Source organism: Zea mays, chromosome 3, assembly GCF_902167145.1.
Source record: "Zea mays cultivar B73 chromosome 3, Zm-B73-REFERENCE-NAM-5.0, whole genome shotgun sequence".
NCBI lineage: Eukaryota > Viridiplantae > Streptophyta > Magnoliopsida > Poales > Poaceae > Zea > Zea mays.
In genome coordinates, this window is record NC_050098.1 from 116,777,009 (window position 1) to 116,849,097 (window position 72,089).

Below are 72,089 nucleotides of genomic sequence, written 5' to 3' on the forward strand. Positions count from 1 at the left end.
AAATTGATAAGATCAATGAATTAATTGATGCTTTGAATGAGAAGAATAGATTGTTAGAGAAGCAAGAGGATCTTTTATATGAAGAGCATGATAAATTTGTTAGTGCGCAAAATTCTCTTGCTCTAGAAGTTAAAAGAAATGAAATGCTTTCATGTGAATTATCTACATGCCATGAATCTATTTCTAGCTTAAAGAGTATTAATGATGACTTGAATGCTAAGTTAGAAGTAGCTAATAAATCTAGCTCATGTATTGATCATGTAGTAATTTGTAATAGATGTAAGGATTTTAATGTTGATGCATGTGTTGAGCACCTTACTTCTATTGCAAAATTAAATGGTGAAGTGGCTAGTCTTAGTGCCCAACTTAAGACTAGCAAGAATGAATTTGACAAATTAAAATTTGCAAGGGATGCCTACACTATTGGTAGACACCCCTCAATTAAGGATGGGCTTGGCTTTAAAAGGGAAGCCAAGAACTTAACAAGCCAAAGGGCTCCCACTTTCACAAAGGAGAAAGGGAAGGCCCCTATGGCTAATAGTGCTCAAAAGAATCATGCATTTATTTATGATAGAAAATTTTCTAGAAATGTTCATCATGATAGGAGTTGTAATGCTTATGATTCAAATGTCATGTTCGCTTCAAGTTCTTCCTTTGTGTATGGTAGAGATATGCCTAGGAGAAATGTTGTTCTTGTACCTAGGAAAGCAAGTAATGAACCTTCTACAATTTACCATGCTAGCAATGCTTCTTTTATAAATTATAGGAAGAATAAGAAAGTAATTGCTAAGAAATTAGGGGCAAAATGCAAAGGAGATAAAACTTGCATTTGGGTCCCTAAGGCTATTGTTACTAACCTTGTAGGACCCAACAAGAGTTGGGTACCTAAAACCCAAGCCTAAATTGCCTTGCAGGTTTATGCATCCGGGGGCTCAAGCTGGATTATCGACAGCGGATGCACAAACCACATGACGGGGGAGAAGAAGATGTTCACCTCCTACGTCAAGAACAAAGATTCCCAAGATTCAATCATATTCGGTGACAGGAATCAAGGCAAGGTTAAAGGACTAGGAAAAATAGCTATTTCATCCAAGCATTCCATCTCTAATGTGTTTTTAGTTGAATCGCTCGGGTATAACTTGTTGTCTGTTAGTCAACTTTGTAATATGGGTTATAATTGCTTATTTACTAATGTAGATGTGTCTGTCTTTAGAAGGAGTGATGGTTCATTAGCTTTTAAGGGTGTACTAGACGGCAAACTCTATCTAGTTGATTTTGCAAAGGAAGAGGCCGGTTTAGATGCATGCTTAATTGCTAAGACTAGCATGGGCTGGCTGTGGCATCACCGTCTAGCACATGTGGGGATGAAGAACCTTCACAAACTTCTAAAGGGAGAACATGTGTTAGGTCTAACAAATGTGACTTTCCAAAAAGATAGACCTTGTGCAGCTTGTCAAGCAGGTAAACAAGTGGGAAATACTCATCACAGCAAGAACTTGATGACCACATCAAGACCCCTGGAGCTACTGCATATGGACCTCTTCGGACCCGTCGCCTACCTCAACATCGGGGGAAGTAAGTATGGTCTTGTTATTGTTGATGATTTTTCCCGCTTCACTTGGGTATTCTTCTTGCAGGATAAAACAGAAACCCAAGGGATCCTTAAGCACTTCCTAAGGAGAGCTCAAAACGAATTTGAGCTGAAGGTGAAGAAGATAAGGAGCGACAACGGGTCCGAGTTCAAGAACCTTCAAGTGGAAGAGTACCTTGAGGAGGAAGGAATCAAGCACGAGTTCTCTACTCCCTACACACCACAGCAAAACAGTGTGGTAGAGAGGAAGAACAGGACGCTTTTGGACATGGCAAGGACGATGCTTGGTGAATTCAAGACGCCCGAACGGTTTTGGACGGAAGCTGTGAACACGGCTTGCCACGCCATAAACCGGGTCTATCTTCATCGCCTCCTCAAGAAGACGTCGTACGAACTCCTAACCGGTAACAAACCCAATGTGTCATACTTTCGTGTATTTGGGAGTAAATGTTATATTCTAGTGAAGAAAGGTAGAAATTCTAAATTTGCTCCCAAAGCTGTAGAAGGGTTTTTGTTAGGTTATGACTCAAATACAAAGGCGTATAGAGTCTTTAACAAATCATCGGGTTTAGTTGAAGTCTCTAGCGACGTTGTATTTGATGAGACTAATGGCTCTCTAAGAGAGCAAGTTGATCTTGATGATGTAGATGAAGAAGATGTTCCAACGGCCGCAATACACACCATGGCGATTGGAGATGTGCGACCACAGGAACAAAAGGAGCAAGATCAACCTTCTTCCTCAACAATGGTGCATCCCCCAACTCAAACTGATGAACAGGTTCATCAAGAAGAGGCGTGTGATCAAGGGGGAGCACAAGATGATCATGCTTTGGAGGAAGAAGCACCACATGCCCCTCCAACTTAAGTCCGAGCGACGATTCAAAGGAATCATCCCGTCGACCAGATATTGGGTGATATAAGCAAGGGAGTAACTACTCGCTCTAGATTAGCTAATTTTTGTGAGCATTACTCTTTTGTCTCTTCTATCGAGCCTTTCAGGGTAGAAGAGGCCTTGCTAGATCCGGACTGGGTGTTGGCCATGCAGGAAGAGCTCAATAACTTCAAGAGAAATGAAGTTTGGACACTGGTGCCACGTCCCAAGCAAAACATGGTGGGAACCAAGTGGGTGTTCCGCAACAAACAGGACGAGCACCGGGTGGTGACAAAGAACAAGGCTAGACTTGTGGCAAAAGGTTATGCCCAAGTCGCAGGTTTGGACTTTGAGGAGACTTTTGCTCCTGTGGCTATGCTAGAGTCTATTCGCATATTGTTAGCCTATGCCGCTCACCATTCTTTCAGGTTGTTCCAAATGGATGTGAAGAGCGCTTTCCTCAACGGGCCAATCAAGGAGGAGGTGTACGTAGAGCAACTCCCTGGCTTTGAGGATGAACGGTACCCCGACCACGCGTGTAAGCTCTCTAAGGCGCTCTATGGACTTAAGCAAGCCCCAAGAGCATGGTATGAATGCCTTAGAAACTTTCTAATTGCTAATGCTTTCAAGGTTGGGAAAGCCGATCCAACTCTTTTCACTAAGACATGTGATGGTGACTTATTTGTGTGCCAAATTTATGTCGATGACATAATATTTGGTTCTACTAACCAAAAGTCTTGTGAAGAGTTTAGCAGGGTGATGACTCAAAAATTTGAGATGTCAATGATGCACGAGTTGAACTACTTCCTTGGGTTCCAAGTGAAGCAACTCAAGGACGGCACCTTCATCTCTCAAACGAAGTACACACAAGACTTGATTAAGCGGTTTGGGATGAAGGACGCCAAGCCCGCAAAGACTCCAATGGGAACCAATGGACATGTCGACCTCAATAAAGGAGGTAAGTCCGTTGATCAAAAGGCATACCGGTCTATGATAGGCTCGTTGCTTTATTTATGTGCTAGTAGACCGGATACTATGCTAAGCGTATGCATGTGTGCTAGATTTCATTCTGATCCAAGGGAATGTCATCTTGTGGCCGTTAAGCGAATACTTAGATATTTAGTTGCTACGCCTTGCTTCGGGGTCTGGTATCCAAAGGGGTCAACCTTTGACTTAATTGGATATTCAGACTCCGATTATGCTGGATGCAAGGTTGATAGGAAGAGTACATCACGGACGTGCCAATTCTTAGGAAGGTCCCTGGTGTCTTGGAGTTCTAAGAAACAAACTTCTGTTGCCCTATCCACCGCTGAGGCTGAGTATGTTGCCGCAGGACAGTGTTGCGCGCAACTACTTTGAATGAGGCAAACCCTCAGGGACTTTGGCTACAATCTGAGCAAAGTCCCACTCCTATGTGATGATGAGAGTGCTCTCCGCATGGCGGATAATCCTGTTGAACACAGCCGCACTAAGCACATAGACATCCGACATCACTTTTTGAGAGACCACCAGCAAAAGGGAGATATCGAAGTGTTTTATGTTAGCACCGAGAACCAGCTAGCCGATATCTTTACCAAGCCTCTAGATGAGTCAACCTTTTGCAGGCTGCGTAGTGAGCTAAATGTCTTAGATTCGCGTAACTTGGATTGATCTATAGCATACATGTGGTTATGCCTTTGATCGTGTTCTTTATGCATATTGTTGCTTATTTATGGTGCTCAAGTTGTACACATGATCCCCGGACCTCACAAGTCCATTTGCAAGTGATGCACTTATTTAGGGGGAGGCATGCTACAACTTGACACTTTGAGACTAACCTTGTGTTTGAGGTTACTTGTTTTAATCTCAAAAGTGGATTGAAAGGGAAAGGTGGACTTGGACCATGAAAGACTTCCACTGCACTCCGATAAGAGAGTAACTAATTCCAAGTTCATCTCCATGCTCTTTTTGCCTTTTTACTCTTATTTGAAGATTTTGGTGAGGCAATGGGGTTTAAGGGCCAACAATGATTCCGTTTTGGTGCTTGATGCCAAAGGGGGAGAAATTAAGGCTAAAGCAAATGGATCAGCTACCACTTGAGAATTTTGAAAATAGTAGAGTTAGAACTTTTGTTTTAGCAAAATACTCTAAGTGTCTAACTTTTGTTTTGTCAAAATACTCTAAGTGTCTCTTTTTGTCAAAAGTTGGTCTCTTGTGGGGAGAATGTTTAATTATGAGAAAAAGGGGGAGTTTTTTTAATCCTTGATCAATTTCTCTTGGAATACCTATCTTTATGCCTCAACAAGTGTGTTTGACTTAGAGATAGGAAATTGAAGTTGATTTGCAAAAACAAAACCAAGTGGTGGCAAAGGATGATCCAAATATGCCAAATTTAAATCAAAAACAAATCTGGATCTCATTTGCATTGATGTTGCACTTCTTTTAGTTGCTTTTTGTTGTGTTGGGGGAGATTGAAAGGGAAATGTGCTCTTGGGCCATTTCTAAGTATTTTGGTGATTAAGTGCCCAACACAAATGGTCTAAGTGTTAAACTGTGCCTAATGGTGAATGAAGTGCAAATCAACACAAAGGTATGATTCTAGACTTAGTACATTGTTTTTTTGTGTACTAACATATTTGTCTAAGTGCTAGAATCAGAGAAAAGACAAAAGGAAAAAGTCTTGGCTGTACAACCAAGACTCTGTGCAGTCTGGGTGCACCAGACTGTCCGGTGGTGCACCAGACAGTGTCCGGTGCGCCAGGCTGGCTTTGGTCAAACTGGCCGCTCTCGGGATTTCGTCGGCGGCGTACGACTAAAAATCACCGAACTGTCCGGTGAGCCAACGGTCGGACGCGTAATCCGCGCGTGACGCGTGGCCGAGCCAACAGTCTGATGGGGGCACCGGACTGTCCGGTGTGCACCAGACAGTGTCCGGTGCACCAACGGCTCCAGATCTTCAACGGTCGGCTGCGCCAAATTAGGAAGGCTATCTGCACCGGACAGTGAACAGGGGATGTCCGGTGGTGCACCGGACTGTCCGGTGCACCACCCGACAGAAGGCAAGTATTGCCTGCTAAGAATGCCTCCAACGGCTCCTAGCTGCCTTGGGGCTATAAAAGGGACCCCTAGGCACATGGAGGAAGACACCAATCATACTTTGAGAATTCTTAATCATTCACACTCCGTCTTTGCGCACTCGATTGACATTCTTAGTGATTTGAGCTCCGTTCTAGTGGTGAACTTTGAGCTATTCATTTGAGCTCAAGTCTTGGCTGTGTGTGTGCGTATTGCTGTGGATTTGTGTGTGTTGCTTCCCTCCCTTACTCTAGACTTTCACTTTGATCCTTATTGTAAGGGCGAGAGACTCCAAGTTGTGGAGATTCCTCGCAAACGGGAAAGAGTAAAGAAAGAAGAAAACTGTGGTATTCAAGATGATCATTGGATCACTTGAGAGGAGTTGAGTACAACTCTCGTCCGTTGGGACGCCACAACGTGGAGTAGGCAAGTGTTATACTTGGCCGAACCACGGGATAAATCATCGTGTCTCTTGTGCTTGTTCTCACTGTGACTATTGTGTTTCGCAAGAGCTCGATCCTTAGCCACTTGATTTCATTGCACTAACACTTAATCAAGTTTTGTGGTTATAAGTTTTAAGTTTTTACAGGATCACCTATTCACCCCCCTCTAGGTGCTCTCAGATCCACCTCCTCAACAGCACCCAATGCCGAGCCTAGCTCGCAAATATCCTGGAAATTACGTAACTCCTCAGGAACATTTTCTACCACCACCCATATCGTATGCAGTCTTGCCTTGGTAATGGCTGAAGAGATCCATGGAACCACTGAGATCTTCACTCCTGACATCTTCATTTTTAACTCTGGAAATTGAACCATTTCATCCAGTATCTCCTGTGAAGGAAATTGCATGATGTACCCAACCTGGCACTTGGTTGCTTTCCAAACACGTCCCCATGGGAAATGGAAGTCAAAGTCCTTTACCAAATCTTCTGCAGAGACTCCTCCCTCCAGTACTTTTACCAAACCTAAGGCATTAGATTTTGGTTTTTTGAGTTGAGATTTAGCAAATTGCATCATGTAGAAGCCTAATCCATCAGCTGCCATCCCGACTATAGGCATGGTCGGTTTGGTCTGTTTAGGCCAAACACACTTCGTCGTAACATGGGTGTCTTTCCTACAAATCTCACACCATAAATTTTTGCTACAGCCTCTAGCATGATGACCTTCATCCCCACATTTGTGACAGAACAATTTCCTTCCCGAATCAATCTCAGTAAGCGATGATGGGGCAATGGGATTAGGAGTACCTGCGCTCTCGATTTCCCCTGATGTCGACGACCTCGGGAGAATAACCTTGGGCCTCCCCTACCCAGAGGTGGTCTGAGCCGCCAGCTCAGATTCCGATTTCTTCCCCATGGTGGAGTCACCTGCTGATCACGGGGTCCTCTCCTGTCCCATCCTTGACTCTGTTGCTTCGGATCCATCATCCGGAGACCCTTAGCTCCCAACCTCGGCCACTCTTCCAGCTCGGATGGGGGTCTGAATGGTAAACGATGCCAGCCGCCTCCGAAAAGAGAAATGTAATCAGTGGGATAGGAGCCACATCCGAGAGACGAATGCGGCGAGGTGTGGAAGGGTATGTGAACCCACTAGGTCATTCAGACAACTAGAATCCACGACCGTCGGATGCAAATTCGGATGTGAACGCCCCCACGTGTCACCCAACGAAGCCTTCCCAAACTGGGCCGTTACCCTGTTCCCAGCTGGGATGAAATCACCACCACTAGAAAACGTCTGCGCGATTTCAACACCCAGCATCCATCCCATCCAAATTTTTCCTTGCATATCATGGAAAGAGCCTGTACGATCATCAGCTTCAAACTCCCAATGCTCTAGATTCCTGGTATTCGACTCAGGAAGCGGAGCCACAGTGAGCGAAGCATGATTTGACAAATGACGGAAATCGCTTCTCATCCCCAATACTGAGGAATGGATAAACGCAGAGGAGAAGGAAGGACGGGGGAAGCGACCGACACGTTCGTCTGAGTTGTAGAAGACCGAATGATTTCTCGCAACTCAGAACCACCACTACCAAATCACACCCACCCGACCAAACGAAATGGAATGCAATCGACGAACTCGAGGGAAAAAATGTAGGAGCAAAACAGAGAGCAATCCACTAAGAACGAGAAGAGGAAAAAGGCCTCAAACCTGCCGACGGGTACTCAGACCCACCTGAGGAGCGACCCAAGTCTCCGATAGATTCAGCAGCTCGAGATTGCTCACCACCAGACGACGGGGGACGCGATGAAGCAGCGGCGAGGAGGGTGGTGCGACGAGTGACCGGGACGGAGAGCCGGAGAGGAGTCGCCTATTAGGGAGCAGAGGAAGGCGGAGGAGATGGTAAAAAGGGGAATGCGCGAGGGAGGCCGGGGCGGTGCTCCAGCGAGGTGTGGGAGGAGGCGAGGGAGGATGGGCAGAGGTAGGCGGAGGAGGCCTAGTATAGTATGTATGTCAAAAGTAATTCACAAGCGAGTGCATGCTAGGAAGAAGAACTGAAGAAGCACGGTAGTGCAACTCTCTGCTTACTCTGGCTGCGCTGCGCCTTGGCTTTGTGTTTTAGATTATAATATGATGAGCCCCAAACGGCAACGCCGAGAGCCCCGCCCCCGGGAGGCCGGGAGAGAAGAGAACACGCGCGTCAGGAGCGCACACCGCACGGCGCACACACACACGCCTCCCGCGGCAAGCAGCGCAGGACACCGACGACGAAGCGAGGAGAGGGGAGGAGGCGGAGCCGAGCGCCCGAGCCCAACCCCGCAACCACGACCCACTTCCCCGTCGCGATTCGCATTGCCCTTCCCTCGGGTTCTACCCCCAGCCTCGCGCCGCCGCCGCCGCCGCCGCCCTTGCCAGAGAGATCACCCCCCATTCCCACAATCCCGTCCCTCCCTCCGTCCCTCGAGGTAAACGCCCGCCCACCCACCCAATCCGATTCTCCCTCCAGCAACCCCGCGCCTCGGCGACCCCATCGCTTGGCTTCGCTTTGGTTGATTAATTGATTTAGCGCTCGGTTCTCGCAGGAGCCGAGCCCTCCGCGCGGCCGTGGGATGGGGCAGTGACCGGTGAGTGGCGTGGGGAGCCGGTGGGCGGTGGCGAGGGCATATCATGGTGCAGTGCCTGGACGGGGTGAGGCAGCTGCTCGCGGTCCTGCTCAATTGCTGCGACGTCGAGCTCAAGCAGCCGCGGGGGCTCCAAGACCCCCAGGTCCTCGCGAGGGAGACCGTCTGTAAGCCCAACCCGCTCTCCTCTCTGCTGCTTCATCTTGCACGCACGGGCGAATGAATCGAATTGACTTCTGCGCCTGGTTGGGTTGCCTGTGCTTGTTGCTCCTGCAGTCAGCGTGAGTGAGGTCGAGGCGCTGTACGAGCTGTTTAAGAGGATCAGCAGCGCCGTCATTGATGATGGGCTGATTAACAAGGTCGGCAATGGGTGTCTGGTTCACTACTTGGTTCTTATGTAATCTCTTATTAATCTTTGTGGTATGTGCAAGTGTGGATGGTCCTGTTAGTATGCTTGTGTGTGATGGTCAATGCTGAGATGGCTGTTCTTGCTTGTCACCTCTGCGCAGGAGGAATTTCAGTTGGCGCTATTTAAGACCAACAAGAAGGAGAGCCTGTTCGCGGATCGCGTGAGTCTTCATTTGTTGCGCATTGTTGGTTGATGTGTGCTGCTGTGCCATATTGCTATGTGTTCCTATTTGGTGTGCTTTACAATTTCGTTTCTGGGGATGGGAATTTTGCAAATCGACGAGAACCAGGATTGCTCCATAGTTAATGCTGCACAGGCAATGAAAGCTGTCAAAAACTTAGGGTGTGACTTGTGAGTTCTGCAGATAGTTGACTCCTGTAGTCTTTCTGATTGCATTGGATTTTTTAGGGACTATTCAGGGTCGTATTGATATATGCTCTAGTTACCCCTTTTCTGTAAGAATCTATTGTTATTTGTACTTTCCCACCAAAACTGTCGTTCTAAATGACCGTGGCCATTAGTTAGTCATGTAAGGATGGTATAAATCCTATATCTACATTTGGTTTAAGCTTCCCTCTCGTTGTTCACATCAATCCTGGGCCAGCGTTGTGTTATTCAGCACCTTTTATTGGCCAAAATGACAATATCCTAGTTTTGGTTATTATTTTTCTTAACCATTGTTATTTTATTTATTCATTGTGAATTCTTGTTTTAAATAAACAAATTCTCTCGGTTGGAGATTTCTTATTTCTTAAAATCTTTGCATTAATTTGAGTTTTGATACAACCCCTTTCCTCTCGTATTGCCAGAAGTACTTATGTTGCAACATGAAATGCTTTCTAGTCTCCTTATTAATTCCTCACATTCGTTTGTGATGCAAATACACTGAGCTGTAATGTTGTATATATCTGAAAGGAACTTGAGCCTGTGTACTGTTTATGTGAATAACTTGTCTATGTTGATTTCTGTAGAAATGCCCTATATCTTATGCCATACAATGCCTGCACTGCATTGCATTACACAATGCATTATGCATGTAGTTGTGTATGGTTTTTTTAATTCAGCATGCTCATATGTCACAGATACAGTGCTGTTATATATCTAAATGGACTCTGATTTCGTACTAAGATAAATGAGCTTTTCGATGGCTAGTTTATTTTGCATCAATAGGAATGTCTTACATGTTTTTTTGCCTCAACTGGCACGCTTCTGTTTTTTTGTGGGAGGTTGTTGCCTTTAATAATTCTTGTGTTGTCTGTTGTGAGCGAAATGGTGCTCTGTGCATATCACTTGGTACTTGGAATCTATTCAAATGGGACACTTATGATGGAGTTATGTATTTATTGAAGCTCGCCAGCTGCAAATGTTTAGAACCATGTTTTGTGTAGAAAAATTAGCTGCACAAAAATTGTGGATCCTTGATCTTGCTTTTGGTTACTGATATAAAAGTATATCATGTCCCTAATATTTTCTTGTCCATTGTAGGTATTTGATTTATTTGACACAAAGCACAGTGGAATTTTGGGATTTGAAGAATTTGCTCGTGCTCTCTCAGTATTTCATCCTAATGCTCCCCTTGATGAGAAAATTGATTGTGAGCTCCCGTGTTTTGTTTTGTAGATTGATAATTTGGCTCTCAACTCTAAATGTTAAATCTAAGTTATATTACATCATTACATGCTTAGCTTAATGGTAATAGGAGCCTTAGTAGCACCGCTTGCATCAATCCTGGGCCCGACCTCTGTGTTGTTTAGCACCTTTTTTTAGCCAAAATGACTATCCCATAGGAGCGAATTTAAACAGGCTTGGGGTTAAAAAAACACCCCTCATTGGCTATGTTTATGAGTTATATGTGTAACAATCTGTGCCGCTTTTAGTGAGACACACATGGCTGTAGGTATGTGTCCTGGGCGCTCGGTGGCATGCCTAGGACGGCTAGTCTTTGGGTGTTTCTCGGCCTACATGTGAGAAGTTTCTTCTTAATGCAATGCCGCAGGGGCAGGCACCAGCTTCTCAGTTCGAATTCTGGTACAACTTATTACAATGCCCAGGGGGGCGTCTTCCCCCTTGTGGTTGAGTTTTTTTCTTTCCCCGCAGGTTGAGGGATGATTCGCCAAAGTAACTTTGGAAGCTTATTTAACATACCATTCCAAATTTTGAATATACATGGATTCACTAATGCGTAGTCGATTCAACAATCTTTTAGTAATATACTGAGTTTATGGTAAAGCTGAAGTTTAACAAGCTTATTTAATGTAACGCTCTTGCTTTTCCACTTGTAAATTGAGGGAAAAAACTTCCATCGTTACTGCAGTTTCATTCCGGCTGTATGATCTCAAGCAGCAAGGCTATATTGAGAGACAAGAGGTATGGTACTGTGGATAGTATTGTTGTTAAAAGTTTTTACATGGTAGGAGTTAGCTATTATGTACAGTGGTTGACCCAAATATGGTATCATTAAAATCTTATATCATGAGGTGCAGTAGTAGCATTAAGAATGCCAGTTGGATTAATAGCTTGATATAGGTGAACTCTCAGTTGTCTTCCTGGCTTATTGTATTAGATTTTTTCCCTTGAGGAATTACTAAGTGAAAAAGCATACCTGCTGCACGCTCAATTTCAAGAACTGCTTTCTTTTGATTGAATTGTTTCCTTTTTTTTCTGGAATACTTCTCTTCATAAGAAATGCCATCATTGGGTTGAATTGAGTCCCTTTTTTTGTCTAGCCTTAATGGTTTATTGTGTTTGGCTTTCAGGTTAAGCAGATGGTTGTTGCAACACTTGCCGAGTCAGGAATGAATCTTTCGGATGAAATTGTAGAGAGTATAATTGACAAGGTCTGTTAAAGTTGTGCATTTATGTTATGGTATATCGAATTTATCTGTATAGTGTAGTGCACTAGCGCTACTCAGAAGGGCAAGCATGGTGCAGTGGTGGGAGGTCTCACTGAGTCATGGGTTTGAAGCAGCCTTTCTGCATTTACGCGGGAAGATTTGCCTAGGTTTAACCCTTCCCCAGGCCCCACTTGTGTGGGAGCCTCCAACACTGGCTCCACCTTTTTAATATAGTGCTCCTCCATGAGCTTTATATGATGTTTCAGACAGCAAATTTGACCTGAAACTTCATATGTAGATGACAAGAGGGAGTATGTCTTAGAGTGCTGTCTTCCTCCATTTTTTAGACCAAAGGCCTCATGGCCCAGCTTATATTGAGTGCTGGGGTTGCTAGCTTACAGTCAAGGCACATACCACCACAAAATAAACCCTCTAAACACCACCAGATAAGGCATCACAGCACAGTCTAAAGATAAAACAAGAAAAACTCCTTTACAACTGCCAGGATAAAATAAGAAAAGACTGGAAGCCCCGCTAGGTGCATTTCACCAGCTTGAAAGCCCTTCATCTTCTGCAGCAGCCCTTCCATCCTGTTCCATTCCTCCATTGCCAGCTTGATCCACTGATTTAGGAAACCAAGAGTTTTGTAAGCTACATGTTTAAGAGTTTTTACAATCATATTCGAAAACACAAGGCCACCCGTAGTTTTCTAAAGCACCTACCTAACTGCCACTAACACCCACCACATCAAACTATTTCTGCCCCAACAAGCACTCTCCAGGAAATTATCTTGGAAATTCTTGATGGATGTTGTTGTGGGAGAGCTAGCCCACCCTAGGCTATTTTCTCACCCATCACTAGACTAGAGTATGGATTAGGCTTAGTCCAAAATTCAATTGGACTTTGGCACGTGGATTCCATTGGGTTTGAACTCAATTGGATGAGGACATCCATTCCTTGCACATCTAATAGTTTTGGATTTTGTTGAATAAAAAAGTTGGATAAATATTGACTTCGACTCGGCAGCACTAACCACCATCTCGGCACACGAGGGTCTTCTCCATCTCTAGCGACATGCCAAGACGCTCCTCTAGGTCGACACCACCATCTGCTGGTGCCCACTCAAAGCAGTGCGACAGCTGTGCGAGCCAGAGGTGGACGATGGCGAGGTCGAGCGTCTTGCCAGGGGCTCAGGGCACATCACACACGCGTCGCCCGACCGCGAAAGACGCGAGCTAGAGGTTTCTGCCCAGCATGCTAGGATGCTCACGTACTTGTCAAACCAAGTACGTGCTTTGAGTGGGCACCAACAGATGGTGGTGTCGACCTAGCAGAGACCTCTGGCTCGCGTCTTTCGCGGTCGGGCGATGCGTGTGTGATGTGCCCTGAGCCCCCGGCAAGACGCTCGACCTCGCCATCATCCACCTCTGTCTCGCACAGCTGTCGCACTGCTTTGAGTGGGCACCAACAGATGGTAGTGTCGACCTAGCGGAGCGATTTTTTTTTGAAACGAACCGACAAGAGATGTGCCCGTTATATAAAAAAGAGGGGAAGCCCATATGGGCGAGGTTTAAAATACAGACACCCCACGAAAGCAGGACCAAGCCCAAGCATAAACACACAAAACTAAACTAAAAAGAGACTAGGAGAAAAGCCAAGCACAAACACACAAAACTAAAGAGTGGCTAGGAGATTTTTCCAGTTGTTTGCTCGTGCACGTATCTAAGCTGATGCCTCAGATCTAATAGATACAAGAATCTGAGCACATGTGGAGGACTTGTGGTTGAAAATCCTAGCATTTCTCTCAAGTCAGACGGTCCAGTTCACTAGAATTAAGAGGCTTCTCGAGCCCTTCCTTATGCAATCTTGAGTTGTAGCTAGGGACATCCACCATTGTAGGACAGGCTCACGGCTGTCCCAGTTACTTGGAATAAGACCCTCCACCGCTGCTGATACAACCACCTCTTCCCAAATCCGCTTGGTTAAACGACACTCAACAAAGAGATGCAAACCCGACTCCAAAGTTTGCCCACACAATTCATAGGCAGCGTTGTGGGGCCAACCCCTCTTCGCTAGACAATCTATTGTCCAAATTCTATCATGGATGGCTAACCAAATGAAGAATTTACATTTCGGTGGCGCCCAGACCTTCCAAATGATCCAGTACTTCTCAAACCACACGGGAATGGACGCGGAGGATCTGGCTAGACTGCAGGGTCATGCGCAAATGACCCACATGTTCACCATGGTCATGGTGCTAAACGGGACCAGTGGATGCCGACCACTATGTAGCTCATGGCGAGGCGCTTGTGGAGCATCTTCTTCACGACATACTAGAGGTAGGGTAGGTGGGCAACATTGGTGTCAGACATGGCATGATTGCAACTCAGTCGGCTTCCAGCTCTACCCACACCTAGGACTGGAGGTCCGAGTGCAACACTCTCTGTCATCGTGGATTAGCAAGCTCTGCTGTATGCAGGCGTTTGATGCAGACATGTACTCTATAGCTTAGGCCTTGTTTGGCATGGCTCTACTCCACCTTGGAGTAGCTCTGCTCCAAAACTCTAAGTAGAGCAACTCTGTTGTGGAGTTTTAGTGGTGCTTGGGTAGAAAATGGTTCCTAGCTCCAGGAACAAGGTTTTTACATGCGAAAGTGCATCCTTGCCCGCAGTTGCCGGCGGAGGCAGGAGGAAGCGCGACGGAGGGAGTAGGAGGCACGACGGGCGGCGGAGGGAGAAGGCACGAATGTCGTCCGATGTGGCGGGAGGAGTTCGCAGGTGAAACCGAGCGACCACAGACCGAGAAGGTGCAAGGAGAAGGGAAAGACTACTGGACAGAGAAAGAACGAACCATTTTTGTGTAACAAGTGGCAGTGGCGGGTAAATACTTGTAAACTCCACGTCTAGGTTTGTTTTAGTTGTTTTGGAGTAGGGAAGGTGGTACTCCAGTTTTTTTACTACTCCAAAAACTTCATGGAGTTTTTAACTCCATGGAGTTTTTAACTCCAGAGTTGAGGTTGTTTGGGTAGAATTTTTTTGCTCTAACTTGGAGTTGTGCTCCAAAGCTATGCCAAACATGCCCTTAGTATTAGATGGATTTGGATTTAGATGGAGTTGGATTGGACCAGGTTGATGCCGGAACTAACTATTAGGATTAGACTGGATTGGGGTGTGATTTTAATTGGATTTGAGTTGTGTTCTGGTGATTGGATTTGGATGTCTATCCATTCTCAGATCTACCCAGTTACCATAACTATTGGCCATTGAAACTGTTGGGGACTTGTTCTCAAATGCTAAGAGTTAAGAACAAGGCAACATAAAAAGTGTTAAGTGTTAAAGTCCTTCGTCCTTCGAAGCATTATGTCCCTTCGGGAAATAATGAGCTTCGGACGAAGGTCATAAGAGACATACCTTCGTGAGCATAACAAGTAATGACGAAGGATTCATATAAAGCATGAAATGTAATATAAGCATCACCATAGAATCATTTCTATTTTATTGACATGGAAAAATAGAAATGATTTTAGATTACAAATGTACCTTCGGTCCTGAGAGAAGATAAAAAGCACAAGCGTGACGCAAAAGTAAATGCCAAGTCAGCGTGAACAGTACGGGAGTACTGTTCATCTATTTATAGACGCGGGACGCAGCCCACGTAAAATTACATCCATGTCCATTACATTTGTTAACGGCTTATGGAAATCTGTCGAGGCCCCCGAAGTCTTTTCATCTTTAAGTCGGTTCCCCCTTCTGCCATCGCGCCGAAGCTTCCCTGCGCACAGCTTCGGCTGCACTCGACCTTCGTCTGGTTCAGGCTTCGTCCTGGCCGTGCTCCATATTCATAATTCTGGATTCGAAAATACCTGTTCACATAATCCACTCGGAAAACATTGTCTAAAATCATGTTTTTGAGGACCTTCGGAGGACGAAGGCCCCCAACAGTAGCCCCTCGCAATATTAATTTGTAAATAATAAATTCAGATTGCGATATGGACGAAGGCCTTGAGCCGAAGGTCCGAAAAAACACCTTCCCTTTGCTAGAATAGCAACATCCACTGACAAGCGGGGCCTTTCAATTTTCACCGCCCTAGACGTATAAATAAGATCACATCGCGAACTCATTTGGTACGCACACTAGCCTTCTGCTTCGACCCACTTAAAATTTTTAGCTCTTGCACTAAGATTTGTTGGTCTTTTTGATTTTGAAGCTTCGGCCTCGGGAACAATTTTTTAGCGTTTCCGAAGATGTCTGAAGGCAAGAAGATCCCTGCTGAGACGAAGCTGAGTCTTGAGGAGGAGAAGAATCTGGGGTTCATTATGGCGATGGCGGAGACCAATACAGAGAAAATCACCAAGGAAATTCTTGAAGGTCTGTCCGAAGACACTGATGACAGCGACAGTTTTGATGTAGAAAGTAGCGGGGAAGAGGCCGAAGATCGACCGTGGCGACCAAGTCACGCGGTTTTCGGAAAAAACGACCATCAAGCAGAGTCACATTGATAATATGAGGGGGCGATATTTCCGAGACATATCTATTGTGAGAGCTGATGCTGGGGAAAAAACTTCTCCCACCCCCGAAGAAGATGAAGTTGTAATCTTCCGAAGCTTCCTCAAGGCTGGGCTTCGTTTCCCCTTGAGCGACTTTGTTATTGAGGTACTGAAAACATTTCAAATCTTCCTGCATCAAATTACTCCCGAAGCCATCATAAGAATGGGAGTGTTTGTCTGGGCTGCAAGAAGCCAAGGTTTGGAACCAGACGCTAAAAGCTTCTGCAATATTCATGAGTTATTATACGAGACGAAGCCCTGGGGAAAAGAGCAATACCACAACAACTTTGGGTGCTACAGCTTCGGCGCCCGCTCTGGGTCAAGCTGCCCTGTGCCAACCTTTCGGAAGAGGTGGCCCGGAGCTTGGATGACTGAATGGTTTTATGTAAAGAATGACCTAACGACTCAAGAGAATGTGAAGAGTATCATTATGCGACCAATCTGGCAACGCTTCGGTCTTCGAAGGCCGAAGGTCGAAATGGACGAAGCTGCCGAAGAATGCCAAAGGGCCTTCGGAGTAGTCTGCTCGTTTATTGGGACAAGGGACTTGGTCCAAGAACACATTGCCTTCAGGGTATGGCCACTTGCAGAAAAGTGGGAAATGCCGAAGGAAACCATCAAAGAATCCGACGAAGGCGGACTAGTCAGATTAAAATACACATTCAAATATGGGGACAAATTTGTCGAACCTGACGACGACTGGTTAAGAAGCATTGAAACATTAAGTGATGATCTACTTGGGGCATATTCGAAGGCTGAAAATACTGCACTATCAGCAGCCTTCGGAGGCCGAAAAAAGAAGAGACTCAACCGGGTGTTTGATGCAGTCGGGTTCTTCTACCCTGATTATCGTTATCCCATCCGAGGGCAAAAAAGGAAAAACACAACCTCTGAAAAAGAAGAAGCTGCAACTGCTCCTAGCGAGCCAGAACTGAAAGGAAAAAGGTTAAAGGTCCTCACACACCGGCCACGCCATATTGATCCAGCTTCGGTGCCTGAGTTTACCGAAGAAGCATCTTCGGCCGCTGAAGCTGAACAGCCAACCTTGCTGCCAGAAATTGCAGTGATGGCCGAAGCACCATCCACAGAAAAAATGGAAGAAGTGAAAAAACCGACTAAGGAAAAAGCATCAGAAGTTTTGAGTCCTGCAGCAAATGCCGAAACAGCAAAAAGCCAAAAGGGTCCAACAGTGACCCCAAAAAGGAAAAGAATGGTAAACGTACTAGATGTCTTGGAGACAATTAAGTCTTCAAGCACAACTCCAAAAAAGAGTGTTGAAGTTGCTGAAGCTTCTACTGAAGCTTCGACGCAACAGGCTGAAGCTGAAGCTGGGCCTTCAGAGCCCTTCAAGGAGCAAACTTTGGAAGCCGAAGCTATAAAAATATCAGAACCAATTTTAGTTGAAGAAACTGATACTGCCATCCCCGAAGCGCCTGCCAGCATGTGTGATTACATCATTCGACATGCTTCGGGGAAAAAACTATCTGAAGAAGAAACTCATGAAGCTAACCATTATGCGAAGGAGCTAAAATATCCGAAGGGGGCAGTAATATTCAATGGGACGAATGAAGATGACTTCTTATACTGCCTGCCTGACAACAAAGAGCTATTTGTCTGCCGAGAAATGGCCAGAAGTATTGGTTTCCCGAAGCTTGAATCTGGATTAAGCGCCATGACGAAAGAAGATCTCGCAGACAGTCTTGCGTACAACAGCCTGAAGGTATGGGAATTAATCGCTTGAAAAACCCCCTTATTTTTTACGCAACTCATTCCTTTTTTCTTATATGAATTCTTTTTCGTATAGGGCCTGATCCTAAGCAACGCACTAAGAGCCCAAAAGAGCGCCGAAGATGAAAGCTATGAAATTGCGTTTAATAATTTACGCTCCGAAGTTATCAAACTGAGAAACGAAGCTTTGGAAAAAGATAAAATTCTGCTTACACTGGTAGATAAAGTGAAAAAAGACGAAGCTGCTTCAAAAGCCCAGGCCGAAGCTCAAAAATGCGAGATTAAAGATCTTCAGAAACAGCTGGCTAGAGCTAAAGAGGAGCGCACGCTTGAGGAAACGAAACGAGAACTTAGTGATTTTATGGTCAGCAAATTGGAATCAAGAGTTAAGGAGCTTCGCACATCTCAGGGGAAATGCTATGTCAAATCTGTAGAATGTGTGAATAAAATTAAATCCAGCTTCGCCAACGTAGGCGCCTTTTCCAGCGAAGAGAATTTCTCTCGAGACAATCCCGAAGGTCCGCTGGAATGGATTAGCCACGAAGCAGAGGCCTTCGAAGAGATTCTGAACAGTCGTGGCGACATATGCGCTTTTTCGGGCGCCAGAGGAATTGCTTCTGTCTTAGAGAAGAAAGGTTGCGGGCATGTAAAATTTTTAGCTCAATCCGAAGCTACCTTATCTTCCGAAGACATCAAGGACCCCTCGGCCGAAGCAAGCGTGGTTGGTGGCAAATTTTTTACTGATATCTGGAACGACGGCGGTCGAGAAATGGCGCAAGAGATCATCCAAAGTAGCGAAAAAGGCATTCATGACGCCAGAAAAGTAGCAGAAGCTGCCGAAAGGAGTACAGAACCCGAAAGGCAATTAGGTACCAATTAGTCGCTCTTATTGTGTTGTAATTTTTATTCCAATCTTTGCTCAAGGTTTGTAAAAGTAATGAAGAAATGTTCTCTTCCCTCAGAAACTGCTGGATCAAATGTCGACGAAGAAATTAAACAAATGGCCGAAACTATCTTGGACAAGGTTGTTGACCAACTTGTAAATGAGGCCGCCGAAGCAGTATTGAGAGAAGATTAGATGCTATTTGGAAAAATCATTTAAAGTGTAATCTATGTAACACTTTGTACATTTGAATGTAATATACAAGTCTCCTTTCATTATTGAATTCTTTACGATGCATGAAACATTAAGTACATACCATTTTTGAGCCTTCGGCGAAAAAACACCTTCCCTTCTTTTCATGCTTCGTGAAGAAGAATTTATCATTTATCACGACAATATCCATAGCGTTCTGATAAGAAATATCCAAGCTTCGTAAAAATAATCTCCGAAGCCATACCTCGAAAATCAATATTGTTTCTCCCTGTAACTTGGCATGATTTACCCCTTTTCAAAGCATTTTCCGAAGATCGATAACATGCCCCTTTCTCGTGCCACATGCAGCATGATGTATGATGATTATGCTATGCAAAATGATGTGATGATGTTATGTTATGCAAAATGATATTTTGTGCCGAAGATACACACATTCCTGCAATGGGGCACAATCTTTTGTATCAATACTGACTTTTTCATTATAAGCCTCCCTTAGGAGCTTCTTCGCCTTTTACTTCAGCGGAATCAGCGTTTATTTTTCGCTGTAAGTTCTGCATCCCCTTAGGAACGTCTTTGGAACTTCTTCGCCTTTTACTTAGGCGGTATAAGCTCTGCATTCCCTTAGGAACGTCTTTGGAGCTTCTTCGCCTTTTACTTAGGCGGTATCAGCGTTGACTTTTCGCTGTATGCTCTGCATTCCTTTTGGAACGACTTTGGAGCAGAAAACTTACACTGCGCTCCCTTCGGAACGACTTTTTGTGACTTCGTCAGACTTACTCTGCGTTCCTTAGAACGACTTTTTGTTGCTTCGAAGGATTTTCGATAGTCCGAAGGTCCTTTTTATTATCACAAACCTGTGAAGAAAATATATTTTTCTTGTAGGAATCAACGAAACTAATTACATGAAACCTAAACAATGTCCTTTATTAGAAAAAATAAAACTGAATGAAAAAGATTGCTATTAAGGTAGGATATTTGTCAATAGATGTGTTTTGACTCTGGCACGGTGCTGTTGACCGTGCGAGCTTCGGACTGTTCTCTGAAGTCCCTTTGATGTGGAGCATATTGGCTCCCTTCTGGCTGCTGGCCTTGTTGCAACGGGGGTGGAGGCGGGGGCTGTTGCCAGGAAGCTGAAGGCTGACTTGCCGAAGCAGCAGAGACTACAGGATGGTTGCCCACATATTCTGGGATGTAGGGCGAATGATACGAAGCAGTGTGCATGACCTGCTTCGGCTGAGCCTGTTGCGCGGCAACTTCGGCTATCTCTTTTTGCTTCTGAATGGTAACATGACACATCCTGGTAGTATGACCTTTGTTTTCACCACAGAATAAGCAAAATATTCTTCTGGGTTGATCCCCGAATCTTCCACCGAAGCCCCTGGCGCCTCTGCCTCTTGGAGCTGGTGGTCGAAAGGAGCTTTGCTGTTGCCCCGAAGTCTGTGAGGAGTGCTGTGGCCTTTGCTGCTGGCTCCCCTTATCATCATTTTGATTGGAATTATGAATTGATCTGACATGCTTCGGATAGAATCTTCCTCCGAAGCCCCTGGTCATCTCAGAAAATCTGAAGGCCTCCTCCCTTCTTTGGCGAAAATCATTGTCAGCTCGAATATATTCATCCATCTTCTGGAGCAGCTTCTCCAGCGTTTGTGGTGGCTTCCTGGCAAAATACTGCGCTGATGGCCCTGGCCGAAGCCCCTTGATCATGGCCTCAATGACAATCTCATTGGGCACTGTCGGCGCCTGTGCCCTTAGACGCAGAAACCTTCGGACATATGCCTGAAGGTATTCTTCGTGGTCCTGAGTGCACTGGAACAGAGCCTGAGCAGTGACCGGCTTCGTCTGAAATCCTTGAAAACTGGTTAACAACAAATCCTTCAGCTTCTGCCATGAAGTGATCGTTCCTGGTCGAAGGGAGGAATACCAGGTTTGAGCAACACTTCTGACAGCCATAACGAAAGATTTGGCCATGACTGAAGCATTGCCACCGTACGAAGACACTGTTGCTTCGTAGCTCATCAAGAACTGCTTCGGGTCTGAATGGCCATCAAATACGGGGAGCTGAGGCGGCTTGTAGGACGGAGGCCAAGGTGTAGCCTGTAACTCAGCGGACAGGGGAGAAGTATCATCAAAAACAAAATTCCCACGATGGAAATTGTCATACCAGTCGTCTTCGTTGTGAAAGCCCTCCTGATGAAGGTCTTGATGCTGAGGCCTTCGGTGTTGCTCATCCTGAGCAAGATGACGAACTTCTTCAGAGGCTTCATCTATCTGCCTCTGCAGTTCAGCTAGCCTGGCCATCTTCTCCTTCCTGCGTTGAACCTGCTGCTGAAGGATTTCCAGATTCTGAATCTCCTGATCTAGATCATCCTCCGGATGTGTTGGACTGGTAGCCTTCCTCTTCTGGCTTCGTGCCTCTCTGAGAGAAAGGACGTCTTGATTGGGGTCCAGCGGCTGCAGCGTGCCAGCCCCTGGTGCTGAAGCCTTCTTCGGCGGCATGACGAAGCTGATGCTTGCCGAAGGTGTCGAAAAGCTCAGGAGATGGAAGTGAGTTCACCGGAGGTGGGCGCCAATGTTGGGGACTTGTTCTCAAATGCTAAGAGTTAAGAACAAGGCAACATAAAAAGTGTTAAGTGTTAAAGTCCTTCGTCCTTCGAAGCATTATGTCCCTTCGGGAAATAATGAGCTTCGGACGAAGGTCATAAGAGACATACCTTCGTGAGCATAACAAGTAATGACGAAGGATTCATATAAAGCATGAAATGTAATATAAGCATCACCATAGAATCATTTCTATTTTATTGACATGGAGAAATAGAAATGATTTTAGATTACAAATGTACCTTCGGTCCTGAGAGAAGATAAAAAGCACAAGCGTGACGCAAAAGTAAATGCCAAGTCAGCGTGAACAGTACGGGAGTACTGTTCATCTATTTATAGACGCGGGACGCAGCCCACGTAAAATTACATCCATGTCCATTACATTTGTTAACGGCTTATGGAAATCTGTCGAGGCCCCCGAAGTCTTTTCATCTTTAAGTCGGTTCCCCCTTCTGCCATCGTGCCGAAGCTTCCCTGCGCACAGCTTCGGCTGCACTCGACCTTCGTCTGGTTCAGGCTTCGTCCTGGCCGTGCTCCATATTCATAATTCTGGATTCGAAAATACCTGTTCACATAATCCACTCGGAAAACATTGTCTAAAATCATGTTTTTGAGGACCTTCGGAGGACGAAGGCCCCCAACAGAAACAAAAGATGGTCCACTGATTTTTCCTTCCCGCAGAATTTGTCTTCCTCTATTCAACTACATAATACTGTTTCATCCTTACATTTCCAAAGAGTATTTACCAGCACTATAGTAAACTGAAGGCATTGCTAGTAAACGTCTATTTGAGTCCAGGATATGATGCAGTATGCAAATGTAATCGGTGTGGGAAACCCTAAACCCACTCAAGGGGTTGGGTGATTGATATATAGACTGAGTTAGATGGGCCAGGCCCATTACAATAGGGGCGAGAGAGTAAATACACAGGGGAGGACCAAAACCCTAACAGGTACTAATAGGTACTCTAACACCCCTGCAGTCAAAACTCTATCATGTACAGATGTTGAGACTGGACCGAAAGTCTAGGAATACACTTGACGACAACCCCTTGGTGAATACAATCAATTAATCCTTAGTTCCATTTCCGTCTCATGGGCAAGGCATCCACCTTTGATCCAATTCCATAGACCATCATAGATCCCGTTATCAAGATGAATACAATCAATTCCTGATCTCGCGCGAATGCTAGAAAAATCACTCAACTTCTACCGAGATCCTAATTAGCAAGGCAGCTACTCGACCTAGCATACTAGTATCCATCTCAAAAAGGAATCCTGAGTTCATGCAACTAAGGGTTTCAAGCAACTCCTACACTTAAGTGCACATTTCAAGCCTACAAACATTAAGTGTAGTATAGTAGCATATATAAATTGGTTATGCATAAACCGGGGCTTGCCTTTAATTGCTGGGCTGCGGGGAGATCCTCTGTGGCAGGCTCGGGAGCTGGCTCCTGGTCTTCCTCGTGGACAGCTCCTTGCTCGGGAATGAGCACGTACTCTCCGTTAGCGAGGTTGCAGTCTAATGAATGCAATGAGTGAGATATATGTATGCCATGATATGCAATGTGGTAGTAATAGAAATGATTAAATTGATAAAGTAAAGCTAAATCTTACTACAGAAATTCTAGTGGTATACTTAGCCAATTTAGGGTCAAGTTTGGTTAAGTTAAATGGTCAGATTATTTTAGTGCTCCACTGATTTTCTTTTAGTGTCTTAGTGAAAGTTTATTATGATCCTTGCTGAGTTCATTGGGGTGAGATTCATTTTCCTTACTAATTCTCTCTTCTTCTCTTTTTCTCTTATGCTTTTAAGGTGGGCTTGAACTACAACATAGCTTTATAAATTCCCAAAAATTATGTAAAAATTACAGTAGCTTTTCACTGGTGTATAACTCTTAGTCTCAAAATTTTAGACTTAACTTGTTAAGGGTTCTCTCTGTACAAAAATATTAAGTTTTAGGGTAGAGAGGGTGCTTTGAACTACAACTTTCTTCTAACAGTGGATTATTCCCTACAGCTTATTTTTGCTGGCATTTAGGTGTAATAATATGACTTTGTACCAAGTTTTAGCCACTAATACCTATTGGTCATTTTACTGTGATTTTCTAAAGTTCTTGGCCATAGGGGTGCTTTCTACTACCACTATACTTGAAAAATGTCAAACAATAGATTTCTAATTTTTCCTATCTTCTTTGTGCAAGAGCAATCATTCTAGAATTTGGCAACTTTTTGCTTAGGTGAGAGGGTGGTAGAAATTCTTGGATTTTATGGTCTTTTTCATGGGGTAGGGGGTAATGTGTGTTACCTTACCCTTTTAATTGGGTTTCATATTTTTCTCTAGTGGTTGACCTCATAAGTAATTGGGTAAAAATTTGTTTGCCCACTGTTGCACAATTTTAGGCTTCCTCATGATTTAATTAGAACATGGGCCAAATCCATGTTTTAATTGTTTAACTCACTTATTGTGATGGTTTGGGGGGTTTATTATTTTTGTAGTGGTGTTCTAGCAGTTAGGAGTTTACTGAAATATTCTTACCATTTTTGAAATGGTCCTTATATTTTTAATTATGGCTTTTCTTGATTTCTTAGTGCCTAATAAAATAATTAACCCTGGATTAGCTCTGGACTAGGGTTCTCTATATTTTTCCTATGTTCTTTATCACTTAAGTATACTAGGAAAAATATGTTAATCCTCTGTTTATTATTTTCCATTGCTTTTCTTAATTTTCTAAGTTTTGGACAGATATAGTTTTGAATAGACAATCTTGAGTTATTCTTGTATACTGGGGTGCTTAGTATTTTTAAACAGTGTGTATGTTGGGTATGTATCTCCACAATTTTTCTTAAGCCTAGTATAGAAGTATTTCTATTTTTCTCTGTATTAATAAGGTTTGGGCAGTTTCCTTATTTAATTCAAAACTCTAAAAATTAGTATAGAAAACATGGGGTTCAATATTTTTGTCTGATAGTTCATAATGTTTGGAATCCAGCAAAATTGGTTTGACTAATTTTGGATGAGTATTTCTCAAGTTATGCATTTAACTGATTCACTGTTGATTTAAAGAATTTGAAATTCGAATTGAAAAGGAAATCCACTTTGCTCTGGGGTCCCTGGTGTTTTCTTCCTAGGTTCCTTACAAACAGGTCCTCGGTTTCCTATTGCACCGAGTCACTGACATTACGCTTGACCCCCTGGGGTAACTCTAAATCAACCCTGCGGTCCTTCCCTTATTGAAACAGTGTCCGCAGCGGAGGAAAGGGCGGAGGGGCTTACCGGCGGCGAGATAGCTCCGGTGAGGTGGTCGATGGTGTAGGGGAGGTCGCGGCGGTCACGTCGATGTGCGGATCGTCGTCGGAGGTGACCGGAGTTGGCGGGTCCATGTGCGCAGGCGGGGGAGTTCGTCGGCGGCGAGGACTCCGACCTAACCACGGCGACATAACACGATCCAGTGAGTTGGGGAGCTTCACGGGAGGTCAGGGAGGTCGTGGGTGCAAGGAATCGAAGAATAGTTCACCTGGTGGCCCGGTCTACGAGCGGTGGCGGGCGGCCGAAGTCCGGCGAGGGTGATTCGGGGTCTCTGGTGTGGTTGCGCTGGGTCTGAGGGCTCGGGGAGCTTCACGGGTCTCTGGCGAAGCTAACCGAACTGCTGGCGTAGACTAGGAGCGGCTGGGGTGAGCTGGCCGCGGTGGCCGGAGCTCGGGCGGCTCCGGCGGCTTGGCGGGCGGAGAGCTCTCGGTTCACGGCCAAAAGCTCTGGTGACTAAGCGCGGCGAGTGTGCGAAGCTGAGGCGAGGTTGTGTAGGGCCACTGGCCTTTAGAGGCGCGGGTGCGAGGAGGGCGCGCGACGAACTCGACCGTGCACTGGGGCGAGCGCGCGTGCGGGTTGGGCGAACGCCGGGGTGCCGACCAGGGTCGAACACGTGTGTGCGTTTCTTCTGCCCGAGTTCTGGCGCGAGTAGTCACTCATCCAAGCCTGCTCTTGCCTTGGTCAGTGCACAAAACCTCTTCTCCCTATAAGCTACCGATTATGTGTGGGGGTCAAAGGATTTGGCCTACTCGTTCCAAAGATATGGAGCTCTCAAGTCGGGTTTGTCTCTCAACCCGAGCCCGAGGCAAATCTTTGGTTTTGTCGTGTCTAGGGTCCGAATCCCAATGCCATCTTCAGATATGTGGTAGAGGGATTAGTTTAGCACATATTTGTTAATGGGAGCTTAGGGTTTTGAGTTAGGGATTAAGGTGAACGCACTCGAGTTTGGGTTAGAGGCTGAAATTCAGATTGAAATCTGAATTTCAGATTTCTTTAGAAAGCCTCCAATTGAATGGCCTGATTGGGCTTTTTGAATTTTTTTTGGCCAAACTCCCTCACTAACTTTTGTAGCTTAATTAGTATATTTCAACTTTTATAATTGGCCCAAGCCATGATTCCATGTTTTTCATGGTCTTTTTACCAATTTCCCCTTTTTTACTTAAATGGCTTAATTAGGGTTATTCTAGGGTTTGGGCATTTTTCTCACTTTGAGGTGCATGATATAATTAAGGCATGATCCTTAAGATAAAAAGACTTAGTTGAGTTTTTGCTCCTAAGTTTTTGGTGTCTTTTGCTCAATTGGATTCACATGTGATAATGATCTTGAGTTAGCACTGAGAAGAACCCTAGGTAACACTGGGGTGTTACATCGAGGCACCATCCTTCGATCATGTCGTTGTTGGAGCCGTCGCCGAGGAAAGCGCGTGCTTTCGACTCATCAAGGTGGAGGAGTGCTGCTGCGGCCGGTGCCGCTGGAGGTAGCTCGATGTTGGCGTGTGCTAGGAGCAGAGCTTCCTCCTCCGTCTCCGCCTATGCGACATTGGCCTAGCCGCGCCGTGGTTGCCGACATTCCCTGGCCCAGTGGCCAAGCTTGCCACAGTTGTGACAGCCGTCATCTCGTGCCGGCTTCTTGTTGCCGACGGCGCCGCCTTGGGCGCCTCCTCAGGCACCACCCTCAGCTTGTCCTCGCGCCCCAGCCTGGGCGCCTCCGCGCGCCTTGCGCGGCTTGCCGCGCTTGTGGCCCCGTGTCGAGTAGGAGGACTCCCCTTCTTCTTGTCACCCTCGCAGGCCTCCCACTGCTCCCGATTGAGATGTAGCTTCCCACCGATGGTGATAGGCCCAGAGAGGGCATGTGGTTCGTCGCCGTCGACGACCTTGAGACGACCAATTGCTTCTTCGATCGTCATCGTGGAGAGGTCTAGCAGAGACTCGATTGAGCGAGCGATCTGCTTGTACTTCTCGGGAATGCAACGAAAGAGCTTCTCGACGGCTCTCTCCTCATCGTAGGTGTCGTTGCCGAACTGCACCATCTTCTGCAACAGAGTGTTGAGGCGAAGAGCAAAGTCATCAACATCCTCACCTGGCTTGAAGGCCAGGTTCTCGCACTCCTTGCGAAGTGCCTGCAGTGTGGTCTTGCGGGCACGGTCGCTGCCGATGCGGGTCGCAGCGATGCGTCCCATGCTTCCTTGGCAGCCCGCTTCTGCGAAAGCGAAAACTGCATCTCTGGCAGGACGCTTCTGGGAAAGCGAAAACTGCATCTAGTGCCCATCGATCCTCGTAGTAGTCGACGACGCCGTACCACACTGCTTCCCACGTGACGAACCTGGAGCCGTACCCTCATCACCGCGGCCCACTCGACGTAGTTGGTCTTGGTGAGGGTAGGCCACCCACCGTCGGGACCGATGTCCCTGACAACGGCTTGGGCCCCACGGTGACCATGGTACCGATCTGGGGAGGGAGAGCCGCGCCGCCTGTAGAGGCCGCGATCTCTGTCGACCCGGCCGCCGCCACCTAGAGCATCGTCGGCGTGTTCGCGCCCATCTGGGCTGCTGCCGCGTGCGTTCTTGCCCGGAGCGCCGTTGGCGCGTCTACGCCTATCTAGGCTGCCGCCGCGCGCGCCCCCATGGGGGCGCGCGACTGCCCATTGAGCCGCCTGCTCTTGCGTGCCTCCCTTTCTAGCTTGAGGTCGTCGTTGGTGCTGCGGTCGCCGGAAACAGAGCTGCCGGCGCCACTGCCGCGCAGAGCCTCGAGCTCTGCCGCCGCCGCACGGGCAGCATCCGCCGCCTCCGCTGCTTCTACTCTCGCTCTCACTGCTGCCAGTTCCGCAACCGCTAGTCGTGCTGCCCTCGCCGCTGTCGCTGCAGCCGTCGTCGCTGCTCGCTCGCGTTCTTGTGCCGCGGCGACCTCGGCCTCCTGCTGGCACCGCACATTCGAAGTGATCGAGCGTAGAGACATGGTGTGCTAGCGAGGGTCGCTGCGTGTGGAAGAGGCTCTCTCAGATGAAAAACTAGTCGTCCGAGCAGGAGAGGAAGGAACAGTTGGAGCTCCTCCTGCCGACTGAGTATAGGGAGAGGCGCGTGAAGGAGATGAACAAAAGATGTTTAGGCTGCAAGACAACCTCACTCTGATACTAATTGTAAGCAATGGGACTCTTACTCTCATCGAGAGGATGACACTATGAGTTGGGGCGATGTTCTGTTTATTTTCTCAAACACTACACAATGCCATACCCTTACAAGGGTTGGAGACACATATTTATAGCCTTAGGGGTTGCACTAGAATGCACTACACACTACACTACACACTGCAGCACACAGGTGCTGTCCTCTAGATGCTAAAGTGCAGTCAAAAGTCTGCGCTGCTGCTGCCAGTGCAGTCAAATGCTGCTGCTGTTGTGCTGCTGCTGCCACACTACAATAGTCAAAAGACTGCTGTTGTGCTGCAGAAATGCTGTAGCAGAGATGTTGTCCTCCACAATGCTATCCTCCACATGCTGTAGCAGAGATGTTGTCCTCCACATGAATACCACATGACTTATTCCATCAGACGAGAGGTGGAGACGCGCCGGTGGAAGAGGGCCGGAGCGTGTAGAGGGGCCCGTTGCTGTCACATCGGGCGAGAGGGGTTCTAGTGGCCAGATTGTTCACAGAAAATCCAGAGGGGTCAAACTCAATGGAACAAGAATTGTCGGTGGTGAACCGACGGACGGAAAGGAGATTGTGAGTGATTTGTGGGGCTACGAGAACGTCATTGAGATAGAACGGTCCAGGGAGCACCGAGACACCTACTGAGGTGACTGGAAGGGTGGAACCGTTTCCAACGACGATCGAGGTAGGGCGTGTGGCGGGATGTGGGTGTGAGCGAGATAGTATGCATGTGGTGGGAGTTGTGTGATAGGATGCACCGGAGTCGATGACCCAGTCAAATGATGGTGGGGCCAACACCATGGTGTTGTATGCGGCGGCGAGGGCGGCAGGGTCCCAGCCTCCAGCGAACGAGGACCATGGTGTCGTGGTAGACGACCCTGTAGGTGGGAGCTGAGGCGGTGTTGGGGTCGGTGGAGGCACTTCATACGGAGGCATGCCGTAGGCGGGCGACAGAGGTGCGTCGTAGGGTGGCGTAGTCAGGAGAGCCGGCGCCAGCGCCGGAGGACGGGAGGCACTGGGGGCCTGACCCGGCCACATGGAGATGGTGCCGGTCCAGGGGTTGTAGAACGACGACCAGCCCTGGCCGCCTCCTTGGCCGGTGGAATTTCCACGAGAGGTTCTACCGCCCCACGTCCGCCGTTGGCGGTGGAAGCCTGACGATGGGCCGCAGGGGCCGTGACAGGGGGCCGTGTGGGGGGCCCGGTGGACGGAGCGCGGGGGGCCTGTCCCCCGGAAGAAGCCTGGGCACCAAGGGTGGCGCTGTAGAGTGCCGGGGTCGGAGTGGGAGCCTCGATCGTCATGGTGAGCTCCTCGAGAAGAAGCTCGTTCCGCACGACGTGGAAGGTGGGAAAGGGCACAATTCTCTTGATGAGAGCCTTCAGGTGGCGGTAGCGGGGGCTAAGGCCACGCAGGAGGTTCAACACCAAGGTACGGAAATCGCCGGTTGGGTTGGTCCAACCAAGAAAAACAGAGGATAAAATAGAATTACCAACCTAATTCAGAAAGAGCACACCAACGGAGAACCTACTATACTACAGGGAACATTTCACGGTCCGCCACCGGCTCGCCGAGATCGCGGAGGGAGTCCGCCAAGCCCTTCATCTGGCGGCAGTACCCCCCCACGGAGAGGTCCCCCTGGGAGAACAGGTGGAACTGGGCGTCGAGGTGAAGGGCTCGAGCGTCCCGGTTCCTGCGGAACTGTTCCTTGAGGGCGAGCTACGCCTAGCGGCCCGTGTCCGCCTGGTCGCGGATGATGTCCTGGAGCTCGACGGTGATGGTGCCGTGCAGCCAGGAGAACACCACAATGTCCATAAAGGACCAGGTCGGGGACGACAGGGTGATGTAGTGTGAGGACGCTGGGTCCAGCATGATGGACACCATGGTTATTAAAACGACGTTTAAACGTCGTTTAAACTATAAAACACTGATAGAACAGCGAAACGCTTAAACATTTTACACTTCCTCGTAAAACGTCGTTTAACGACGTTTAAACGTCACGTTTTGACGTTTAAACGCTATATATAGTTAAACGCCACGTTTCGAGCGTTTAAGTTGCCTGCTTGTAAAATTTGGCCCAACCCAATTAGGGATCTACACAACTTCAAGGACGCTACTTTCCTAGGAGAGCTCATGGTACTCAAGTGCCAATTCTTGAGGATGATGAAGATGGTCTTGATGTGGGTGATGAGAATGAAGACGATGACAATTTTGTGCTTGACGACCTTGACATGGATGATGAAGAAACAAACAACAATGGTGGCCGTGGTGATGAGCAAGACAAGGATGATGTTGGTTTAGATGATTTGGATGATGGTTATTGAGTGCTTGAGTAACACTTGTGTGCCTGTGGTTGTGGACATTGCATTCTACTTTAGTTGCTTTTGTGCTATGTTTGTGATTGTGGACTATTAGACATCTCATTCCACTTTGTTTGCAGTTGTCGACTTGCTATTAGTTGAACTTGTGTTATTGTGGTAATGTGGTTGTGGACATGTCATTTTGCACAATATTATTATGTGAACTTATGTTGGTTGTTTGGTATTTGACTTTATATAATTGTCTGAAATTATGATATATTGAAATTTCCCTATGTTGTTTAAAACTACGTTTAAACTTTGTTTAAACCGTTTAAAAGTTAAAACTCCACCCATGAGCGTTTCAACGTTTCGTCGTTTCAATAACCATGATGGACACGAGGACCGGGATGTTGTGGAGACCGTCTGCCTGCGCATGAAGGGCGGCGATGTGGTCGGCGTCGAGTCCAGGGCGAAGGGTGCCTCGGGAGTGGGCGGAGGTGTCTCCCGGGCGACCGGAGGATGTCCGAGGAGGAGTCGCTGTGAGGTTGCCATCTGTGCAGTCAGAGCGACGCTCATGGCACACTCTTGCTGCAGGGTGAGGGTTGCAGCGCGCTCGTGGTCGCGGGAAGGCTCCACGACCGCCTGGATAGTGGCGATGGCCGTGACTAGCGCCGACGAGGCCGGCGGGGAGGCAGTGACGTTAGCCCATGTGGTGGTGGCATGAGCGGGGAAACCCGGAGGAGAACCACGGCGCGGTTGGACAACGAGGGTCGCAGCGGGGAGGGGCCCAAGACCGACGATGTAGGGGGTCCCTCCAATGGCGAGCTCGCTGTGGGGACCGAGGCCGCCAGCCACGAGGGCAGCGGTGAGGGCGGTGGTGGCCGCACTGGGCACGCTGCGGGCAGGCGATGCCACAGCGGCGGTGGTCACGTCCACGGCGGCGCGGGCCTGCTGGGCGGCAGCAGCCGCGGCAGCGGCCGGGTGGGCCACGGGCATGGCGGGATCCGCCCGGGAAGGAGAAGGCGGCGCTGCTGCCATTGCTCGCAGTCGACGGCGCTGGGGAAGCAGTGGCCGGTGGCGAAGGGGTGGCGGGCGGCCGTGGTGCAGAGGCTGGCGCGCCGGCGACTAGGAGGTGGAGGGAGGGAGTGGGGGCGGCCGCATGACCAGGGAAGGGCGGCGGCTGGACAGGGGACCCGGCGGTGGGCTGGGGAGGGGAGGGAGAGGCCGGCGGTTGGGGACGCCGGCGGCAGGGGAGGGCGGCCGGTTGTGGGGCACCGGCGGCGGCGGCGGTGGCTGCTGGGCAGCGGCTGGGGTGGTGGGAGAGAGGATTGAAAACTAACCTAGCTTTACACTATGTGGGAAACCCTAAACCCACTCAAGGGGTTGGGTGATTGATATATAGACCGAAACCTTAACAAGTACTCTAACAATCGGACATACCATTCTACAATTTTTTGTTACTGTTTGGTGCATCCTTCAAGAAAGTGCATTAACATTTATCTCTTATTTTATTTGAGTCTAGGCGAGGATTTAGTTTATTTGCAAACACTACAATAACCGAGGGCCTTGTTGGTAAACATTTATAAAATTATGAGACATGTGCTAAAATAGATGTTGTATTTCTTGTTTATTTGAGTCCAGCAGATGATGGAGAAGCAGGCAAATGTAATTGGACGTACCATTCTTTGAGAAAGTATATTAGCGTGTATCTCTTACTTTCTACAGTCACTTTTGTCAAGAATTAAAATCACAATATGTCAATTTCATGAATCATGAATGTATACTCTTTATTTCTTGCTGCATTGTTCCCTGCTGTTGTATGACATCAGTGGGTTTGGCATTAGAAATAATCAGATTGTCATCCTCTTGCTTGCTGATATCAAATTCCCTCGCTAATTTTGTTTTCTTCTGTCATTACAAGACATTTGAGGAGGCAGACACAAAGCATGATGGAAGAATTGACAAGGAAGAGTGGCGCAATCTAGTCATTCGGCATCCTTCTTTGCTGAAGAACATGACTCTTCAGTACCTCAAGTAAGGAACCTTCTTATTTGTGCTTATTGATTGTTAAACTGTCATATTTTATATATTTTTGTCCTTTTTTATGCTTACTCTCAAGAAGTCTAGGTATAATGCTCTTCGCTCTAAAGTAAATTTTATATGGCTCCCTCCGTGGCTAAAATATCATGTTTTTTTTCTCGAACACGCATGAGAGCTGCGTATCATTTCATTAGAAGAAAAAACAGTATATACAAGGACCTAACACACCACTCACGCACACGCAAACAACAAGAGGTACAACCGCCTCCTAGCCGGGGTTGAACACAAAAGCTAGATCCGAAAGACGGGCCAAGCCTTTGGCCCCTGCAAAACACCACATATTGAACTCATCACTAGCTGAGGCAAGCCTTCTATCTATAGAAGGCTAAGCACCATTGAAAACACAATCATTTCGGTGTCTCCAGATACTCCAAACCCCCAGGACCACCGAGGAGTTAAAGCCATCTCTGAGATCCTTAGGAACAACCTCAGTCGATCTACTCCACCAAGCTTCAAAACTTATATCTTCCATCCCTGGGGAAAGGGCGGCTAGGCCGACACGTTGGAGAAGGAGAAACCAGAATTGCCTCGCGAGAACACAAGAAACAAGCAAGTGATGAAGGGTGTGTTTGGTTGGATGTACATTAAGGGATGGAAGGGGGCGGCCATAGTTTCTATAGTGTTTGGATGAGAGTCACGTAGGGGCGAGGTGAATACCGGAGTAGTTTTTGGTGGCGGCGTGATCCCAAAAAATCGAGGGGACGGTGTCGCCCCCACCTCATCCTACTTTGACCTCAAACCAAACACATCCGAATAGACTCCCCTTCCTGGTCACATAAGGGGCAAGTACTAGGATGGGGAAGACCCTTCTAAGCGAGCCGGTCAGCCGTCCAACATTTGTTATGCAAGACCAACTAGAGGAAGAACTGACACTTAGGCGGCGTCCAGGTGCTCCACACTCTTTCAAATTCCCGCCAGGGAGGTAGAGTCGCAGAACATTATTTTGTAAGCAGATTTGGCCAAATAGATACCATTGGAAGAGAACCTCTAATAATGTTTATCTGGAACTCCTGGTTGAAGATCAACATCAGCCACAACATCTGTCACAATGATGAAGTCAGCAATGACCTCCCACGTTACCACTCCCCTTAAATCTCCAATCCATGAAGAGCTACACAGAGCGTCAGCCACTGTCCTTCTCTTCACCAGCCTTTTATGAACCAAACTAAAAACATGAGGGGCCAAGTCTGTAATCCTCTGACCCAAGAGCCATCTGTCATGCCAAAAAAGAGTGGATTGCCCATCACCCACCATGGAGGCCATTGCCAAAGAGCACAAGCTATCCAAAAACCGATTAGATTGGAAAGGCAAATCAGTTCAAGGTTTGGAAGAATCAGTTTTTTGGAGCCAGATCCATCTAACACGTAGGGCCCTATTTAAACACTGAATGTCAGAGATACCAAGGCCCCCCAACTCTTTGAGATGCATTACCTTGCCCCAAGCCACCATACAGTGGCCACCATTAGCCTCTGCTAAAATATCATGTTGCAATGTTTAAAAATATCGTCTTGATCTTTGATGTTGATATTCAAAAAATAAGTTTCACTGTCAGCACATGATGAACAGTGCCAGATTGAATGCTTGTTTATTTTGTTTCTTGACATTTTTAAGGATGAATTTCAATCTGAATTGTTGCAACTAAGCTTAACTTTGTGTATTACATACATGATAAACATTGCAACATGATGTTTAATGAGGACTCCTGCTCCCCTAGGCACCAAATAAAAATATACATTGGTTTTGCTGCTCTTGAATAGGGTGATAGAATTTCATTTTTATTAATTAAAGGAAATAAGTGTTGTGGAGATGTGTATGTTGTGCTATATTTATGGCCATATAAAAGGGATGGAGTCTGAAACGACGATGTACATAATAGGCTAGGGGTAGCATCAATTAAAGAAAAGATTGTCCAACCAACATCTATTGGGATGGTTTGGACATGTTCAATGGAGACCTTAAGAGGCACCCGTGTGTAGTGAGACCCTAAGGGGAGAGCCGAGACGCAGAGAAAGAGTGAATAGAAAATATTTATCTATGTGCCTGAATCTTAATTTGTTGCTTTTATTGGGTTTCAACTTTAGCCTACACTAATTTACTGACAAAAAGGCTTTGTTGTGGTTGTATTAACTTAAGGAGTTGAGAATTGATAAGATAAGATTCATGATGCACAATTTGGCGCTATGCATTCAATAACTTGGAGTGGAAAACAACATAATGTTGTAGTGTAATGAGGCATGCAACTGAAATGCAACAAATCAGGATTGCACTATTTCAATCAAATTGCATAGACACATGACAGCGTACTGGCTTGCGATTTTTGCGATTATTGGGGCTTCAGTGTAGCTCATAAAAACCATGCCTTACTGTTGACGAACTTCCAAATTGTTTATGTTTGTGTTAGGAAATATGCTGAATGAGTCTTTGGGAAGGTAAACCACTATCTAAGAAATTGTCAGAGAAGCATTAGGTTAATAGTCTTAAAAAATGCATCATGCTTTAAATTGACCTGTCCTTTTCTAGTTTCTAATTTTGTACTACCTCCGTTCTTGAATATTTGTCGACCGCTAGTTCATTTTTGAACTAAACGGCGACAAATAAAAATGAACGGAGGGAGTATATCGGACTGTGAGAGGCAACGCATGATATGCTGTCAGTTCAAAGTATAGATGACTATTGTCTTTTCTTGTGATATCTCACAAGTTTGCATTGCTATATTTGGACAGGGACATCACCACTACATTTCCAAGCTTTGTCTTTCACTCTCAGGTTGATGATAACTGAAATTGATGGGGTTACTTTGAAAAGAAACATTAGAAGATATTCTCATGGGTTCTGATATGGTTTTCATTTTTCAAAATTGGGTTGTTGGATTGAAAGATTGTAGTGTTGTGAAGTACGTGCATGTTGGATTCGAGGACTCGATTTTTTTTGTCAACCTTGTTTCTTTCATTTGCATGTCTGGATGCGCATGAATAAGATATGAAGTTTATGTCTAAAGTTTTCTTTTTTTTCCTTGTTTTCTTTGGCTGGCCGGCAATCGGATCCAGTTTTTAGAAGCTTGTCTTTCTGTACAGGATAGAAACAGCGTTTTAAGGATTTATATTGTCCTTGTACTTTTTTCTGCTGTAGCTAGAGCAGAATATTTTTTGGTTGAAGGTGGCGTGCTTCCATTTTTTAATATATGTGTGTTTTATCTTCAATTCATTCTTTCTCCCATTACTTCTCCAAGCATTTTAGTTTCCAAGTACCATGTTTTTCCCCTGAGTTGATAGATATTGTTATGGTGCATATATATTCCATTGAACAATATTTACAGGTCCATATTGGAACATTTGAATTCAAGTGTCATATACTCATATTCTCCAAAAGTTTATATATGTTATGGACAATCAAATTAAACCTGCAAACACAGCCTTGCGCGGTAACGCATGCGTCTCGTTTCGTTTCATCTCTATCTAGACCGAGCGATTAACAAGTAGGAAGGGGTAGGGGTGATAATGGATCGTAATGTAAATGTTTCTTCACAATTCTTTTGAGCTCGTAATTAATTTTAGTTAAGAAAGTAATAAAAATATAGTCCGATGTTATCTAATCAGATCCTTAAATTTTATAGTCTAAAATATATAGCCCATTACTAGATGGAAGATGGGGATTTGAGTGAGGGACAACATGAAACTATGAAAGAAGCACGACGTGTTTCTTCACAATTCTTTTGAGCTCGTAATTAATTTTAGTTAAGAAAGTAATAAAAATATAGTCCGATGTTATCTAATCAGATCCTTAAATTTTATAGTCTAAAATATATAGCCCATTACTAGATGGAAGATGGGGATTTGAGTGAGGGACAACATGAAACTATGAAAGAAAAGAAGCACGACGTGACGCTGTGCCGTTTACTTTACACATACCTTCTTTGGTAACCCCGGACAGCTTTGACATTTAAGCGATATCCTAATAACCTTCATGAATCTATATAAAACTTTACAAAACTTACTCGACCAAATCATCCCTACACCCATAATTTCTACTAAATCTATCAAATAAATTGCACCCAGATTTAATACACCATCACAACCAACGATTCGGATTGCTGAATAACATCTCTTGACCCTGTCGCCCCTTCCCCACCCTCACTCGTGCTGTCGTCGTTGTCGATCCTTCCCCTTCCTCTCTTAAGATCGTAACGTTAGCATAGTCTATATGCTAGTCATACTAACATGAGTCTTAACACTTGACGATATTGTTAAAGAATGGTTGTAACAATGCACTCATAGGGACACATGGAGTAATAATGAGGAGATTAAAGCTCTATCTCTTTGATTTATTTTTGCCGGTATAAAGTAGACATGATTGTTCTCCATAAAGCGAATGGAGAGTCCATATGTTTGTCTATATACATAATTCAATAGTGATTCACTAATACCGAGATTTCATACCTTTCTCTTATGGCCCGTTTGGATCCTTTAATTAAATTTCATTCTAATAATCATAATTTAGGCATAAATCAATTAAGCTAATTTGGTTTTATGCGCAATATATATGTATATTGTTATTGGTCATATAAGAAAGATATATTTTTGTGTTGTATTTCTACTATATGGGAGTGAGCCGAAGAGCGTGTTATAAATTATAGAGTAGAAACATAGTCCGCTGCTACATAAAATCAATTTTCGTAACTCACCCTATGAATTTGAGATATGATTATATCTAAACTTTAGAAAGTGGTGGAATGTCAAATTCCAAGTCGTATAGTCTAATCTATTAAGTAGATTCAAATGGATCCAAACGTCCCTTGAGTGAATAGTATTGAATGCAGTCTTATTAAATACTTTTCCTAAAATACAACGAGAAAAAAGTAGAAGATATTAGTTTCATGCACAAGTTATGTTACACTTGACGCCTCGTTAAAGACTATTGTGAAATGAGCGTCCCTTGCATAAGAAAAATGGATCAATACTTAGTTAAAGTAAAGTTTTGATATTTGTTGAACAATATGATTATTTGAACTAACCTTGTTTGCTTGTATTTTTTAATATAGTTCATAATATGTGAAGCAGACTTGGACTAAAGCAAAGTAGTGATACAAATGATTAACACCTCTTAGATGACAAGCTAAAGATCTACACCAATCTAAGACGTAAGAAAAAAAGGCTAAACAAAGACATGTGAAGAAACAAAGAACATGTGTTGTTCAGTAGCATCGGACGTGCCAGGTGATGCATCGGATATCATACCAAATATAAGAGCACTGCAACTAAGTGCACTAGACATAAGTATGCACCAGATCCTATTCACCATATATCTGTGCTAGGTACTAGAGACGTCATTGAATAGGGTACTTAGATAATATGGTACTCAGAGAGGCTTGCAATACGACTGTAGAGGGTCATAATACACCAAAAGTGTCGGATGGCATACTGGATGCCCGATCTCCAATAGTCGGCAACTGTCAAGGTCAACAACTAGCTGATGTAGACACATCATACATATTTGGTGGATACACCAGACATGTCCAGCGAGTAGGCAGAAATTTTATGTCACTCCCAAAGGATAGATTTAGACTTGGGGTTATATACCACCCAACCAATTATTTGAGGACTATGGGAGTTGAGGAACATATTAAGGGAGCTAGGGCTCATCTTTAGTATCTCTAGACACCCAAGTGCTCAAAGAATCACTCGCGTGGACATCCTTGTAAGGGGTTGTGTAAGGACTAAGTGGAAACTTGCACACTTCTCGATAACTCAAAAAAATACCAGAGTCATTGATGTGAGTTTATATCTCTATCATCTATTAGCTTCCACATTTATATTATGTAACTTAGTTGTGAGCTTTAGCTTTCTAGCTTAGGTGTTAGACTAGCTGATAGGTTTGGAACTACGTTGCATACCTCTTTGCAGTAGAGATAGCAACATACTTTGCCAAAACTATAATTGCATACCGATAGTTTATTTATCGCATAGTTTTGGTCAAGGGAAATAAAGTGACCTCAATTTTGTGGAATATTTTTTCCTAATCCAACCCCACCTAGGTGTCATGGTCCCTTCGTTTGGTATTAGAACCAGTGGCTCTATTTGAACCTTTTATACTTAACTCCTATTGAGTCAATGCTATTTAGATAGATAAAGATGGATACCTTTAGTCCTTCACACATCGACAAACTAATTTACCATATTTGAGTGCTAGAATGGCTTACTACCAATAAGCCATTGATCTAGGTGTTTGGGGAGCCACCTGTAAGGAAAATGGACTGGTCCTGTCACACCTGGGTTTCGGGGGCACCAAGACCCGGGCGCGAACATAATCATCAGGTGTGCTGAGACCAAGTCTCACACATATGATGAATCATGGTTTAGAAATGAATGTCACATCTTTACTATATAATAGGAGTTCTTGTATAAAATAAATAAATAATTACATCATATGAAGACAACGATCTAGCAACCCAAAGTTGACTGGGAGACGACAGCCTAGACCACTCACGAACTCATCACAACATCCTCCATGCGCCTCATCCTGCGGTACCTGTTCTTGACCTGTGGGGGTGTGAGACAGCAAGGGTGAGCTCACATACGTTCATCACTCAACAAGTTATGGGGAATAATGTGCATGAACTCGCCAAAGGTGGGAGCTCATGTGAAGTGTAAGGCTTACCAAAGAGGATGGTTAAAGCTGAGCATTGCTTTTAAAGTTAGTCAAAATTTTATTAGCAGTTACTAAATGTAAGTGAATACCAAAACATAGTAATAGTAAATAAAAATAATAAAATAATCCCAATGCGATGCATATGACAAATTGATTTAATTCCATAGATTAATCATGTGAGTGTCCGATCTGCTCATGACCGTGAGCACAACTAGTATACCAGTTTTACACTCTGCAGAGGTTGCACATCTTTACCCACAAGTCATGTTACCCATCTGCCAAGGGATCACGACTTCCCATACACCTCTACCGAGGAGGCGAGGCAGGGTAACACTACGATGCCTTTAGAAAGTTCCACTAGCTTCAGAAAACCCGGTGCAGTTTCTAGGAAGCTCCAATGCAGGGACCCCTCGCCTGACCGCCATCGCAGCAAAATCAACCCAAGGGCCTCCCCACACTGACCACTCCCCTACTGCCCTTGCCCCTTTCGGGTAAGGTAGTCCTCCACTAGCTTTCCTAATTAGTCAGCCAAAGGCGTCCCATACCACCCTTGTGGTAGCACTGTTTTCCCGGGTGGTTCTCCATGTTCCAATTAACATAATGATCTTATCATGAATAGTAAATAACAAACTGATAATAAAGGTGTGATCATGAATAATGTATATCTCTATACCCAAAACCACATAAAACAATAGCAGATACTACCCAAAAATTTTGTGGTAAAACAAGGTATAAAGATAGCCAAACTAGGGTAACCTATTAGGTCCCATCAAAGTTAACCTATGCAGATCATTATGATTAATAAGAACATTATTGGGTAAATAGAAGTGATCAAGGGCACAACTTGCCTGGGACTTGAGATTCCAGGTACCAACTTGCTCTTCAGGTGACTCATGACCTCGCGCTAGTCGTAGCAATACAAACAAATATGGTATAGGAAAAATTAACATCACACCAAACATAAGAACAAACTGCATAATAATAATCTACGCATCGCTACGAGATCGTGGATTCACGAACCACTAAAATCAGAGTTATAGTTAAAGATTTAGGATTTATGGTAGATCTATGTGGTTTAAATATTAAATTATATTATAAATCAGTTAGTGTATATCATATGAGAGACTATTCTATAAATAATTAACTCAACATTAATCTTAATTATAACTTAACTAGAGATCATATTTTTAATCAAATTATAATTATGGATATGTTAGCTTTGATTAGAAGAGTTAATCTAGTAGACATAGTGAAAGGGAAATGTGCCTTTGGGCAATTTCTATAAGTATTTTGGTGATTAGATGCCCAACACATTAACTGAGTACTAATAGGCAAAATATGCAAATCAGAGACAAAGTTATGTTTCTAGACTTGGTGAATTGTTTTATGTACTAACATGTTGTCTAAGTGCTATAAACAGTACCAAGACAAGAAGAATTGAATTGGAAAAAGGCTAACTGTAAGCAGCCAACATCAGCTCGGGTCTGGCACACCGGTCTATCCGGTGGTGCACCGGACAGTGTCCGGTGCGCCAGGCTGGCCGGCGGTGAACTGGCTGCTCTCGAGAAAATGCAGAGGCGTACAGCTATAATTCACCGGACTGTCCGGTGAGCCAACGATCGCCAGCACCAACGGTCGGCTGCGCAATTCGCGGACGACGCGTGGCCCGCAGCAACGGTCGGTTGGGCACATCGAACTGTCCGGTGCGCCAACCGACTGTCACACCCGGGTTTCGGGGGCACCAAGACCCGGGCGCGAACATAATCACCAGGTGTGCTGGGACCAAGTCTCACACATATGATGAATCATGGCACATGATCAAATGTCACAACTTTACTATATAATAGGAGTTCTATACAAAATAAATAATTAATTACATTATAAGGAGACAACGGTCCAGCAACCCAAAGTTGACTGGGAGACGACGGCCTAGGCCTCTCACGAACTCGTCACAGCATCCTCCAAGCGCCTCATCCTGCGGTACCTGTTCTTGACCTGTGGGGGGTGTGAGACAGCAAGAGTGAGCTCACATACGTTCATCGCTCAACAAGTTGTGGGGAATAATGTGCATGAACTCGCCAAAGGTGGGAGCTCACGTGAAGTGTAAGGCTTACCAAAGAGGATGGTTAGAGCTGAGCATTGCTTTTAAAGTTGGTCAAAATTTTATTAGCAATTACTAAGTATAAGTAAATACCAACCCAATTAAGTAGTAGAACAAAAGTAACAACATCACCTGCGATGCAATGCATATGACAAATTGAATTTAGTTCCATAAATTAATCATGTGAGGGTCCGAGCTGCTCATGACCGTGAGCACGGCTAGTATACCAGTTTTACACTCTGCAGAGGTTGTGCATATTTACCCACAAGTCATGTTACCCATCTGCCAAGGGATCGCGACTTCCCATACACCTCTACCGAGGAGGCGAGGCAGGGTAACACTACGAGGCCTTTACAAAGTTCCACTAGCTTCAGAAAACCCGCTACAGTTTATAGGAAGCTCCAATGCAGGGATCCCTTGCCTGACCGCCATCGCAGCAAAATCAACCAAGGACCTCCCTACACTGACCACTCCCCTACTGCCCTTGCCCCTTTCGGGTAAGGTAGTCCTCCACTAGCTTTCCTAATTAATCAGCCAAGGGTGTCCATAAACCCTTGTGGTAGCACTGTTTTCCCGGGTGGTCGCTCCATGTTCCAATTAACATAATGATCTTATCATGAATAGTAAATAACAACGGATAACAAAAGTATAATCATGAATAATGTATCTTCATACCCAAAACCACATAAAGCACTAGCAAGTACTACCCAAAAAGTTCAGTGGTAAACAAGGTATAAAGATAATGAAACTAGGGTAACCTATTGGGTCCCATCAAAATTAACCTATGCAGATCATTATGATTAATTAGAACATGATTGGGTAAAAAGAAGTGACCAAGGGCACAACTTGCCTGGGACTTGAGATTCCAGGTACCAACTTGCTCTTCAGATGACACGTGTCCTCACTGCTAAACGTAGCAATACAGACAAACATGGTGCAGGCAAAATTAACATTACACCAAACATATATGCAAAATACATAATAATGATCTACATATTGAAATAAGATCACAGGAACAGGAATCATTAATTTTGGAGTTATAGATTTTGAGTTATGAATTTCCAAAAGATTTAGGAGTGGAGTACAAAAGAAACTAAGTATATAATTTTAGTTTAGGTTTCATAACAAAATAAAGTTACTAGGTGATATACCATATTAATATGAATTTAATGCAGCTGGAATGGATTAAAAAGGAGCTAATATGAATTTCCTATGAATTATTTAAGTTCTGGAATTATTTTGGCACTAGAAATCCATTTTCTAAATTAATTCTGAATTTCCCAAGGATTCTGGACTGTGGACACTATTTTAACTAAGCCTAGGGCGCTCTGTGCAAAATTCCGGGCATGTTTTATAATTTCTTTACACGTATCAGGACAGAGGGTAGATTTGATAAAAGGACAGGGGCACTTTAAGAATTTGTCACGGCCGAAGGGGTATCGGCCATCGTGAGCCATCTGATTAGAGTTCAACGGATCGGATTAACTTATGAACTTTCATGAACCGGTACGCTACGCCCGTGCCGCGATCAGCACTGATCCCTCCATCGGTTGATCAACGGTAAGGATCACTGCATCGCAAAACGGTACCCCCAATCCCATCTCCACCGTTGATCACCAAATTAACAATACCCGGTCGTCTTCTCCACCCCGGCCGACTCACAGGCAGAGCGCACCCCCCGTGCGGTGGCGCCATAGCCACTGAGCCGCCGAGTACTCCCCACAGCGCTATCCTCTACATGCTTGGGCAGAAACAACGGGATGTCTACTACGATCCAGTTAGTAATGTTCTCACCAGAGATTGTCGCGTAGGTAACACAGACCACGGCGAGCTGCGGGCAGCAAACTCCGATGAGGAATCCTGAAGCCACCAGTCGCTACATCAATGCGGCGAGGCCAGGGACACCCTCCATGAGCCACGACGAAGGTTCTGGGAGAATTTGGGTCCGCGGCGGAAGGTTCATTCCGGCAAGGAATTTCTGCTGAGCCCTGGATCCCGGTGCGTAAACCCCGGAGCCTATCGCGAGCTCAAGCAGCACCGACGCCTTCCGCAACAGTGCCATCGCGGTCAGCTTCTTGGCGGTGCAGATTGTGAGGAAAGAGATATCATGGGGGTCGAGGAGCGCGCCGCGGGTGTAGTGCTTGACGGCCGTCACGAGGAAGGACTTGTATGCGCCGTTGCCGGCCATGGAGAGGGAGCATAGAGGGGGCGCGCGCTAGCGAAGGCGCCCAGCGCGGCGAGCAGCAGGAGGAGGGGCGTCGAGTGGTGGAGATGGTGGCGGCTTGGGCATGGTCGAGCAGAGGGGCAGGGGCACGAGCACGACGGGGAAGCCCAGCCGCCGGGGTTGCTCGTCATGGGGAGGCTATAGGGCACGTTATATATTCCCATGGGCGTGGGAATCGGGGATCACGACCCTACCATCGCGTGGATCTCGCCAGGGTTTAACGGACTCGGTTCCGTGCGCGCGACGCGCGGGCTGTTGCGCGGAGTTCGGTCAGGAGCGCGCGGGATATACGAGCCGCAACATCCGGAGCTAGAAGACGGGTCCGCCCGATGGGTCCCACGCGTCAGCGAGGCCACAAGTCCAAGCGCAGAAGAAATTCGCTGCCGCAGCGGGGAGAGGGAAGTGGGCCGCGCAGGGTGTGGCTTGGCCATTAGGTGGGCCGAGTATACAGGAATTCGGCCCATACGTGGGGTTTTCTTTTCTTTTATATTTCCTGTTTTCCTTTATATTTTCTATTTCGGATTTCCAAATCAAATTCAAATTCCTATTTTGAAGTTCTAATTTCCAATATCAAATATGATTCAATTATAAATATAAACGCTACTATTTTTAGTATTAGTATTTATTCTCCTTCTATTTTAAATTCACAATGTGAATTCCACTATGACTGTGAATTTGCACTCAAGTTAAGTGTACAAAATAAACATATTAGTATTGGATGGATTTATATATTTATAAATTTTATCTCGTCTTTTATAGTACTTCTCTCTTAAATTACACATTCAATTTAAATTCCAATTTGGATTCAAATTTGGTGGCAATCTATCCTCAGAGTATGTTGTACAATTATTGTACTAATTTTGAAAGTATGATTCTATATGTACTTTATGTGAGTTTTACCTTCCTTATTTTCTTCTTTTCTTATTTCTTTCTCTTCAGAGAAAAAAAGTATTTTGAACGTGGGACAAGAATTAAAGGTTACAAAATTAACTATTCATGTGAATAAATGCTTATGGTGCATCATTTAATGATATACATCGTTATTTAATTGAATAGAAAACTTTTCTTTTACTTCTTTTCTAGAATACTTTTTGGTTTTAGAAATTCAGTTCTCAATTTGCAACTCTCAAATATAATTTGAGATATCAGAATTTACTATTTCATTCCTTCATGTATTTATTTTATTTTATTTTTCTTATACAGATTTTGGGCATTACAAATCCTACCCCCCTTAACAGAAATCTCGTCCTCGAGATTTGTAAGGAAAGGGTATATAACCATGTTGTCTCAAAACATATGCATAAACAAAAATCTCGGCATGATGCATAATTTATTAACAATGCATGGGGTCACTTAGACCTTATTATTCCTCCTAAAATAGTATCATACCATTTACTAACTAAAGTAACATTTAGATCTTACAAATAGTAGTAATTTATATATATGTTTATGTAGCTCAGTGGAGCTGGTGGTTAGGAAAGCATGGGTGTATATATTTATGTCCGCTTTATTATGTAGAATAGAAGATGCCTTTAAAGCATAGATAGGTTTGGGCAAGAATGGATAGGGTAAGGAAATACTCCATCCAAGATTATGGATCTTGATTCCTTTGAAGATCTAGCTTGAATCTTATCCTTCCTTGATTTGATGAGGTCGATCTTCTTCAATCTTCGTTCTTGAAGTTGTTATCCGAATTTGGGACATGTAGTGAAGGTAGATTCTTAGGTAAACAAAATAGGTTAATAGGTGGTTATGAGTTAAATAAGTTTAAGCAGAGTCTGTCTTGTTGTTTTGCTTCTAGATTGGTTGGATAAGTTATGTAACCTGTTATATCGGTCAAGTTTGGTGTTATCATCAAGGATAATGGGTATTGGTGTTACCATAACTAGGGACATAGTTGAGATAGGTGTGGGTACATGGGGTAGGTAGATTGAACAAAGTTTTTTCTTTGCTTATAAGATAAATGGGTTGGGCCACCTATAATATAGGCTGGGTCATGGTTTCTCGGACAAGCTGGTCTAAGACACCGATTCAGATTTAAAAACCATTTATCGGAATATGGTTTAGTTAATGCTTGTAACATAGATTAGACCATATTAGATTAGGTAGGGTCTGAATTGGATTGGATATAACTAGATTAGACTAATTTAAGTTAGATAGATCTACGAGGGTAGAAAGGAATGGTTAGAATCTTTTGAGATTAGTTAGATCTATTAGGTTAAGATAAAATCCATTCGAGATGAGATGAGTCTATTAAGGTAAGAAAGAATCTTTTAAGATCAGAGAGAATCTTTTAAGATAAAATGGATCTATCAAGATAAGAGAGAATCTTTTAAGATAAAATGATTCTGTTAAGATAAGAAAGAATCTTTTAAGATAAGATGGATCTATTAGGATAAGATAGATTCCTTTAGGTTAAGAGGGATCTTATATAAAATAGATACACTTTAATGTAGGATAATTTAAGTTGTTTAGTTATCTCATAAATTTTATTTATTTATTTTTATGCCTTTACGTAAATGTAATTGCGGACATTACTCCACAACTAATCACACTCAATCAAAGATCCAAATCAGGCAGTATCATAAGAACAAACACTCAAGCGTATAAATACCTATAAAAATAGTTTTGTTTTTGTTCCTAAGAGTAGGTCTCCTATTCCTAAAGTCACTTTAGGCACGAGATTTCAAAGTGTGAAATCCACATTTGTCCTTTAGAAAGAAAAGGTAAGAATAATCAGAGTAAAGCGGAAATATATGAGAAAGATTAAGAGAAGTTTAGAAAAGAATCAGAGTAGCAAAGGTAAGTAGATAATGGTTGTCCAGTTCTATCTAGGTTTCGTCCTACAGTCAACATTTCCTCTGATACCACTTCTATCACACCCGGGTTTCGAGGGCACCAAGACCCGGGCGCGAACATAATCACCAGGTGTGCTGGGACCAAGTCTCACACATATGATGAATCATGGCACAGGATCGAATGTCACAACTTTACTATATAATAGGAGTTCTATACAAAATAAATAATTAATTACATTATAAGGAGACAACGGTCCAGCAACCCAAAGTTGACTGGGAGACGACGACCTAGACCTCTCACGAACTCGTCACAGCATCCTCCAAGCGCCTCATCCTGCGGTACCTGTTCTTGACCTGTGGGGGGTGTGAGACAGCAAGAGTGAGCTCACATACGTTCATCGCTCAACAAGTTGTGGGGAATAATGTGCATGAACTCGCCAAAGGTGGGAGCTCACGTGAAGTGTAAGGCTTACCAAAGAGGATGGTTAGAGCTGAGCATTGCTTTTAAAGTTGGTCAAAATTTTATTAGCAATTACTAAGTATAAGTAAATACCAACCCAATTAAGTAGTAGAACAAAAGTAACAACATCACCTGCGATTAAGGGTGGTAATGGATCATGGCCCTAATACTTGCTTCACAAACCAATAAGGCCCTTAATTTTGTTAGTTCAAAATTGTATTATTTTATGATCCGGCCCTAACTTGACTCGATCCTTAAATTTGCTAGGCTAAATTAAATGGCCCGTTACCACCCCTACATGCGATGCAATGCATATGACAAATTGAATTTAGTTCCATAAATTAATCATGTGAGGGTCCGAGCTGCTCATGACCGTGAGCACAACTAGTATACCAGTTTTACACTCTGCAGAGGTTGCACATCTTTACCCGTAAGTCATGTTACCCATCTGCCAAGGGATCGCGACTTCCCATACACCTCTACCGAGGAGGCGAGGCAGGGTAACACTACGAGGCCTTTACAAAGTTCCACTAGCTTCAGAAAACCCGCTACAGTTTATAGGAAGCTCCAATGCAGGGTTCTTGCCTGACCGCCATCGCAGCAAAATCAACCAAGGACCTCCCTACACTGACCACTCCCCTACTGCCCTTTCCCCTTTCGGGTAAGGTAGTCCTCCACTAGCTTTCCTAATTAATCAGCCAAGGGCGTCCATAAACCCTTGTGGTAGCACTGTTTTCCCGGGTGGTCGCTCCATGTTCCAATTAACATAATGATCTTATCATGAACAGTAAATAACAACGGATAACAAAATTATAATCATGAATAATGTATCTTCATACCCAAAACCACATAAAGCACTAGCAAGTACTACCCAAAAAGTTCAGTGGTAAACAAGGTATAAAGATAATCAAACTAGGGTAACCTATTGGGTCCCATCAAAATTAACCTATGCAGATCATTATGATTAATTAGAACATGAGTGGGTAAAAAGAAGTGATCAAGGTACAACTTGCCTGGGACTTGAGATTCCAGGTACCAACTTGCTCTTCAGATGACACGTGTCCTCACTGCTAAACGTAGCAATACAGACAAACATGGTGCAGGCAAAATTAACATTACACCAAACATATATGCAAAATACATAATAATGATCTACATATTGAAATAAGATCACAGGAACAGGAATCATTAAATTTGGAGTTATGGATTTTGAGTTATGAATTTCCAAAAGATTTAGGAGTGGAGTACAAAAGAAACTAAGTATATAATTTTAGTTTAGGTTTCATAACAAAATAAAGTTACTAGGTGATAGACCATATTAATATGAATTTAATGTAGCTGGAATGGATTAAAAAGGAGCTAATATGAATTTCCTATGAATTATTTAAGTTCTGGAATTATTTTGGCACTAGAAATCCATTTTCTAAATTAATTCTGAATTTCCCAAGGATTCTGGACTGTGGACACTCTTTTAACTAAGCCTAGGGCGCTCTGTGCAAAATTCCGGGCATGTTTTATAATTTCTTTACACGTATCAGGACGGAGGGTTGATTTGATAAAAGGACAGGGGCACTTTAAGAATTTGTCACGGCCGAAGGGGTATCGACCATCGTGAGCCATCCGATTAGAGTTCAACGGATCGAATTAACTTATGAACTTTCATGAACTGGTACGCTACGCCCGCGCCACGATCAGCACTGATCCCTCCATCAGTTGATCAACGGTAAGGATCACTGCATCGCAAAACGGTACCCCCAATCCCATCTCCACCGTTGATCACCAAATTAACGATACTCGGTCGTCTTCTCCACCCCGGCCGACTCACAGGCAGAGCGCACCCCCCATGCGGTGGCGCCATAGCCACCGAGCCGCCGAGTACTCCCCACAGCGCTATCCTCTACATGCTTGGGCAGAAACAACGAGATGTCTACTACGATCCAGTTAGTAATGTTCTCACCAGAGATTGTCGCGTAGGTAACACAGACCACGGCGAGCTGCGGGCAGCAAACGCCGATGAGGAATCCTGAAGCCACCAGTCGCTACATCAATGCGGCGAGGCCAGGGACACCCTCCATGAGCCACGGCGAAGGTTCTGGGAGAATTTGGGTCCGCGTCGGAAGGTTCATTCCGGCAAGGAATTTCTGCTGAGCCCTGGATCCCGGTGCGTAAACCCCGGAGCCTATCGCGAGCTCAAGCAGCACCGACGCCTTCCGCAACAGTGCCATCGCGGTCAGCTTCTTGGCGGTGCAGATTGTGAGGAAAGAGATATCATGGGGGTCGAGGAGCGCGCCGCGGGTGTTGTGCTTGACGACCGTCACGAGGAAGGACTTGTATGCGCCGTTGCCGGCCATGGAGAGGGAGCATAGAGGGGGCGCGCACTAGCGAAGGCGCCCAGCGCGGCGAGCAGCAGGAGGAGGTGCGTCGAGTGGTGGAGATGGTGGCGGCTTGGGCATGGTCGAGCAGAGGGGCAGGGGCACGAGCACGACGGGGAAGCCCAGCCGCCGGGGTTGCTCGTCACGGGGAGGCTGCATGGCACGTTATATATTCCCATGGGCGTGGGAATCGGGGATCACGACCCTACCATCGCGTGGATCTCGCCAGGGTTTAACGGACTCGGTTCCGTGCGCGCGACGCGCGGGCTGTTGCGCGGAGTTCGGTCAGGAGCGCGCGGGATATACGAGCCGCAGCATCCGGAGCTAGAAGACGGGTCCGCCCGATGGGTCCCACGCGTCAGCGAGGCCACAAGTCCAAGCGCAGAAGAAATTTGCTGCCGCAGCGGGGAGAGGGAAGTGGGCCGCGCAGGGTGTGGCTTGGCCATTAGGTGGGCCGAGTATACAGGAATTCGGCCCATACGTGGGGTTTTCTTTTCTTTTATATTTCATGTTTTCCTTTATATTTTCTATTTTGGATTTCCAAATCAAATTCAAATTCCTATTTTGAAGTTCTAATTTCCAATATCAAATATGATTCAATTATAAATATAAACGCTACTATTTTTAGTATTAGTATTTATTCTCCTTCTATTTTAAATTCACAATGTGAATTCCACTATGACTGTGAATTTGCACTCAAGTTAAGTGTACAAAATAAACATATTAGTGTGGGATGGATTTATATATTTATAAATTTTATCTCGTCTTTTATAGTACTTCTCTCTTAAATTACACATTCAATTTAAATTCCAATTTGGATTCGAATTTGGTGGCAATCTATCCTCAGAGTATGTTGTACAATTATTGTACTAATTTTGAAAGTATGATTCTATATGTACTTTATGTGAGTTTTACCTTCCTTATTTTCTTCTTTTCTTATTTCTTTCTCTTCAGGAAAAAAGTATTTTGAACATGGGACAAGAATTAAAGGTTAATTCAAAATTAACTATTCATGTGAATAAATGCTTATGGTGCATCATTTAATGATATACATCGTTATTTAATTGAATAGAAAACTTTTCTTTTACTTCTTTTCTAGAATACTTGGTTTTAGAAATTCAGTTCTCAATTTGCAACTCTCAAATATAATTTGAGATATCAGAATTTACTATTTCATTCCTTCATGTATTTATTTTATTTTATTTTTCTTATACAGATTTTGGGCATTACACCAACCCCAAGGACAAATGGTCGGATGCGCCAGATAAGGAAGGAGATCGCGCACCGGACAGCTACAGTGACTGTCCGGTGGTGCACCGGACTGTCCGGTGAACCAACCGACAGAAGGCAAGTTTGGCCTTCCAAGTTGGCCTCCAACGGCTCCTAGCTGCGTTGGGGCTATAAAAGGGACCCCTAGGCGCATGGAGGAGCACACCAAGCTTACAAAAAACATCTTAAGACTCCTAGACTTCGCTTTCACGCAATCGAATCATCGTTCTTGAGATTTGAGCACTATTCGAGTTGTAAACTCCTCACACTGTGTTTGTGTGCTCACTTTCTCTCTTGTGTGCGTGGTTGTGTTGCGGACTTGAGTCTTGGTTGTGTTGCTCTCCCCAACCTTACTCTGTGCTTTCTTTGTGATCTATATTGTAAGGGCGAGAGACTCCAAACTGTGGAGATTCCTCGCACACGGAAAAAGATACTAAAGGAAAAGACCGTGGTATTCAAGTTGATCATCGGATCACTTGAAAGGGGTTGAGTGCAACCCTCGTCCATTGGAACGCCACAACGTGGAAGTAGGCAAGTGTTACTTGGCCGAACCACGGGATAAAAATCGCGTGTCTCTTGTGTTGCTTTCTTTGTGATTATTGTGTTCACAAGAACTCACTTCAAAGCTACTTAGTCGAACTAACACTTTAAACTAAGTTTTGTGGCTATTTAGTGTTTGATTTCACAGGATCACCTATTCACCCCCCTCTAGGTGCTCTCAATTGGTATCGGAGCTGTACTCTTCATCTAAGGGACTAAACCGCCCGAAGAGATGGATCCTAAGGGAAAGGGGATGGTGGTCAACGATAAGGAGAAGGGGTCCCTCTTCAACGAGCCAAGAGATGACAAGCCCACTGACTCAGGCTCGAGTCACAAGAAGAGGGACGGGAAGAAGAAGAGACACATCAAGAAGATCATCTACTATGACAGTGATGCATCATCTTCTTCACCAAGAGATGATGACGACGACTCTTCGTCGAAAAAGAAAACGGTTAATCAGAACTACTCTTTTGACTATTCTGGCATGCCATACAATACAAATGCGCATTTGCTATCAATTCCCCTTGGAAAACCTCCACACTTTGATGGAGAAGACTATTCATTTTGGAGCCATAAAATGTGTAGTCATCTATTTTCTCTCCATCCTAGTATTTGGGAAATTGTAGAGAATGGAATGCATTTTGATAGTACTGATAACCCTGTGACTATTAATGAACAAATCCCTAAAAATGCCCAAGCCACTACTGTTTTGCTAGCATCTCCGTGCAGGGATGAATATAACAAGGTTAGTGGCTTGGACAACGCCAAGCAAATCTGGGACACCCTCAAGATCTCACATGAGGGATATGACGCTACAATGATCACCAAAATGGAACTGGTGGAAGGCGAGCTGGGGAGATTCGCCATGATCAGGAGAGAAGAGCCAACACAAACCTACAATAGGCTCAAGACCCTGGTCAACAAAATTCGAAGCTATGGAAGCACAAGATGGATGGATCATGACGTCGTCCGACTCATGCTCAGGTCATTTACAGTTATTGACCCCCATCTTGTCAATCTTATTCGTGAAAATCCCAGGTACACCAAGATGACGCTCGAAGAGATTCTCGGAAAATTTGTGAGCGGGCGCATGATGGTAAAGGAGGCTCGATACGTGGACAATGCACTAAACGGTCCACTACCCGTCTACGAGCCACATCCCATTGCTCTCAAAGCAACCAGCAGCAGGGAGGCGCTACCAAGCAAGGTGGCACAAGTGGAGGCTGCCGGGCTCAATGAAGATGAGATGGCACTTATCATCAAGCGCTTCAAGACCGTGCACTCAAAGGACGCAAAGAGTACCCCTCCAAGAATAAAACAAGGGGAAAGCACTCATGCTTCAAATGCGGTAAGACTGGTCATTTCATAGCACAATGCCCCGATAACGACAATGACCAGGAACAAGAAAAGTACAGGAAGAAGGAGAAGAAGAAAAACTACAAGAAGGCGAAGGGCGAGGCACACCTTGGAAAGGAGTGGGACTCTGATTGCTCCTCATCCGACTCCGACGATGAAGGATTGGCTGCCTCGGCCTTCAACAAGTCTTCACTCTTCCCAAACGAACGCCATACTTGCCTTATGGCTAAGGAGAAAAAGGTACGTATTCGGGACACTCCCAAGTACACTTCCTTTAGTGTTGAAGATTCTTCGGACGATGAAATAGATTACTCTAGTTTATTTAAAGGTTTAGACAGAGCCAAAGTAGAGAAAATTAATGAATTAATTGATGCTCTAAATGAAAAAGATAGACTGCTAGAAAAGCAAGAGGACATTTTGTATGAGGAACATGACAAATTTGTTAGTGTACAAAAGTCTCTTGCTTTAGAAACTAAGAGAAATGAAATGCTATCTTCTGAGTTATCTGCTTGCCATGAATCTATCTCTAGTTTAAAGAATTTAAATAATGATTTAAATACTAAGCTAGAGGAAGTTAGTAAAATAAGTTCATGTGTAGAGCATGTTAGTATTTGTAATAGATGTAAGGACTTTGATGTTGATGCATGTGATGAACATCTTATTTCTATTACTAAATTAAATGATGATGTGGCAAGTCTTAATGCTCAACTTAAGACTTGCAAAAGTGATTTTGGTAAATTAAAATTTGCTAGGGATGCCTACACTATTGGTAGACACCCCTCAATTAAGGATGGACTTGGTTTTCGAAAGGAAATCAAGAACTTAACAAGCCAAAAGGCTCCTATTCTCAACAAGGAGAAAGGGAAGGCCCCTATGGCTAGTAGTCCTCAAAGGAACCATGCTTTTATTTATGATAGGAAAATTGCTAGTCGTTCTAATTATAATAAGAGTTATGTTCATACTGCTTATAATGATTCACATGCTATGTTTGCCTCTAGCTCTACTTTTGTGCATGGTAGAAGTAGGCCTAGGAGAAATAATGTTGTGTCTCATGTGCCTAGGAAAATGTGCAATGAACCTACTACTGTTTTTCATGCTTGCAACACTTCTTTTGTTCTTTCATGTAAGAATGCAAAAGTAGTTGCTAGGAAGTTGGGATCTAAATGCAAGAAAGACAAAACTTGCATATGGGTTCCAAAAGTTATTGCGACTAACCTTGTAGGACCCAACAAGAGTTGGGTACCTAAAACCCAAGCGTAAATTGCCTTGCAGGTTTATGAATCCGGGGACTCAAGCTGGATTATCGACAGCGGATGCACAAACCACATGACGAGGGAGAAGAAAATGTTCACCTCCTACGTCAAGAACAAGGATTCCTAGGATGCGATTATCTTTGGAGATGGGAACCAAGGCAAGGTGAAAGGATTGGGAAAGATAGCCATTACATCCGAGCATTCTATCTCCAATGTGTTTTTAGTTGAATCGCTCGGGTACAACTTATTGTCTGTGAGTCAATTATGTAACATGGGCTATAATTGTTTATTCACAAATATAGATGTATCTGTCTTTAGAAGGAGTGATGGTTCATTAGCATTTAAGGGTGTATTAGACATCAAACTCTATTTAGTAGATTTTTCGAAAGAGAATGCCGATCTAGATGCATGCTTAATGGCTAAGACTAACATGGGCTGGCTTTGACATCGCTGTCTAGCACATGTTGGGATGAAGAATCTTCATAAACTTCTAAAGGGAGATCATGTGTTAGGACTAACTGATGTCTGCTTTGAGAAATACAGACCTTGTGCAGCATGTCAGGCAGGGATACATGTGGGAAGCACTCATCACAACAAGAATGTAATGATGACATCAAGACCACTGGAGCTTCTCCACATGGACCTCTTTGGACCCATTGCTTACCTTAGCATCGGGTGATTTTTCCCGCTTCACTTGGGTATTCTTTTTGCAGGACAAATCAGAAGCCCAAGGAACCCTAAAGCGCTTCCTAAGAAGGGCTCAAAATGAGTTTGAGATTAAAGTGAAAAAGATAAGGAGAGACAATGGGTCCGAGTTCAAGAATCTACAAGTTGAAGAGTTTCTTGAGGAGGAAGACATCAAGCATGAGTTCTCCGCTCCCTACACACCACAACAAAACAGTGTGGTAGAGAGGAAGAACATGACGCTTATCGACATGGCAAGAACGATGCTTGGAGAGTTCAAGACGCCCGAGCGGTTTTGGTCGGAAGCTATGAACACAGCGTGGCACGCCATAAACCGGCTCTATTTGCATCGCCTTCTCAAGAAGACCTCCTACGAACTCCTTACCGGTAACAAACCCAATGTATCTTATTTTCGTGTATTTGGGAGCAAATGCTACATTCTAGTGAAGAAAGGTAGACATTCTAAATTTGCTCTCAAGGTTGTAGAAGGGTTTTTACTAGGGTATGAATCAAATACAAAGGCGTATAGGGTCTTCAACAAATCATCAGGATTAGTTGAAGTCTCTAGCGATGTTGTATTTGATGAGACTAATGGCTCTCCAAGAGAGCAAGTTGATCTTGATGATATAGATGAAGATGAAGTTCCTACGGCCACAATGCGCAAGATGGCGATAGGTGATGTGCGACCACAGGAACTATAGGAACAAGATCAGTCTTCTTCCTCAACAATGGTGCATCCCCCAACTCAAGATGATGGACAAGTACCTCAAGAAGAGGAGCGTAATCAAGGGGGAGCACAAGAAGGACAGGTTATGGAGGAAGAAGCACCATGGGTCCCTCCAACTCAAGTCCAAGCGACGATCCAAAGAAATCACCCCGTCGACCAAATTTTGGGTGATATCAGTAAGGGAGTAACGACTCGCTCACGTTTAGCTAATTTTTGTGAGCATTACTCGTTTGTCTCTTCTATTGAGCCTTTCAGGGTAGAAGAGGCCTTGCAGGATCCGGACTGGGTGTTGGCCATGCAGGAAGAGCTCAACAACTTCAAAAGAAATGAAGTCTGGAGCCTGGTACCACGTCCAAAGCAAAACATTGTGGGCACCAAGTGGGTGTTCCGCAACAAGCAAGACGAGCACGGGGTGGTGACGAGAAACAAGGCTTGACTTGTGGCAAAAGGTTATGCCCAAGTCGCAGGTTTGGATTTCGGGAGACTTTTGCTCCTGTGGCAAGGTTAGAGTCAATTCGAATATTGTTAGCCTATGCTGCTCACCACTCTTTTAGGCTGTTTCAAATGGACGTGAAGAGCGCTTTCCTCAATGGGCCAATAAAGGAGGAGGTATACGTGGAACAACCCCCTGGCTTTGAGGATGACAGGTATCCCAACCATGTGTACAAGCTCTCTAAGGCGCTCTATGGACTTAAGCAAGCCCCAAGAGCATGGTATGAATGCCTTAGAGATTTCTTAATTGCTAATTCTTTCAAGGTTGGGAAAGCTAATCCCACTCTTTTTACCAAGACATGTGATGGTGATCTTTTTTTGTGCCAAATTTATGTCGATGACATAATATTTGGTTCTACTAACCCAAAGTCTTGTGAGGAGTTTAGCAGGGTGATGATGCAGAAATTTGAAATGTCGATGATGGGCGAGTTAACATACTTCCTTGGATTCCAAGTGAAGCAACTCAAGGATGGTACCTTTATCTCCCAAATGAAGTACACTCAAGATCTTGTCAAGAGGTTTGGGATGAAGGACGCCAAGCCCGCGAAGACACCGATGGGCATGTCGACCTCAACAAAGAAGGTAAGTCCGTTGATCAAAAGGCATACTGGTCCATGATAGGTTCATTACTTTATCTATGTGCTAGTAGACCAGACATTATGCTTAGTGTATGCATGTGTGCTAGATATCAATCCGACCCTAGGGAATGTCACCTTGTGGCCGTTAAGCGAATTCTTCGATATTTAGTTGCTACGCCGTGCTTCGGGATCTGGTATCCAAAGGGGTCTACCTTTGACTTAATTGGATACGCAGACTCCGATTATGCCGGGTGCAAGGTTGATAGGAAGAGTACATCAGGGACGTGCCAATTTCTAGGAAGGTCCCTGGTGTCCTGGAGTTCCAAGAAACAGACATCCGTTGCCCTATCCACCGCTGAGGCCGAGTACGTTGCTGCAGGACAGTGTTGCGTGCAACTACTTTGGATGAGACAAACCCTCTGAGACTTCGGCTACAATCTAAGCAAAGTCCCACTCCTATGTGACAATGAGAGTGCAATCCGCTTGGTGGATAATCCTGTTGAACATAGCCGCACTAAGCACATAGACATCTGGCATCACTTCCTGAGGGATCACCAGCAAAAGGGAGATATCGATATTTATCATATTAGCACCGAGAACCAGCTAGCCGATATCTTCACCAAGCTGTTGGATGAGAAAACCTTTTGCAGGTTGCGTAGTGAGCTAAATGTCTTAGATTCGCGTAACTTGGATTGATCCATAGCATACATGTGTTCTATGCCTTTGATCATGTTACTTTTTGCATTTACAACATTTGTAATCTATTTGTGGTGCTCAAGTTGTACAAGACCTCCCTGGACCTCACAAGTCCATATTCAAATGGTGCACATATGTAGGGGGAGATGTGCTACAACTTGACCCTTTGAGACTAACCTGTTTGCGTGAGTATACTTGATGTAGTCTCAAAGGTGCATTGAAAGGGAAAGGTGAACATGGACGATGAAAAGACTTCCACTGCACTCCGGTATTAGTGTAATTCCAAGTTCATACTTATGCTCTTATTGCCTTTTTGCTCTTAATTTACATTTTTGGTGAGGCAATGGGGTTAAAGGGCCAAGAATGATCCCGTTTTGGTGCTTAATGCCAAAGGGGGAGAAATTAAGGCCAAAACAACTGGATCAGCCAACCACTTGAGAATTTTGAAAATAGTAGAGTTAGAATTTGTGATTTGTCCAAAATACTCTTATTGCAAAATTTGGTCTCTTATAGGGGAGAATTTTGATTATGGGAAAAAGGGGGAGTTTCTGGCACTTGATCAATTTTTCTCTTAAAATATCTCTTGATTTGCCCAAGCAAGTGTGTTTGACTTAGAGATAGGAAAAAGAATTTGATTTGCAAAAACAAACCAAGTGGTGGCAAAGAGTGATCCAAATATGCAAAATCATTAGCGAAAACAATTTGGTCTTCAATTGCATTAATGTTGCACTTCTTTTGTTGCTTTTTGATGTGTTGGCATAAATCACCAAAAAGGGGGAGATTGAAAGGGAAATGTGCCTTTGGGCAATTTCTATAAGTATTTTGGTGATTAGATGCCCAACACATTAACTGAGTACTAATGGGCAAAATATGCAAATCAGAGACAAAGGTATGTTTCTAGACTTGGTGAATTTTTTTATGTACTAACATGTTGTCCAAGACAAGAAGAATTGAATTGGAAAAAGGCTAACTGTAAGCAGCCAACATTAGCTCGGGTCTAGCACACCGGACTGTCTGGTGGTGCACCAGACAGTGTCCGGTGCGTCAGGCTGGCCGGCGGTGAACTGGCTGCTCTCGGGAAAATGCAGAGGCGTACGACTATAATTCATCGGACTGTACGGTGGTGCACCGGACTATCCGGTGAGCCAACGGTCGCCAGCGCCAACGGTCGGCTGCGCAATCCACGGGCGACGCGTGGCCCGCAACAACGGTCGGTTGGGCACACCAGAGTGTTTGGTGCGCCAACCGGCCCCAAGGACCAATGGTCGGATGCGCCAGATTAGGAAGGAGATCGCGCACCGGACAGCTACAGTGACTGTCCGGTGGTGACCCGGACTGTCCGGTGCACCAACCGACAGAAGGCAAGTTTGGTCTTCCAAGTTGGCGTCCAACGGCTCCTAGCTGCCTTGGGGCTATAAAAGGGACCCCTAGGCGCATGGAGGAGCACACCAAGCTTACAAGAAACATCCTAAGACTCCTAGACTTCGCTTTCACGCAATCGGACCATCCTTCTTGAGATTTGAGCACTATTCGAGTTGTAAACTCCTCGCGCTGTGTTTGTGTGCTCACTTTCTCTCTTGTGTGCGTGGTTGTGTTGCAGACTTGAGTCTTGCTTGTGTTGCTCTCCCCAACCTTACTCTGTGCTTTCTTTGTGATCTATATTGTAAGGGCGAGAGACTCCAAACTGTGGAGATTCCTCGCACATGGGAAAAGATACTAAAGGAAAAGACCGTGGTATTCAAGTTGATCATCGGATCACTTGAAAGGGGTTGAGTGCAACCCTCGTCCATTGGGACGCCACAACGTGGAAGTAGGCAAGTGTTACTTGGCCGAACCACGGGATAAAAATCGCATGTCTCTTGTATTGCTTTCTCTGTGATTATTGTGTTCACAAGAACTCGCTTCAAAGCTACTTAGTCGAACTAACACTTTAAACTAAGTTTTGTGGCTATTTAGTGTTTGATTTCACAGGATCACCTATTCACCCCCTCTAGGTGCTCTGACATAGGTTAAGTAAATATCTAATTGTAAAATTATGCGATATGGTATAATTGATGATGTTACTACATAGTAAATATTCATATGAAGCTAACGTGACTTGAATGAACCAGATCGGAATTAAAACGAAGAAGATATTGATTTTTGAAGTTTTAAGTGTTGGATTAAAAAGAACTAAGTGCATAATTTTTAATCCCAATTTCATAACAAAATAAAGTTACTAGATGATAAACAATATTAATATGGATCTAATGCAACTGGAACGGATCAAATGAGAGTTAAAACAATTAAGTTATGAATTATCTAAGTTTTGGAATTGTTTATATACCTAAAAATACATTTTCTGTATTTATTCTATTATTTCTGGGTAGTATTGGTTGCCAGATATATTATCTGGAAAACACAAGGTCTTTTTCGTAAATGTGAGGACCTAACTGCTACGCTTTTTACACTTCAGTTGACGGCGGGTTGATTCGGCAACAGCCAGGGGTTCTTTTGAAAATTGGTTTCGGCGAAGGGGTACGGGTAGAGCTGAGCCGTCCGATCCTAAATCTAGGGACCGAATTAGATCTCATTTACTCGAACTGGTACGCCATTGTGGTCGTAGGATCTAGCATCTACCACCTAGATTTAATGCACCCAAAATCGATCTGTGTCCATCCGATGTAAGATCAACGACATGCATTGAGCCGCCGAAACGTTATGCGAAGATCCAATTGCAACCGTTGACTACAGATCCAATGGCATACACCAATTTCCCCCTCCGGTGACCATCCGCGGTGGTACACAGACCCACGCGGCAGTGCCATGGCCGGAGATAAGGGAGATCGTGCCCACGAGCTTCGTTTTCCCAAACCGTTAGTGAAAGGGAAATGTGCCCTTGGGCCATTTCTATAATGTTTTGGCGATTAAGTGTCCAACACAAAGTAAGTGAAATATTATGTGCCAAACAAGCAAAAGATGCAAATCATGTAACAAGGTATGTTTCTAGACTTAGTACATTGTTTTGAGTACTAACATATGTTGTCTAAGTGCTAGAAATAGAGAAAAGAAAAGAACCAAAAGACTTGGCTCGGTGCAGCCAAATCTCTGCTCAGTCTGGCACACCGGACTGTCCGGTGGTGCACCGGACAGTGTCCGGTGCGCCAGGCTGGACTCCGGTGAACAGGCCGCTCTCAGGAGAATTTGGCGGCGTACGACTATAATTCACCGGACTGTCCGATAGTGCATCGGACTGTCCGGTGAGCCAAAGGCCGCCAGCGCAACGGTCGGTCGCGCAATCCGCGGGCGACGCGTGGCCCACGCCAATGGTCGGCAGGGGGCACCGGACAGTGTCCGGTGCGCCAACTGCCACGAATCTGCAACGATCGTCTGCGCCAGAATAGGAAGGAGATTGCGCACCGGACATGAACAGTGGCTGTCTGGTGGTGCACTGGACTGTCCGGTGCGCCACCCGACAGAAGGCAAGGATAGCCTTCCTTGTTGGCCTCCAATGGCTCCTAGCTGCCTTGGGGCTATAAAAGGGACCCCTAGGCGCATGAAGGAGCTACCCAAGCATTCACTAAGCATTCTAAGACTCCCACACTATGTCTCCGCGCACTTGATCGATCGTGTTAGTGATTTAAGCTCCGTTCTAGTTGTGAACTCTTTGTGCTTCATCTTGAGCTCAAGTCTTGGCTTGTGTGCGTGTGTGTGCTGCGGATTTGTGTGTGTTGCTCCCAACCTTACTCTTGTGTTTTCATTGTGATCTTTGTTGTAAGGGCGAGAGACTCCAACTTGTGGAGATTCCTCGCAAACGGGAAAAAGGGAAGAGCAAGAAAAGCCGTGGTATTCAAGTTGATCATTGGATCACTTGAAAGGGGTTGAGTGCAACCCTCGTCCATTGGGACGCCACAACATGGAAGTAGGCAAGTGTTACTTGGCCGAACCACGGAATAAAATCGCGTGTCTCTTGTGATTGTTTTCTCGTTGATTGTTTGTGTTCACAAGAGCTCGTTTCAAGCCACTTAATCGTTCTAACCTTCATAACCAAAGTTTTGTGGTTATTAGTGCTGAATTTTACAGGATCACCTATTCACCCCCCCTCTAGGTGCTCTCAATTGGTATCAGAGCTGTTCTCTTCACGTAAGGGACTAATCGCCCGATGAGATGGATCCTAAGGGAAAGGGGATGGTGGTCAACGACAACGAAAAGGAGTCCTTCCTCAACGAGCCTAGAGATGACAAGCCCACTGACTCTGGCTCGAGTCACAGGAAGAAGGATGGGAAGAAGAAGAGGCGCATCAAGAAGATCATTTACTACGACAGCGACGCATCCTCTTCTTCACCAAGAGACGACGACGACGATGACTCATCTAAAAAGAAACCGGTTAATCAAAACTATTCTTTTGATTATTCTCGTATTCCGTTCAATTCCAATGCTCATTTGCTTTCAATTCCACTCGGTAAACCTCCACACTTTGATGGAGAAGACTACTCTTTTGGAGCCACAAAATGCGTAGTCACTTGTTTTCTCTCCATCCTATTATTTGGGAGATAGTGGAAAATGGAATGCATTTCGATAGTACGGATAACCCTGTGTTTATTAATGAGCAAATTCATAAGAATGCACAAGCTACTACTGTTTTGCTAGCCTCCTTGTGCAGGGATGAATACAACAAGGTGAGCGGCTTGGACAACGCCAAACAAATTTGGGATACCCTCAAGATATCACATGAGGGAAACGACGCCACCATGATCACCAAAATGGAGTTGGTGGAAGGCGAGTTGGGAAGGTTCGCGATGATCAGGGGAGAGGAGCCAACACAAACATACAACAGGCTCAAGACCCTGGTCAACAAGATTAGGAGCTATGGAAGCACAAGATGGACGGACCACAACGTCGTCCGACTTAGGTTAAGGTCATTCACGGTAATTGACGCCCATCTTGTTAACCTTATTCGTGAGAATCCCAGGTACACCAAGATGACGCCCGAGGAGATTCTTGGGAAGTTTGTGAGCGGGCGCATGATGGTGAAGGAGGCTCGATATGTGGACGACGCTCTAAACGGTCCACTCCCCGTCCACGAGCCTCAAACTGTTGCCCTCAAAGCAACCAGCAGCAGGGAGACGCTACCAAGCAAGGTGGCACAAGTGGAGGCCGCTGGCCTCAACGAAGATGAGATGGCGCTTATCATCAAGCGCTTCAAGACCACACTAAAAGGACGCAAGGAGTAACCCAACAAGAATAAGACAAGGGGAAAGCGCTCCTGCTTCAAATGCGTAAGACTGGTCATTTTATTGCTCAATGTCCCGATAATGAAAATGACCAGGGGGAAGAAAGACATGGGAAGAAGGAGAATAAGAAAAGCTACAGGAAGGCGAAAGGCGAGGCTCACCTTGGCAAAGAATGGGCTTCGGACTGCTCTTCATCCGACTCCGACGATGAAGGATTGGCATCCTCGGCCTTCAACAAATCTTCGCTCTTCCCCAACGAACAACACACCTGCCTCATGGCCAAGGAAAAGAAGGTGAGTGTTCGAGATTCCCCCAAGTACTCTACTTCTAGGGATAAGGATTCTAGTGATGATGAAGTAGATTACACTAGCTTGTTCAAAGGATTAGATAGAGCTAAAGTAGAAAAGATTAATGAGTTGATTGATGCTTTAAATGAAAAAGATAGACTGCTAGAGAGGCAAGAGGACATTTTGTATGAGGAACATGACAAATTTGTTAGTGTTCAAAAGTCTCTTACCTTAGAACTTAAGAGAAATGAAGTGCTGTCTTCTGAGATATCTGCTTACCATGAAACTGTATCTAGTTTAAAGAGTTTAAATGATGATTTAAATGCTAAGCTAGAGGAAGCAAATAAATCTAGTTCATGTGTAGAGCATGTTAGTATTTGTAATAGATGTAAAGATTTTGATGTTGATGCTTGTAATGAACACCTTATGTCTATTACTAAATTAGATGATGAGGTGGCAAGTCTTAATGCTCAACTTAAGACTTGCAAGGTTGATTTTGACAAGCTAAAATTTGCTAGGGATGCCTACACTATTGGTAGACACCCCTCTATTAAGGACGGACTTGGTTTTCGAAAGGAAACCAAGAACTTAACAAGCCAAAAGGCTCCCGTTCTCAACAATGAGAAAGGGAAGGCCCCTATGGCTAATAGTGCTCAAAGGAATCATGCTTTCATTTATAGTGATAGAAAATTTTCTAGAAATGCTCATAGGAGTTATGATCATGATATCTTTGATTCACATGCTATGTTTGCTTCTAGCTCTACTTTTGTGCATGGTAGAAGTAAACCTAGGAGAAATCATGTTGTGCATCATGTGCCTAGGAAAGTATGTAATGAACCTTCTACAATTTACCATGCTTGCAATACTTCTTTTGCAATTTGTTGTAAGAATGAAAAAGTAGTTGCTAGGAAATTGAGATCCAAATGCAAGGGAGATAAGACTTGTATTTGGGTTCCAAAGGCTATTGTAACTAACCTTGTAGGACCCAACAAGAGTTGGGTACCTAAAACCCAAGCGTAAATTGTCTTGCAGGTTTATGCATCCGGGGGCTCAAGCTGGATTATCAACAGCGGATGCACAAACCACATGACGGGGGAGAAGAAGATGTTCACCTCCTACGTCAAGAACAAGGATTCCTAGGATACGATTATCTTTGGAAATGGGAACCAAGGCAAGGTCAAAGGCTTGGGCAAGATAGCCATCACCAATGAGCACTCCATTTCAAACGTGTTTCTGGTAGAGTCGCTTGGTTACAACCTCCTGTCTGTAAGTCAATTGTGCCACATGGGCTACAATTGTTTGTTTACAAATATAGATGTTTCTGTCTTTAGAAGGAGTGATGGTTCATTAGCATTTAAGGGTGTATTAGACAGCAAACTCTACTTAGTTGATTTTTCGAAAGAGGAGGCCGATCTAGATGCATGCTTAATAGCTAAGACTAGCATGGGCTGGTTGTGGCATCGCCGTCTAGCACATGTTGGGATGAAGAACCTTCATAAACTTCTAAAAGGAGAACATGTGTTAGGACTAACCAATGTCTGCTTCGAAAAAGATAGACCTTGTGTAGCTTGTCAAGCAGGGAAACAAGTCGGAAGCACTCATCACAACAAGAATGTGATGACAACATCAAGACCACTGGAGCTTCTTCACATGGACCTCTTCGGACCCGTCGCCTACCTTAGCATCGGGGGAAGTAAGTATGGTCTTGTAATTGTAGATGACTTTTCCCGCTTCACTTGGGTGTTCTTTCTGCAGGATAAATCAGAAACCCAAGGGACCCTAAAGCGCTTTCTAAAGAGGGCTCAAAATGAATTTGAGCTCAAGGTGAAAAAGATAAGAAGCGACAACGGGTCCAAGTTCAAGAACTTACAAGTTGAGGAGTATCTTGAGGAGGAAGGTGTCAAGCATGAGTTCTCCGCTCCCTACACACCACACCAAAACGGTGTGGTAGAGAGGAAGAACAGGACACTCATCGACATGGTGAGGACGATGCTTGGAGAGTTCAAGATGCTCGAGCGGTTTTGGCCGGAAGCTGTGAACACAGCTTGCCACGCCATAAATCGGCTTTATCTACATCGTCTCCTCAAGAAGACCTCCTACGAACTCCTAACCGGTAACAAACCCAATGTTTCTTACTTTCGTGTATTTGGGAGCAAATGCTACATTTTGGTGAAGAAAGGTAAATATTCCAAATTTGATCCCAAAGTTGTAGAAGGGTTTTTACTAGGGTATGGCTCAAATACAAAGGCGTATAGAGTCTTCAACAAATCATCGGGTTTGGTTGAAGTCTCTAGCGACGTTGTATTTGATGAGACTAATGGCTCTCCAAGAGAGCAAGTTGATCTTGATGATATAGATGAAGATGATGTTCCGACGGTCGCAATACGCACCATGGCGATTGGAGATGTGAGACCACAGGAACAACAAGAGCGAGATCAACTGTCACACCCGGTTTTAGAAGGCAAACCGAATGCGAACCATGTACGTGCCAGGATCAGTTATTCACGTACACAGCAGTTACATAATATGGACATCATCACACAGTGCTCAAAATAGTATTAATAAGGGAAATAGTCGATTACATCATACGTCTGAGACGTCCATATAGTTCTTACAATAAATCAAAGTGCGGAAAAGAAACGTAGATAACGCGGCCTTCACAGGCAGCCGACTGGGGGTTGCCGCTAACCCACACCTAGAACTCGTCGTAATCTTGGAACTCCTGGAAGTCTCCTTCCACAGCTTCATCTTCGCCTGAGCAGTGGTTGTAATGCTGACAACCTGGGGGGGGGGGTTTGGTGTGTAGAGCAAGGGTGAGTACACATCAACATACTCAGCAAGTATCCTGTTTGGCTGTAGTGGACTAGCTTTATGTGGGGATAAGTCAAGCAGTTGCTTTTAGTTGGTCAGATTATTATTTACTAGTAGAAAGCCAAGTTTTAGCATTAACCCAAGTTATTAACCCAATGTATCCTTTCCAAACGGAAAGAATACCACTTACCAGCACCATAATCATAACCAGAACCATCAATCTCATAACCACCTGTACCACAATGTCTCTGATCAAGTACCACTAATCTCTGGAGCTCCCTTGGCCGCTCATAACCGCGAGCACGGCTGATATATCAGTTTCATAACACTCTGCAGAGGTTGTGCACTTTACCCACAAGCCGTGATTCCCTCTCTGGCCCGGGCTTGCAAGACCCTTATTCACTCCCGAGGTGAATGGCCAGGGATTCACTACGAAGCCTTTACAAAGATTCTCCGGGGCTGTAGCCACCCGTTAGGTTTCCTAAATGCACCACACTCCTCCCCAAGGGGCGAACCCAAACTTGGCAGAGCGAGCCGCATACACCGAGCCCCATTGACGGCACGACGGCTAAGTGAACTACACCCCGGATCCTCTAATTATTCAGCTAAGGGCACCCCATTCCACCCTCATGGTTGCACTGTTTTCCCGGGCGGTCATCCATTGAACAGGTCCTTACGGAGAGGCACTCGAGAAACCGCTCGAGCCCCCTTGAAAACCACAAGTATAATCATAAAGAAGAACGGGAAAACAGCGTATCATAGATAATCACATCATGTTCATTGATTAGAGTTGAGCAATAGCATCAGACTAAGTAGTAATAATCCGACCCAAATAGGTAAACAAGGACATGGATAACAAAAGCTAGTCAATCCTTAGGTATAAATGTGTAATGCGGGAGGTGAATTAAAGAATGAATAGGACATAGATAGGTCAAAGGACACTTGCCTCCACCAAACGACTGCTGCTCAGGGGCTTCTCCTGCGAATTCCTCGGGCTCTTCGACCGGATCGTTCTCTATGCGAGCGCAAACATACGTACATACATCCACATATTTAATACAAAAGAACAGTACACCATACAAGATAACAAATAAAGCGAATATGCATCAAGTATGACATTCGATAACGCATTTGTTATGGTTAGAAAGAAACGGGGAAAGGTCTCGCAGGGGGTTAAATCTTATGCACTAACGATCAATTACAATTGGTTCTTAACAAAAGAATTCTGTTATATATATTTATATATACTGATGGAAACCTAATCACTTTTAGTTGATCAACATTGCACAGGGTAAACAATTAACTACGTGAATCAATAACATAACGGAATTTTAAATTAAACTTCCTATTTTCCCATAGCATAAACAGTGATTAGCCTACTTAAAATACAGTAATTATGATCACAGAAAGTAAATAAAATAAAATAAAAAAAAAAATAAAAAAAACAGAAGGGGGGGGGGGGGGCGGTTGAACCGGCCCTAGGGCGGTTGAACCGGCCCGGGGGCAGGCGGCCGAGCTGGGGCGGCCGAGCGCGGGGGGGGGGGGGGGGGGGGCGGCCGAGCTGGGGCCGGGGGCGGCCGAGCTGGGGCCGGGGGCGGCTGAACCGGCCCGGGACAGGGGGGGCGCGACCAGGGGCCAGGGCGGGCGGCGGGCGCGGCCAGGGGGCCGAGCGGGCGGCGGACGCGGCCAGGGGGCCGAGCGGGCGGCGGACGCGGCCGGGCGGCCGGGCGGCGCGGCCAAGGGCCAGCGGCCAAGGGGAGAAGGAGGGGAGGGGGAAGGAGAGAGGAGGGAGAAGGGGGAGGGGAGGGGGCTCACCGGCGAGGGGGGGTGGCCGACGGCGAGGGCGCGCAGCCGGGGTCGGGGCAGCGGCGGCGGCTAGGGCAGGGAGGTGGGTGGGGGCGGCGGCTTGGGTGGGGAGGGAGAGAGGGAGAGAATGAGGGAGAGGGAGAGGGGATTTGGGGAAAAAGAGGGGGGGGGGGTGGGGGCGGCTGGGCCTGCTTTGGGCCCAAGAGGGGGGCGCAAGGGGGCGGCTGGGCCGGCCGGGGTCGGCCCAGGGCGCGGGAGAGAGAGAGAGAGAGAGGGGAGAGAGAAAGAGAGAGAGAAAAGAGAAAGAAAGATCTTCTTCTCATTTTCGAAATCCGATCTTTCTACATGAATGCATTTGCACTTTCAAAGCAATCAAAAGAAATGCAAGGTTCGGCATGGTGCATCAAGCAACATAAAGCATTTAGGGTTTTTATACGTACGGGAATTCCAAACCGGATCCCGCTAGAACTTTGGAAAAGGTCAAGGTTTAGCGAGGGGAAAAAGAAAAGGAAAAGGTAACGCCCGAATTTTGGCGAGTAAAGAAAAGAAAAAATTCAACTGCAAAATTCGGGGCGTTACAAACCTATCCCCCTTAAAAGAATCTCGCCCTCGAGATTCAGGGCTGGCTAGCAAAGAGCTCCGGGTACTTGGCCATCAGATCATCTTCACGCTCCCAGGTTGCTTCTTCCTCAGAGTGGTGATTCCATCTGACTTTGCACATTCTGACGGTCTTCCTTCGGGTGACTCTATCTGCAACCTCAAGGATCTGAGCTGGCTTCTCAACGTAGGTCAAGTCCTCCTGGACCTCAAGACCTTCCACTGGCAACTGCTCTTCTGGCACACGCAAGCACTTCTTCAACTGAGACACATGAAAGACATCATGCACAGCAGACAAATTCTCTGGCAAACTGAGCTGATAAGCCACTTCTCCACGTCTCGCAAGAATCTGATACGGACCAATGTAGCGGGGTGCCAGCTTGCCTTTGACTCCGAATCTTCTGACTCCTCTGATCGGTGACACTTTCAGATAGACAAAGTCTCCGACTTCGAAACTCAGCTCTCTTCTTCTTGTGTCTGCATAGCTTCGCTGCCTTGATTGCGCTATCTTCAGATTCTCTCGAACCATCTTGATGTTCTCTTCGGCTTCAAGCAAAATATCTGGCCCAAACACCTGCTTCTCTCCAGGCTGATCCCATTGCAACGGAGTTCTGCAACTCCTTCCATACAGCGCTTGAAATGGTGACATCTTCAAACTGGCCTGATAACTGTTGTTATAGGAAAACTCTGCATAAGGCAATCGCTTGTCCCATCCGGACTGATCTTGCAACGCACAGGCTCTCAACATATCTTCAAGAATTTGATTGGTTCTTTCAGTCTGACCATCTGTCTGCGGGTGATAAGCTGAACTGAAATTCAGATGCGTGCCCAAGGCTTCATGCAACTGCTGCCAGAAATGAGAGGTGAACTGCGTTCCTCTGTCTGACACTATCTTCTTTGGCACACCATGAAGACAAACGATCCGAGACATATACAATTCTGCCAATACTGCACTGTTGTAGTTGGTCTTGACAGGTATGAAGTGGGCTGACTTGGTCAAGCGGTCCACTACTACCCAAATGGAATCGTAGCCGGCTCGAGTGCGAGGCAATCCGACTATGAAATCCATACCAATTTCATCCCATTTCCACTGAGGGATCTGCAACGGTTGCAACAATCCAGCTGGTCTCTGGTGTTCTGCCTTAATTCTTCGACAACTATCGCACATAGCCACATGCTCTGCGATTTCTCTTTTCATTCCGTACCACCAGAATTTCTTCTTCAGATCCTGATACATCTTCTCACTGCCAGGGTGAATCGAATAAGCTGTCTCATGAGCTTCCTTAAGAATCAACTCCCGAATGGACTGGACATTGGGAACACACAAGCGGTCTTTGAACCATACCACACCTTCTGCATCTTCTCGAAAGTCTTTGCCTCTGCCATCTAGAATTAATCGCCGAATCTCACTGATCTTTTCATCATTCTTCTGCGCTTCTTTGATTTCGCGCTCCAAGGTAGGTTCCAATTCAACTGTGACTCCTCGCGAATTGTTCAGAAATCCGAGACTCAACCTGTCAAACTCCTTGGCCAACTCATAAGGCATCGGGCGAGCGACCATTAGATTGACTTGACTCTTTCTGCTCAGAGCATCTGCCACTACGTTTGCTTTGCCTGGATGGTAATGAATCTCCAACTCATAGTCTTTGATCAATTCTAACCATCTTCGTTGCCTCATGTTCAACTCTGACTGAGTGAATATGTACTTCAGACTCTTGTGGTCTGTGTAGACATCGCATTTCTGTCCATACAGATAGTGCCTCCATGTCTTCAGTGCGTGAACCACTGCTGCCAACTCTAGATCATGGATTGGGTAGTTCTTCTCATGAACCTTCAACTGTCGGGACGAGTAAGCCACAACTCTTCCCTCTTGCATCAACACACATCCCAAACCTGTGTAACAAGCATCGCAATACACCGAGAAGGGCTTGTGCACATCAGGCAAGACTAGGACGGGCGCTGTAGTCAACTTCTTTTTCAGCGCTTCAAAGGCCTCTTGGCATTTCTGGGTCCACTTGAACTCAACTTTGTTGCCTAGCAACGCTGTCATTGGTTTCGCAATCTTCGAAAACCCTTCAATGAATCGCCGATAATATCCGGCCATTCCAATGAAGCTCTTGATTCCTCGAGCATCCGTTGGCGCTTTCCAGTTTAGAATGTCTGCCACTTTCTTCGGATCCACAGCCAATCCTTCTTTGTTGATTATGTGACCCAAGAACAGGACTTCACTGATCCAGAACTCACACTTGCTCAACTTTGCATACAACTGGTGCTCTCGCAATCTCTGCAATACCATCCTCAAATGATCTGCATGCTCTTCTTCACTTTGAGAATAAACCAGAATGTCATCAATGAATACCACCACAAACTTATCAAGATAATCCATGAATACACTGTTCATCAAGTTCATGAAGAATGCTGGCGCATTGGTCAAACCAAAAGACATCACTGTGAACTCATATAAGCCATACTTGGTAATGAATGCCGTCTTCGGAATGTCCGAAGGTCGGATCCTGAGCTGATGATAACCTGACCTCAGATCGATCTTGGAGAACACACTGGCTCCTCTCAACTGGTCGAACAGATCTTCTATTCTGGGCAAAGGATACTTGTTCTTGATCGTGACCTCATTCAAAGCTCGATAATCGATGCACATCCTCTTAGTGCCATCTTTCCTCTCCACAAATAGGACAGGGGCGGCCCAAGGCGAGGTGCTTGGCCGGATGTAACCTTTCTCTGACAGCTCATCAATTTGCTTCTTAAGTTCAACCAACTCCGGTCCAGATATTCTGTAAGCTCTCTTGAAGATAGGGGCGGTTCCAGGAAGAAGCTCTATAGCAAACTCAACTTTCCGCTCTGGTGGCATACCCGGTAAATCCTTTGGAAACACATCTGGGAATTCAGACACAACCTTGATACTCTCAATTGGATCTGCTTCACTGCTATCGACAGCCATCTGATAACAACTTCCTTTCTTTGGCTCAGGCGGGACTAACTCGGTCACCACTTCCTCTCCTAGTGGGGACACCAACTTGATTGTCCTTTTATCACAACTGATAACTGCCTGATACTTATCTAGCCAATTCATCCCTAGGATGACATCTATTCCCTGAGTACCCATTACTATAAGGTTGGCGGGAAACGCTATCCCCCTTATTTCCACACTTACATTTAAACAAATGCTATCAGCTCGAATTCTACCACCGGCTGAGTCAATTTGAATGGGGGTTAACATGGTAGTAGTTGGAAGATTATGTGCTTCTACCCATGATGCAGTAATGAAAGAATGTGTTGCTCCAGTATCAAATAACACTTCTGCAATATGGGAGTCGACTGGGAACATACCTACTATCATGTCGGGGGTCTCCTGAACTGCTTCAGCCTCCAAGTGATTCAATCTTCCATGATTATAGCGCTGCTGAGAGCGATTGCCTGCTCCAGGCTGAGGCACATTCTGCTTTGCTGGGGCATTGGGGCCTGACTGCTGCTGGGCTGCCTTCTTCGGACATTGCATCACCCAGTGGCCTTGCTCTCCACAGTGGAAACATGCTCTGTTTCCAACCTGAGCTGGTGCTGCCTGACTGTTCTGCTGATTTGCTGGGGCAGGAAGACGAGGTGCTTGCTGATTCTGCTTTTGAAACTGACCTCCTGACTGATTGCTCTGACGGTTCTGGTATTGATTCTGAGGGTACTGCCTTTGGAACTGCTGATACTGCTGACGCTGCTGATGCTGCTGAGGTGGACGCTGGTTCTGCCTGAACTGCTGAGGTTGATTGCCTGAGAAACGGGGACGGCTGCTGCTTCCAGGCTGGGGTCCACTGATCTTGCGCTTACGATCTTCCATCTCCTTGCGCTTTCTCTCTGTCATGATTGCTCTGTCAATCAGGTGCTGGAATGTCGGGAAGGTGTGGTTCATCAGCTGATATTGCAGAGGGTCAACCAAGCCTCTCAGGAAACGGTACTGTCGCTTGGCATCGGTGTTGACATCCTCAGGAGCATAGCGAGACAATTGCAGAAACCTGTCTCGATACTCACTGACAGACGATGACCCTTGCTTAAGGGCCAGGAACTCCTCCTTCTTCACTGTCATCAGACCTGCAGGCACATGGTACTGACGAAAGCTACATCTGAATTCTTCCCAGGTGATGGTGTCGGGGTTGGCATGGGTGGCGAGGTAAGACTCCCACCATGACTGGGCTGCTCCTCTCAACAGACGGGGACCATACAGAACTTTCTCCCGGTCATCGCACTGAGCGGTATGCAACTCCCGCTCCACAGTGCGCAGCCAATCTTCAGCATCCATGGGGTCAGAAGAATGAGCGAACGTTGGTGGATGACCTCTCATGAATTCAGCACGCTTGTCTCTAGGCATCTGAGGCATCTGAGGCTGGGGTGGTGCTTGCTGCTGTTGCTGCTGCTGCTGCTGCTGCTGCTGAATGGCGGCCAGAGTCTGACCGATGGCTTGAACTGCCTGAGTCTGCATCAGAAACATCTGCTCAATCGACATCGGGGGCGGGGGCGGCAGGTGCTGCTGCT

The 72,089-nt window shown here is 45.3% G+C and overlaps 1 protein-coding gene across 2 annotated transcripts; it reads left to right on the forward strand.

Moving 5' to 3' along the window:
* The first annotated feature begins 8,092 nt into the window (after positions 1–8,092).
* On the forward strand, positions 8,093–35,819 carry LOC100192607 (uncharacterized). Of its 2 annotated transcripts, none has more exons than NR_183668.1 (9): positions 8,093–8,424; positions 8,542–8,747; positions 8,857–9,000; positions 9,090–9,149; positions 10,475–10,583; positions 11,304–11,356; positions 11,746–11,826; positions 32,466–32,578; positions 35,368–35,819. NR_183668.1 is itself a non-coding variant. In NM_001137822.2 (9 exons), the coding sequence occupies exons 2-9, from the start codon at positions 8,627–8,629 to the stop codon at positions 35,423–35,425; spliced, it is 678 nt and encodes a 225-aa protein (NP_001131294.1). In that variant the 5' UTR covers positions 8,093–8,424; positions 8,542–8,626; the 3' UTR covers positions 35,426–35,819. The 2 variants fall into 2 exon arrangements, 1 of the variants encoding a protein (NP_001131294.1); NM_001137822.2 differs by having other exon boundaries at positions 8,857–8,939.
* The last annotated feature ends 36,270 nt before the right edge of the window (positions 35,820–72,089 follow it).

Coding starts and splice junctions, on each gene's coding strand:
- LOC100192607 (NM_001137822.2), top strand. CDS start 8,627: ATGGTGCAGTGCCTGGACGGGGTGAGGCAGCTGCTCGCGGTCCTGCTC. Junction 10,584..11,303: donor CCTTGATGAGAAAATTGATT/GTGAGCTCCCGT, acceptor TCGTTACTGCAG/TTTCATTCCGGCTGTATGAT. Junction 11,827..32,465: donor TAGAGAGTATAATTGACAAG/GTCTGTTAAAGT, acceptor TGTCATTACAAG/ACATTTGAGGAGGCAGACAC.